The following is a 66,100-nucleotide window of genomic DNA, read 5'->3' as shown; positions in this document are numbered from 1 at the left end:
AATCTTAATATATATAAATATCTTTTTATGTTCGTGTGATGTAATACACTTTGATTTTGTTATTTATATATAATTTGATTTCATTATATACATATATATAATTTCACTATTACATGAAAATATATTTAGTATTTATATTAATATTATGGAAAATATCAATTTTAATCATGCACGTATTGGGACATGACATTTTTAGTTTTGTATTTTTTTTAAATCAATTAGAGTTCTGTAACTATATTTTGACAATAAATTTTAGTTTGTCTGATATCTTCAAAATCATGTAATTAAATTATTAATATAATTTTTAAATTTATATAATCATATTATCAAACATATGTGCATGTTACCAGAGATTTTTTTCTAACTACATATTTATAAAATTTAATATAGTATCAGTCATTTAATTACATGACTTAAACGAGAAAGACTAAAATTGATCGTTGACACATATTTATAGGCCTACAATTGATCTAACAAAACATAACAGACTAAATATATCACACCACGATATATATTAGACTAAAATTGACATTTTGCATTGATATTATTGTATTATATGTATGTTTATATTATACGCATCTTGAATCGACTGGAATAAAAAAATAACGAACAAGCGCTTTTTAAACATGAATATTAATGTTATATGTCATATTATATTGAAACATTGCACTATTAATTATAGTGTCGTTTGATTTGTTATAAATATGTAAATCATGTTTAATCTCTCACTAAATCTTCAAAGATTTGATATTTATTTCCTTGGTATTAATTATAAATTCTGGATAAATGGATACGAGAATCAGATGCAGAAGGATTCTACGAAATTAAAGAGTTGGGCTGGTAATTTAATTATGTTTATTGTATCAGTCTACTCTTTTTTTAAAAGAAAATCCATTGAAGGGGTGTGTCTCTTCTGTTATAGACAAAAACTTGTGTGAGACGGTCTCACGGATCGTATTTGATGAGACGGATCTCTTATTTGGGTCATCCATGAAAAAAATATTACTTTTTATGCTAAGAGTATTATTTTTTATTGTGAATATCGGTTATTTGAGTCATCCATGACAAAGTATTACTTTTTAAGCTAATAGTATTAATTTTTATTGTGAATATCGGTAGAGTTGACCCGTTTCATAGACAAAAATTCGTGAGATCGTCTCACAAGTAACCTGCTCTGGATTAAATAACTAACTATTAGTGCTGGACCAATTTTCGTCTATATTCCTAGGGCTTTATGCTCCAATATTTTGGGCTCTACACACTTTAATCCATGTTTTTTATTTTTTACCGTCTAAATTAAATTGAAAAAAATATTACTAAAAACATATATGAGATTTAGTTTAAAAATAATGGAGGGTATTTTATGCAAAGCAAAAAAACTTCGTCATCCACACCAAATTAATAACTCTGTAGGTGTTTCTAATAGATGGTCATAATAGATATAACTCCAACTAATTATAAAATTTTATTGAAATGTAAAAACAAAACAAAAAAAATATACAAGCACGCAACATATGCATCTATATACTCGTTTCTTTTAATTATAACTACATTATAGACACAATCCAACACACCAAACTAGTAACTCGAAAGGCTAAACATTAATGGAAAACATAAATTGTAAATTTTTAAATAAATAAACTTTTTAAAAAAGAATTTAATCAATAAAATACTAATATACTATAGGACCGATTGCTTACCGCTTTATCAAAAGTTATAGCTGGTGGTAATAGTGCAACTCAAATCTTTTAAACCACATAGCAGCTCAACCACTACGGTTGCCAATTAAAAGCCGTATGTAGACTCCAAGGAAACCCAAAACTCCTCCAATTTATAATACAATATTTCTTTTTACAGCTTCTCACATTCATTTAGAGTTGAGTTCTTGCTATGCTGATGGTATTACTTACTTTTACGGTTGATTCACCCTCAGGTCAGGAGAACATGTCATTAATCATATTGGGAAGTCGACTTAGAGATGGTTTTGTGTTTTTCTACGTAGTGGAAGAGTTAAGATTCACAAAAGTACGAGGAATTCAAAGATTGTCACATCTGAAGCAGACTCGTTTGTCCAAATGTTACATGTTCCACAGCTAATGAGATTTCGTTCTTTGACTTGGTATTCATGAAGCAATCGAATCAAAAATGATTTACTCAATCATAATCAAGGAATATTTTTGGCGTCTAAGAAAGCATAAATGCACGGAAGTCTAGAGTGTCGATGAATACCATCATCGGTAGGAATAGAAACACCCCAAAAAAGTAATAGATCCTGTAAATTTTTGCGTTTGGTTTGGGTTAATAGGATTAGTAATCCCATCCAATCAAATCAAATCAAAGTTTTGGTTGCAATATTGAATTAATAAAAATAAATATAAAGTGTTATTTCACATCCTATTCAAATATTTAACAATCACAATATAATTTATCTGTACAATCTCATCGATTTTTGGGTACCAATATAAGAAACAACTAACGGGGAGTGGGATAAATCATAGGACTGTCCATAGTATCTTCTTGGATATAATGTGCTCCTGAACTAAATTCTGGGCCTAAATTGATTGCATACAAATCTGATGTCTGTCCCGAATGTTCACCTAAAAGTGCCTCACTTTCTTCTCTATCTTGTTGAATAATCCATGGATGTTGAGTTAATTTCCTTATCCCTTCAAGCTCCAGTGCCACTTCTTTCATTGTTGGCCTTTCTTCACTTTTCAAATTCAAACATATCTTCACAAGCTCACCAATTCGTTGCAGCTGCTCGAAACTACCTTCTTTCAAGAGTCGAGGATCGAGAATTTGAAACAGGCGATTTTCTTTAACGGACATGATGAAATATGTGGCTAAGTTCCTCTCTTCTTCTGATTTTGTAGGTGAAAGGGGTTTTTTCCCAGTCATCAACTCGGCAAGAACGACCCCGAAGCTATAAACGTCGCTTTTTTCTGTTAACTGGCTGGTTTGGAAGTACTCAGGGTCCAAATAGCCTAAAGTCCCCTGAACAAGAGTTGTCACTTGTGTTTGGTTTAAAGGGACCAGTCTTGAAGCGCCGAAATCTGATATTTTTGCAGTGTACGAGTCGTCTAAAAGTATGTTGCTGGACTTCACGTCTCTGTGGATAATAGGCATTGAAGCAGCAGAGTGGAGATAGGCAAGTGCACCAGCAGATTCAGTAGCAATTCTTAAACGGTTGCTCCAAGAAAACCAAGGCGTTGCCGCACTGTTATGTATGTGATAGAAGAGTGTACCGTTTGATATAAACTCATAAACCAGTAAAGGAACTTCACTCTCCAAGCAACATCCCAAAAGTTTAACAACATTTCGGTGGTTCACTTGAGTTAAAACAATCGCCTCATTTATAAATTGTTCGATTTGGTTCTGATCCATTATTCTTGATTTCTTAATGGCGACTACTCGTTGATCAGGTAGGATTCCTTTGTATACCGTGCCATAACCACCCCTTCCAATGATACGGTCTTCAGAGTATTTGTTAGTGGCCTTCTCTAGCTCTTCGGCCGAGAAGATTTTACTCGACTCGGATCCACCCTCAATAGATGAAGTCTGTTGCTTCAAAAGGATCCCACCATTTTTGTGGAAGTACTTTTCTCTCATTTTGACAATCTTTCTTTTCTTGACTCCAAAATAAATCCATGTGATACCAGTAAAAATCGAGAGCAATCCAATACTGAAACCTGAAACATCCATTTGACAAGATTAAAATTATACATTTATGCATTATAAATACACAAAATAATGATTTGTCTATTGGCACAAACTTGGTAAATAAATTACCCAAGGAGAATTTTATTACTGGAAACTGAGAGTTGACAGAGATGCATCCATGTCCGTCCTTTCTTCCATCGCCCGAGGATCCTTTTTTGCAAGCACAACTAAAACTCCCTGGAGTGTTTGTACAAATACCGTTTGCATCGCATGGAGTACTATCACATTCATTTATGTCTGTCACAAAGAATGAGATTATGGCTGTCAGGAACAATAAGCCCCGAAAATTGAGATGAAAACCATAAAAGAACACGTAAATTTTACGCCTGAAAGCCCCTCCATAAGAGAGAACCAATTCTTATGGACTATATGGATCAGTTTAAGAGTCGCAAATCTATGACATATAACGCATATATATTTGATATAAAATATAACTATTGTTAGCTCTTTCTTTGCAATACATATTACTGAACTAGAAGGAAATAAAATCTTGTAGATTTTATCTAAAAAAAATTCATCGACTTCTACATATTAGTATTTCTGAAGCACCCCTATGATTTCTCTATATGTTGAAGCATATGCAGCGAGGGGGGTTATTACCAATATATTAGACTTGATTCATCTTCTATGTGACAATTTAGGTTTCATCTTCAATGATAAAGAACCCATTTCATTGTGTCCTTTATTACCAAGTCAAACTAATAAACCACTCTAAACAGCAATCTAAAACAATCAGATAAACATAAACTAACCTGTGCAGCCTGGACTTATATATGGATTGCCTTCGTACCCTGCTGTGCAATTACATCGGTATCCTCCAAGACCCGTGTTTGAATCAACACAAACGCTATTTTCTCTACAAGCAAAATCGGCAGATTTCTCGGCTTCCTCACAGTTTCCACTCCCAAGTGCCCATTCAATAACAATAGGGACTTCCTGGATTGTCCTATTCTGAAAATTCACGTCTGAAAAATCTGAAACCCGAAACTCAAACATGTCCTGAGCCCCAAGAAATGCGTACCCACAAGTAGCAAAACTCCAAACGTTAGTATGATTTCTGAGACTCCCAAGAGCTGATACAAAAGTCTTTAAACCTTTCGGAATCGGAGTTTGACAACAGCCAATCCCAGTACAATATCCGTCCAGTAAATCACTCTGCTGTGAACAAAGTGATAAACATCCGCTGGTAAAGTTCCGGCCGCTGGTACCAACAATCACAGCCAAATCGTCGCAGCCCACAACTGTAAACTTATTGAACTCAGAAAAGCTGTACGGGGATCCAGTCAGGTTGATGCCTATCGTGTTCTGTCGGGTGATATTGCCTGATTCTGTGTAGCATTTTGCAGCAACCTTATTTTTTATCCGTATTTCGTTATCAGATATGTTGACAACTTCAAGATTAGTGGATGTAATGGTGAGTTTAGGCGGACTGACGGAATGATCACAGTTCATGTCAAACCAACGGCCAATCGAGCAGCCTGAGTTGTTTCCAATGCCGAAAGGGAATGGAAGAATTACATCTCCACACTTCGTCTCGCAGCCAGGTTTTGCTATAATTGATCCTTGGTTAAAAGTTTTTCTTGGAACAGTGAGGATGGTGGAAGAATTAGAAAGGGGATGATCAGCTAATGCCAGAGAAAAGGACAATATAATCAAGATTACAGATTCAGTAAGCTTGTTTTTTATCTTCATGGATCTTCTTCACTGGGTAACAGGCCCGATAAGGAGTTGTCTAATGTATACTTCTCCCGGGGAATACTATATATAACCCAGAGAGGTACGAGAATTTTAACCTTAAAGATCAAAAGCGTTGAAAATTTGGGAGAAAACTTCGTACGAGCAGAGCCAGGTCCAGGGGATGACTTGGTTTGATACGACACTGTCAGAATTGTGCCAATCGAAATTTTCAACTATGGATTTTTCAACATTTTAAATTGAATTATTAAAAAAGAAAAAGAATGATGCCGGCCATTGTGACTTGTGATTATTTGTATGAAATTATTAAAATATCTTACTTTTTTTATGTATTTTTCTTGAACTAAATAAAAATGATCAATACTATGTTTTTGATAATTTACTTGGTAAAATATTTACTAACATATATTTCTAATATATAGCATAAAGGGAAAAATTGCATGTTGAATCTGTATATTTGTGATTTTGATTATATATATTGTCAAATTTATAAAATATTTGAACATAGAAAATATCATTTCGAGAGTACAAAAATTATCAATATAGAAAATAAAATGTAATGTATAAAATTAGGAAGAAAATAAAATGTCTTATTAATAAATAAATACATGGAAAAACAAAAGTTTTCCCACTAGGGCCGTCTTCCAATATATTAATTTGAACTAAGATAATAGACGGAAGTAGTTCAAACGAACAATATACATTTTTATTTATTTAAGAGATGACTGTCCATACATCCTGTTTGATCGTCATGTTTATCGAATTTTTAATTGTTTAACTCACGGCCGTGAGTTAATCAAACCAGCAGGTATACATACGGCTTAACTTAAATCAGAAAATAGTGAAATTTAAACATCGACGACCCGATATGCCGGAAATGTTTTTAAAAAATCTTAATTACAAAACTAAAAATACAACCCCCTGTAATGTTGGAGAACAAAGTCTGGAGCATCATCAAATAGTCTAGAGTCGTTTATTCCTTTTTCTATTTTTGAAATCGCTATCGGATGAGCAAGTATAGGGTCACGTTTGTCGGTAGAAGACATGCACTTAATGAGGTGCATTAATATGACTATTCCTTGAAGGAGAAAAACGGGGAATAGGTTGGAGGAAATTTCCACCGGTGGAAATTTCGTGGAAAGTTTGAATACGCGTTAAAAACGCATATTCACACTGACTGGAAGCTCTATAAATAGAGCTCACCTTTCAATCTGAAATCATCCCTTCTTCGATTTTTATCTCATTTTATAAGCATTTGAGTGCTTAGTTCTATAATATTTGTGAGGTGTTTGTTCATCTGTATTAAGAGAGTGTGTGTTCCCTTTGAAAACACAGTGAGTGAGTTCACTACAAGAAAAATGATTTTCCGCAGCACGTCATCAACAACGTGCATTAAAAACACGTTGCGAATACTACTTTTCACGGCGTGCACCCATATGTGCGCCGTTAATAGTGTTGCACTTGATACTATTAACGACGTACATTAAAAGCACGCTGCGGATATTATTATTGACGGCATACATTAACGGCGTGCAAGTTTATGTATGCTGCTAAAAGTAAATCATTTTTTTTTAAAAAAAATCGTGTTCAAACATTAACGGCGTACATTAATCGCACGCCATCAATAATATTATTCATGGCAGGCATATTATTAGCACGCTGCGGAAATGAGTTCGAATTTTAAATTAGCGACGGATTTAGTAAAACCGTCGCTAACTTTAAAGTTGCGACAATTTTAAGGCCACATTTAGCGACGGTTTACAAAAAACCGTCGCCGACCACATTTAGTGACGGTTTAAACAAAACCGTCGTCGCTGTAAATCGACGACGGTTAATAATTAACCGTCGCTAATAGATTTACATCGGCGACAGTTTAGTAACAAACCGTCGCTAAAAGATCGCAAATTCTCTATCTATAACAACACTTGAAATTTTTCTCTACTTATATGATTTTAGTTTCGATTTAGATGCTTGTTTTTGTTTCAATTTTTGGTTACTTTTTTAATTGTTAATTAAGATCATAAGTATTATTATTATAGTTGTATTGTATTTTTTATAAAAATTTATTAAATTAGAAAAGTAATTTTTTTTATATTTACGCAAAATTTAGCGACGGTTTTGGAACTGTCGCGAAATTATAACACCGTCGTTAAATTTTAAAGTCGTCGCTAAATTAACGATAATATCGTCGTCGCTGAATTGCGACGGTTTTGTCGAAAACAATCGCTAATATTTTTTGTTTTATGACTATTAACAGCGTACACGTGCACGCTGCAAAAAGTTGTATTAACAGCGTACATATGCACGCCGTTGATAATAGTATTAACAGCGTGCACGTATACGCCGCGGATAATCTTGAACTTTTAACCACTTGCAACTTTGCAGCGTGCAATGCGTGCTGCGAAAAGCCCATATGCGCGCTGCGGAAAGCCATTTTTGTTGTAGTGGTTGTACACCACAAAATATTATAGTGGAAATTCTTTTCATCTTGCCCGTGGTTTTTACCCTAATAATTTTTAGGGGTTTTCCACGTAAATTTCGGTGTCCAGTTTATTCTTTATTTTCGGGTTTTATCATCTCAAATTCCGCACGTGGGACTAACAAGTGGTATCAGAGCCTTGGTTTAAAAATTTCTTAAAATTCTGAGTATGATATGTGGTTGCAGCCTAGACTGATCTTCCAGTCAAAAAAGATTTTTTGAGATTTTTTATATAAGGCGGGATATTTAATTTTGTCCGGTCTACTAAAATTGTTGTAGACATAATGACGGGCAGGTACGAGATAGCAAAGTTCAATGGAAGCAATTTTATGCTGTGGAAAATAAAGATACAAGCAGTTTTAAGAAAGGAAAATTGCTTGGCGGCTATTGGAGATAGACCGGTGGAGATTACAGATGATGGAAAGTAGAACGAGATGAATGATAATGTTGTTGCCAATTTACACTTGGTTGTAGCTGACGAAATTTTGTCGAGTATCTCTGAGATAAAAACAGCCAAAGTTATTTGGGATACTCTGACAAAGATGTACGAGGTCAAGTCGTTACACAACATGATTTTCCTAAAGAGAAGGCTTTATACTCTTCGGATGGCGGAATCCTCATCAATGACCGACCATATCAATACACTAAATACTCTATTTGCCCAACTCACTTCCATGGGGCATAAAATAGGGGAAAATGAATGTGCGGAGCTTCTACTTCAAAGTCTACCAGATTCATATGATCAACTTATCATCAACATAACCAACAATATTCTTATAGGCTTTCTAAGATTCGACGATGTCTTAACTACAGTTTTCGGATAAGAAAGCCGATGCAAGAATAAAGAAGATAGGTTGGTAACCTCGAAGCAGGCAGAGGCTTTGCCGATGATAAGAGGAAGATTTATGGACCGTGACTCCAGTGGGAGTCAAAAACGAGGTAGATCAAAGTCGAAAAGTAAGAAGAAAAATATTTAATGCTTTAAATAAAAATTTAAGCATCTTAAATTTTTGTTTTAAATAAAATTTTATTGTGATATTTGAGTTTCTATTTTATTTTTCCTAAACATAAACGTAACAAGGACGGTGGTACTTTGGGAAAATTAGTTACTCTGTAAGTCTATAAATTAATAACATATTATAAAATTAAATATATAAAAAATTTCTTTAAAAAAAGAATAAGCGGTTTACTAGTCTAGTTGAGTGAAAATTAGATGGCTAGAATACTAATATCAGTGCATAAGATATGTATTTTAGGAAAAATCCTAATCTTGGCATTTGAAATTTTTAGAATGTAAAATTCAAGCTCAATGCATAGAGTAGGTATCTTGTGAAACGGTCTCACGAATCTTTATCTCTGAGACGAGTCAACCCTACTGATATTCACAATAAAAAGTAGTACTCTTAGCATAAAAATTAATATTTTTTTATGGATGACCCAAATAAGATATTCGTCTCACAAAATACAACCCGTGAGACCGTCTCACACATGTTTTTGTCCAATGCATGTTAGTGAATCCAGAATTCAGTTTTTTGTTTCTTCAAAATAATTTCATCAGAGTTATCTAAAATAAACTAATCTTATCTAAATAACTAATCTTATCTAAAATAAACTAATTCAAACATGATAAAAGTTTAAGCAAATGTTCATAGAAATTTCATATCCAGTTCCCGATTACTATTGAATTAGATATATATATAAAATCAATATTTTTAAAAAATAAATAAAGCATACAAATTACAGGTGTTCTTAAAATGCTCTCACAAATATTAAAGAAAAATACATATCTTACGTACTTTGTTACTAAAGATGAATTAACTAAACAATGGGACAAATCAAAATAGCCGGTATACATACGGCTTAACTTAAATCGGTAAATAGTGAAATTTAAACATCGACGACCCAATAATTAACGAGGCCGGAAATGTTTTTAAAAAATCTTAATCACTAAACTAAAAATACAACCCCCTGTAATGTCAAACAATGTTGTACGTAGAACAACGTCTGGAGCATCATCACATAGTCTAGAGTCGCATACTCCTTTTTTCTATTTTTGAAATCGCTATCGGATGAGTAAGTATAGGACCACGTTGTGTGTTCATGGAAGTTATTATTAATAGTTCCTATTTTTATTTTTATTCATTTATATAATATAAATAATAATATTTCGGATACATTAGGGAAAAATAAACGGACAAGAAGGGTTCGTGAATTTTTATTAATATTTTTCTGATTCTTATTTTTATATTCATTTATATGGGGAATAAGTACTGATCTTATATTATTCATCTATTACATTTGTTTTTATATTTATTTATTACTTCGATATGTTTGCAGCCAATTTCTCAACAAGTATTAATAAAAATATTAGTATATATTTTTATTCCAGTAATGAAAAATTCAATTTCATCTATTTTATTTATAATTGATCACAAATTATCTAAAAAAAATTATTTATAGACGGTGAGGAATGAAAATTCAATTTCATCTATTTTATTTATAATTGATCATAAATTATCTAAAAAAATTATTTCAAAACATTTTAAAAAACCACGTAAAAATACTTTTGTGGAAATATTGATGAGGTGATATTCATTGAATACTAACTTGTCCAATGATAAATGAATTTTGTAGAAGGAAAAAAAAACCATTCGTAGTTTTGCATGAAAAGGAAAGCAGACAAGTTTCGAGTGTGTATAAAGTGGAGTTACTAGCTAGTGGGACGAACCAGGGGAAGGTTGACCTGTGACTTATAAATTATAATACATCTAGGCTACGTTTGGTTGGAAGGATAGGATAAACTAATGATTAGTACGTAAATGATAAAGAAAATGATTGTGGTAGGATTGTAATATATAGTGTAAAATAATATTATGTTTGGTAAGATTTTTAAGTGTAGGATAATTTTGAAATTTTTGATGAACAGACGAAATTGCCCTTCCCCCCGGAAAAGATCGGTGGGTGAGAGACGGCTGCCGGAAATTACCGACGGATTCTGAAAAACCGTCGCTAATAGCGACGGTTTTCCTGAGAAACTGTCGCCGATCTTGTTTTGAATTATTTTAATTACTAAAAAATTGACATTTTGCGACGGTTTATAACAAAACCGTCGCTATTTGCGACGGAATTTTTGCAAACCGTCGCTAACCGTCTGTCGGCCGGTGTTCGGCCGGCATTCGGCAGTTCGTCGCCGGTCTGCCGTGCTCGGCCGCGGTCGGCGGTCCGTCGGTGGTCGGCCGGCGGCGGTTGTGGAGGCGGCTGTCGGTGGCGGGAAGTGGTGGTGAGTTTGAATTTAGGAGAAGGGTAAAATTGGAAAAATAGGATGTATTAAGAGTGGGATAAATAATCCTAGGGGGTGAGGAGGTATTATTTTAACCTACCTAATATAACCTAATCATTCATAGGAGGGATTGAGTTGGTTTAATAATCACGCGAACCAAACAGCTGACTAGGTAGGATAAAATAATCAATACAGGCTAATCACCCGAACCAAACGCAACCCTAATGTCAAAATATATTTCAGATTCGAGACTCGATTGTAACGTAACATCTTCCCAACTCAAAAAGATAAATAAATAAGCTCTGAGTTTGAATGAATAAAATTTATTATTTCCGATAGCTTTTAATTCCTAAAATTACTCTTCAAAATATCACACTTTAAAATTCATTTTCTAAATCAAATCAGTCAAATTAATTAAAGCTAGAGCATGGATTTAAAATCATGTTTGGAAGTATATAGGTTACTCTTAATAATTGGTCGAAAAAATAATTTTGGAAGATATGTATCACCAGAAATATAGTCGTAAATCTGATTATTGTTTTGTTGATATTTCCTCATGAATCTCTGTCCAAAAAACTAATAATTGTGACAACGAATGGATATGCAAATACTTGGTATAAGTTAAATTTAAACGACGACTAGAATATAGAATTATTTTATTATATTATATTGGACATCACACACAATTAATTTAATAATAAAAATGGTTATGTCTTGGACGAAGACGAATCAAACAGTATAGACCGCACATACCTTCCCCTTTTCAGGAAAATTCGCGAAATTGGTCCTATGAGTTGTCATGTAAAAACACGATTTTAAACAATCATTCATCCAAGTGATCAATTTTATTTAATCGCGTAATATATAATCCCACACTTCATCCCTCAAAGGCTCATTTGAAAACCCAATCATCGTCAGTTCGAAACTGAACTTTCGGTTTCGAATAATTCCAGTTATCCGATTCCTCAAGAAAAAAATGTCAAATAATGAACAAAACCGGCCTCATGCACTAATGTTCCCATATCCTCTTCAAGGCCATGTGATCCCATTCGTAAACCTAGCAATAAAACTTGCATCAAAAGGCTTCAAGATCACCTTCGTAAACACGGAGTCGATCCACCACCAGATCTCCAAATCCAGAAGCAATGAAACCCACGACGATATATTCGCCGGGACACGTAAATCGGGCCTCGACGTGCGATACGTTACCGTTTCAGATGGTTTCCCTCTAGGGTTTGATCGTTCCCTGAACCACGACCAGTTCTTTGAAGGGATAATGCATGTGTTTCCAGCACATGTGGATGAACTTGTTGGCAATCTGGTGAGGGATGATCCGACGATCAATAGCCTCATCGTCGACACGTTCTACGTCTGGCCGTCCATGATCGCCCAGAAGTACAGGCTAGTGAATACATCGTTTTTTACGGAGCCGGCGCTTGTTCTTACGATGTATTATCACGTAGAACTCTTGAGGAAACATGGCCATTTCGCTTCTGTGGGTAAGATTCCATTATCACGTAGAACTCTTATTTAATTTTTTTAATTTTTTTAATGACATTCTTATATATATATTTTGCTATCGATAAAAGATATCTCAAATATAAAATTTAATAGGAAAAATTATTCCAACATAATTATATAATTTTTTAAAAATTTGATACACTAATGTTTCTTCCCCTTGAAATATCCCAACCCATTTCTAATAGAGGTGTAAAAACCCGGGTCTCCTCCATTGCGCCACTGTTTACTTTACCTCATTTGACGATAAATTATATAAATCTTTAACCATCAGGTCGTGTAATTAATTTCTTAGCATTAACAAGAAAAGTCACAGTCAATGAAAGATAAATTTCCACATCTTTATGTCCGGCCACTAGAATCTGGATTAGGTTGATAATATTACGAATTTAAGTTCTTCATTTGTTAAATGAATTTACTCAAAAAAAAAAAAGGTTCAAATAAATAAACTAGATTAAAATCTAGCCTTTCAATTTTTTTTACAAAAAATATTAGACAAAAACTTGTGTAAGACTGGCTCACGGGTCGTATTCGTGAGAGGAATCTCTTATTTGGGTCATTAATGAAAAAGTATTATTTTTTATGCTAAGAGTATTACTTTTTATTGTGAATATGGGTAGGGTTGACCCGTCTCACGTATTAAGATCTGTGAGACGGTCCCACTCAAAATATTATTCCTTACTGATTGGGACACGTGTACCAACTTAGAGTATACGTGGGAAATAGTTAGACTGCTGCGTGTACATAATAATTCTATACTATATATGTATAAGTTGGTGTACTAACACGTGTAGAATAAGTATGCTTTGTGTGTGTGTGTGTATTTTAAAATATAGATAGTAATCTTCTTAATCAATGCATGCATGATTTATATATTGTTTTTGTAAGTAAAGAATATTTATGTAAAAAGAATATATTTAATTTGCTTTTTGAATTTTTGTTTTGTATATTAAAATAGTATATTTATTTTCTATTTCTTGATGAAATTTATTGTACTTTTATTTTTTCCGATTTCTTGCTTTACTTTTCAGGGTAATTAGATCCTTTTGTGATTTAATTAAGGGAATTTTTTTCCCATCAACTTCTTCAATTTTAAGTTTTCGGTCATTAAGTTTTTAAAATTTGATTTTGATAAACTTAATTTTAATTTTATATATTTTGGTCCAATTTATGATAGGCAAAAACTTGTGTGAGACGGTCTCACGGGTCGTATTTGTGAGACGGATCTCTTATTTGGGCCACCCATGAAAAAGTATTACTTTTTATGCTAAGAGTATCACTTTTTATTATGAATATGGGTAGAGTTGACCCGTCTCACAGATTATGATCCGTGAGACGGTCTCACATGAGACTCACCCTTTATGATATTATGCCAAGAATATGCTAATGTACAATAAAAACGTCTTCATCATCATCAAGAAAAGATATTTACTCAAAAAAAAAAGAAGATATTTATATAGTTGTACGGTCAGTTGGGAATTCACACCGGAGAAATCTCTTTGGGTAATGTTTCTCTAGTTACATGATCGTTACATGTATATTAGTTTTCCAAATTAAACGATTTTCACATGTGTCATCTTTTAATTTAAATCATATATAAGATATCATCATCATTAACTACATTTATCCAAGAAATGCCGGATTGAGGTTGTGTCTGATTTCTTTTTCACATGACCAAATCATATTAGACGTATCTCTCAAATCTTATCTTATATGAGGGCTACACATAAATAGTTCATAATCATTTTATTTCTAATTTATCATAATATGTTTTGTCACATATCTATCTTAACATTGGCATCTTTGATACCACCATATTATGCATATGTAATGTAGTGGTCCAACACTCCGAGCCACAAAACATAGTTGGTCGAACAATAATCTTATAACATTTTTTTCAATATCGAATGCATCTTTCTATCGCATTAAACTCCTGATGTCATCTTCCATTTCATCCACCTTATTTTAATCCTATGATTCAAAATTGATTATTTGTCAGATGTCACGTCAATAATGAAACCAAAATATTCGAAAATTAAAATTTTATTTACCCAAACCAACGACCAAAACTTAAAATTGGACCAACAAAAAAAACATTTTCCCTTTAATTAGTAGTCATAGAAATGTAAAATAATGTTGGAAAATGCCGCTGAGGTTAGTAAATCTTGGCATGCGAATATGCGATAACTATACATGATTTAAATTTTAGATAAAATTAAATGTTTACGTAGCAATTTGTGTGTGTGTGTTAACTTTGAGCTAATACCAAATTCCATGTTGTCACCCAATCTTGAACAGAGAACAGGATAGATGCAATCGACTATATTCCTGGAGTAAAATCCATTCTCCCCGTGGATTTGGCCTCCTATTTACAAGCCAAAGATGATACTTACACCACAGTTCATCGAATCATTTACAAAGCTTTCGAGGACGCGAAGAAAGCAGACTTCATGATCTGTAACACGATTCAAGAACTTGAAGAAGACACAATCTCAGCTTTACAAGAGAAGCAGCCTTTCTATTCAATCGGGCCCATTTTCCCTCCTGGCTTCACCAAAGGCCACGTATCCACGAGCCTGTGGCCCGAATCGGATTGCGTCCAATGGCTCAAAAAGAAGCCGCCGAGCTCGGTTTTGTACGTCTCTTTTGGCAGCTATGCACACACTAGCAAACGTGACATTGAGGAGATTGCTCATGGTCTCATTCTTAGTGGGGTGCATTTCATTTGGGTGCTCCGACCTGATATCGTTAGCTCAGATGAACCCGATTTCTTGCCGGATGGGTTCGAGGATCGGATCCGAGGTCGGGGATTGATCGTGCCGTGGTGCAGTCAAATCCAGGTTCTTACAGATCAGTCTGTCGGGGGATTCTTGACGCACTGTGGATGGAACTCCATATTGGAAAGTTTATATTGCGGTGTCCCGTTGGTTTGTTACCCTTTGTTGACGGATCAATTTACGAACAGGAAATTGGTGGTGGATGATTTAAAGATTGGAATCAATCTACGTGATGAGAACTTGAATTTGTCGAGAAATAGGATTTCTGAGAAGATTAAATATTTGATGCATGGAGATGAGTCAGGGGAGATTCGGAAGCAAGTCAAGAAGGTGAAGAACTCGTTGGAGAATGCAATGGGGATTAATGGATCTTCGGAAGCTAATTTGAATCAGTTTATTAGAGATTTGAAGGCAAAAATTGGAGAGCATAAAGGCTGTGGGTTTTCTAAAAAAGAGAACGAAGGGTTTCATTTAAATAATTTTGCTGGAAATAATTAATGTTTCCCAGCCACATCTTTCTCAGAGTGAGATGTAATGTGTGTGTATATTTGAAATAGTATTTCTGAAAGGTTTACGTGGATATGGAGTAGCTATGTACAATATGAGAGATATGGAGATTGATGAAAATTTCACATCATTACTGAAAAGAATTTGTGCATAACATATGAAAACACGAAGATATTGGTGTTCAAAATTTGAAAATATAAAAATTAATATTTGTTTATTAGAGGTTTTTAGCGATCTCGTGATCTCACATGATTATTATATGTAATTAACACTTATTTATGTATATTACATATTATGGGCTATCTAGAAGATTTGAAAAATTATTTTTTTTTATGCATTAACTCATGCAATTTCGAATTTTTGTTCATTAAGTTTTCAGTTTAGGTAAATTAATTTTTAATTTTTGAGTTAATGACACGTTAAATGGTTAATTAAATTTTTTTGTATGGTAATAAAAAATATTTGAGGCCGTAAAAACATTAATTATTGGGAAATGATTTTACACTAATTTGTCTAATTTTAGGTTTTGGTTCAATAAAAATTTTGTTTCAGTACATTAACTTCAATTTTTTTTTTCTATTTTGGTCCAGTGATGCCGTGACATAGATATGTCATTAATTTACATTAGCAAATGTTACGGTCAATTTTTTACTAAATCACATCAATGTTTTTTGATATCACTTCACCAGTTAAAAAAATAGGATTGAAAGTTAAATAATTTCAAATTTAGAGTACCGATAATTTTGAAAAAATGACCCAAAACTAAAAATAGTCATTGTGCTTTATCTACCCTTTTGTATAGATTTAAAACTTATGTTTTCACAACTTTTTTAAAAAAAATTATGAATTAATAAAACAGTCATAAAAGTAATGGTTCACTTCTTTTTTCTCGTTTTGCCCGACTCAAAATTTTTCTTACACGGCTTTGCACTTCTTGATACTTAATTTTTTCTTGCACTTTTTGGGCGCTATTCTAGTAATGGCTTAATAAGATATCAAAATAATTAAAAAAGTGATATAATTGAAAATGTACGCTTGCGACTCCAAAACTGATAGGCAGGCTTGGGCATAAGATAAGGCCCAAGAAGAACTATGTTTTCACTGCTAAAGTTTTTTTTGCGCCAAAAATGAAATACACGTATATATCTATATCTATACTATTTATTAAGGATGAGAACCTTTAAAAACTGTCAAGGAGGATACCATTTTTTTTCCAGTTTTACCTTACAGTTATAGTTATATTACACTTTTGTTTTTTGTGTTTTTAGTCAACACACATTTTATTTTTTTTTCAATCATATAAATCTCAATTTAGTCCCTCAAAATAATTGTCAATTTTAACTTTAGGCCATCGATAATGATAAAAAAGATTTGTACACACACGCAAAGCGGTCAGAGTAATAGTTATATATAAAAATGCTCCTAATCAGACAAAATAGACACCAAATTTTTTTCCCATTTTTGCCTTTATATAGTAGAGATATTACACTTTTGTTTTGTTTTTTTAATTGAAACAAAACATTTTTTTCCTTTTGTTTTTTTTTAATTTTAATAATTATAGCACTTTAGTCCCTCGATAATTTTTCAAATTTCACTTTAGTCTCTCGATAATTATTAAAACAAACTGTACACACACGCACCGCGTGTGCAGAGTGACTAGTACTTCAAGATGACGGATGAGTTGCCAACCAAGTTTCAAAAGGCTGGGTTCTAGCCATTATAGTAGGTCCGCTAGGCTCATAGACCGTTAGAAGAAGATATTCAAAAGAGAATCCCCATAGAACAAAAGAAAGAGAGCGGCGGAAAATATGAAGATGATCAATTGGTATTATCTAAGAATGTATAAAAATTTTCGAAGCAACAGAGATGTTCAATCTCTCAAACAGAAAATCATTCTTATACTTGTTATGCTTTTTTCCGCCATATAAACTAGGTTAAGGAGCACTTTCGAGCATCAGAGAACAATTTCATCATCTACATCGTATCATCAAGGATCAATGTGCTTTTTACTCAACTTTTACACTAGTTTAATGCAACATACGAATAACAATGGTTGTAGAAGTTAGAGTTTATCTACTTGTGTGCTAATGAGTCGGACTGTTAAGTTCATGAGTATGGGGATGTGCGTATCTATCTGTCGATATTATCACATATCTCATAGAGATCATTGGTGTCAGTATTTTACGACTCATTTGATCAATCAAATCAAACGTTGCAACATCAGCCGTCGATAGGATGTCCTACATCAGGCTGATGAACTGATTTCATGTGGTTAATGTTCTTGAAAACTATATTTAAAAACAAATGGTTGATTTTAAAGGTACTGGACATATCCATTATAGTTTATTTATGCACGGGCTTCACGTTTGAATATGATAAATTTGGACTGTACTGAAAATTTTCTATCTGATCTGTCTTTTTAGTGAAGGTACTTTCCAAGAAATTAAAAAACTCATAAATATTGAAAAGATCATAGAACCAATGAAAATTTAAAATTAATTGATAACAATGATAAGGGTTCCTTTCTGTTTTTTTTTTTTTTTTTTTTTTTTTTTTTTTTTTATGTGGAAAGCTATATACAGCTTGTTCGATTTTTTTGTTCAAATGGTTAATTGGTATGTCTAATTTGTTGAAAACTAATATAATTTTTTCTGTTTGTATTTCTTCTAGTTTTATTACAATACACATGATTTTTGTTATAAATAAATCTCATTTAAATTTCTCATCTTTAATATTTGCACGCAACGTTGAACATCATTAAATTTTCTACCAGTAAAAATTTCAGCTCATGAACACATGCATAAAACACGTGCTTTGAATTTTACCATCTTATTTGAATTATATATATATATATATATATATATATATATATATATATATATATATATATGTGTGTGTGTGTGTGTATATATATACACATATATATGGGAAATTATAATTTTAATAATTTATATTTGTCTATTTAACAGTTTTTATTTTTTATATTGTCAATTTTCCTTTTAATCTACCATCTTTAGTATTTTTAATTTTTTTGTAATTTTAGTTTTTTATGACGTGACACTGACCTAATGTTGAGTCACTAATAATCCAAATTATAAAATATTAAACTTGCCAAAAAATATGAAATCTATAGAACTAAGATATCATTTCGACATCGTAGGAAACAAAAAATTTCTAAAACACAACATATATATGACAAAAATTACAATATATGTAAATTCTCAAAAATTTATTTATTTTTTACCTTTTATTATCATACTTTATTTGAATTAGTTAACCTTATATAATCATACTTTAACCCATATAAGAAAGTGCATGATCCCAAATCTCAACTTACGTGTAGTTTTTTATGTACAAGACAATAAAATTGACGTATATTCCCAAAATATAGAACTAGATCAACAATTTTAAAAAAATTGTGGAACCTTTTAACATAATATCACCACACAATATTACCCACAATCAAAGTTTTTTAACTGTAGAAAATTGAATCACACACACAAATTAAAACATGTGCGTATATATTGCACAATTATTATATGGAAAATAATTTCTGACCAAGCATGCTGGTGCACATAACACAGTGTCCACGGCTGTCTGCTTTGTCTGTTTCATGCACAGTAAAAATTTATGCTATGAATAACGTGTTGATCGGTTTTTTTTTTACATAAGATTGGGAAGTATGGAATATTAGAATTATAACACACTAATTATAGGGAATATGTTTTTTTGAATTTTAAAAATATAGTTATTATTATTATCATTATTATTATGATGATAGATGGAGGGAGAGGAATGACTAATTTGATGTCACGACATAATAACAAAATGTTCATATCATTTATAATCTGAAAAATCCCAAAAATTTGTCAAACACAAACATAAATATTTTAAAATAAAAAAAATATCCTGTTTAAATAATTATTTTGTTTAATTGCACGTGATATATGTATTTTATGGTTGAGTACATATGCTATATTTTTTTTAGTTTTTATTTACGTCATGTTGATGTGACATTCATATAATGTCAACATAAATTTTCATGTGTATAATATCACGTTAACTGTCCATATAATCGAGGACTAAATTGAAAAAAATTACTGAGAGATATATATCTAAGAAGCAAATTTGACAACACAAAGAATCAAAATTTCAAAAAGAACAATATACGCATGAAGGATGAAAGTTGCAATTTTCATTTTTCCAAAATCCACACCCTCTTTGGATGAAGTGAACAACATTTTTAATAAATGATATTAAACTAACATTTTCTCAAAATTTTATGTTCCTCTTTGTTTAATTTGGGTTTATATCCCACCAACTACGTGAGATGTTTAGTTAATATTAGAAATAAGAGATAAAATTGTGTGGCATTGGCATAAACTTCTTGCAAAACTATTTGCACATGGAGAAGAATAAGCTATATTGTTGTCCACTTGAGAAAAACTGAAAACTTTAATTTCCAAATTGATATGATATCAAAAAAATGTAAAATTAGTGGAAATCTACAAAAGGAGCATAATATTTGAAGATGAACGTGGTGGACAAGAGTTAGTTCGATTATGGGTGTGTGGGCAGTGCCCACACCCCATATGAGTGGTTGAGATTCCACCTCATGGGAAAAAAAAAAATTAAAAAAAAATAAAATTGGGCCAGAAAAAATCCTGGTCTTTGGATGTACCCCTGCAGACAGTGCCTGCAGAGGTAGGATGAAATAATCCGTGGACAAAGACTCAGGACCTCCATTACCTAGCCAAGACAAATGGTCCGCCTACGTTAGCAACCCCACCAAATTATGTCTACCTTCCTTGTGGATTGTTATAGCTATAACAAAATTCGATTATTTCTTTTGATGTTACATTTATTTTTCGAGGTTTGTGAAAAAATAACAAACAAATCTAATTACTTCTATTTACAAACCTCCTCATCGAATTTGTTTTTATATTACGTTTTATATTCTTAAGTTTGTATTTATCTTATATTTTTATGGGTTTAAATGTAAGAAATACAAAACTGATGGGTGTATATAATTTTAGAAGTTATCAAGATTTATTTTTTACTTTTTATAAATATCAAGTGAAGTATATGTAATATTTAAATATAATTGTTTTTTTTTTTGTTAATAGTACCAATCTGAGAGGAAGTAGATGGTAGTGTCGATGCTACGGGGCCGTGTCTTCATAGGATCTGGACCATTGATTTTAAAGAAATTGGTGGACTCTATATATGCGTGGTTAAAATTGTGCCATTGATCTTCTCATGAGGGCTATGGTAGAGTGAAATGTCATGAAGTAGATGTATGATACTCAATGCTCTTCAGAAAAAAAGTTAAAAGGAACTTTTAAATTTTATTTTGATGATTAATATAATTCACCTTCTACTAAAATAATTTGAATAGTTGATTCGATCTGATCGCTGGAAGAAAACATGGAATTAATTTAATAATGATAGTAAATTAAATAATTTTTTTTTTGAAAAAAAAAACCAGAATCATCCACAATCTCACTGTACGCACCGCGCCAAAAGGTCTCTACAACACGAGTTATAATTCCATTATCTCCAATAATAATTAATGGAAAATGAACAGTACTGTGCGGTGCTCTTCCTACAGTCTCTGTCCATTGTATAAATAAATACGGCAAGTTCTGTATGAAAAATAACACAACCAGAGGTGATCTCTATATTGTTTCAGCAATACCACCGAAAACCAAGAATATTTACCCATTTCTGTGTGTATTCTACTGAAATGGACACTTACTCGCTCCACTTAGCAATGGCGGCATTCTTTGGGGCGTCGGTTGTGGCAGTTTCGGCGTACTATATGCACAGGAAGACTCTTAACCAGTTGCTGGAGTTTGCGAAGGCGATAGAAAGGGATAGAGACGATGGCGCGGTGCAGGAGGAGGAGGAGGGCGACTCGGTGGAGCATTTGAAGAATTACCCGTCTCGGACGCGTCGGAAGGGGAGGGACGGATGTTACCGACGTGATTCGGCGTCTATGCCGGATGTGACGTCGTTCTCTGGTGGTGGCGGAGGTCAGGTGGATAAGAGGAACTGTCCATTGTACGTGGATGCTGTTCCGGGGGGTTTGCCTGGGCTTCATATGGTCCCTGAAGGTACGAATGTTGGATTTTGTTTTTGCCTGAATGATAAATTGAAGCGAACTCCATCTACTCCTATGCGATTAAAGCCTGTTAATTTACGAGCTAGTTATGATAATCTGGCAAACCGAAAATTTGTACTTCTTTTTTCCCCGTGGAGCAAGTGAATTCATGAGCTTCGTTTTTTCCTTCCTTTCGGTGGTGGTGGTGGTATTGACTTTCTGCTTTTCCCTTATTTTTTTAAAGTTCGTCCCTTTAGTTTTTGACTGAGAGAGAAAACGACTTTGATTTGGATTCTTGTTCGTCTTCATCATTCGGTAGGGAAGAAGGAATTGTTGTCTGAACGAGAATATGTGCTTTGCTATTATTTTGCTACTCTGCTAACTGAGGATATTAGAAAATCTTTTTAATGATTGTGATCTTTCCATTCGAAGCATTGAGATGTTTGTTAATACCTTAGCTCAATGAAACTGCTCCACTGCTGAGAAACGTCCATCCACTAAAAGACAAATGGATAAAAATTTTGTTATTATTTTTAGTATTATTGCAACTTATCTGCTTTGATAATTAGGATTCTATAGCACCCTATATTAGATAATTATCCCCAAAATGTGGGTGCTAACTTCTTTACTTGGCTTCTGTGTTTTTGCTCAAATCCTGCTTGTTTTGTCACCTGTTGGAATCTCGCATGCATCTTTTAGAACAACAAATGACCAAATAGGAAAATAAATGAAATTGGATAAGGAAAATCGCATACAAAATTTTGAATAAGGTGGATGGGGGACCTTGGAAAACATTGGGGCACGAGGTCAAAACGTATAAATATAATGTATTGTGACACTTGGCTATTTTCCATCGATTTTAGTTCATTCCATTACAATTTCTCAGTCTGCTTATTTAGACAAGATGAAAGAAATGATTCAACAATCTTTTTAATCCCCTCACGGTAAAATGGCTATGCATTTCAGGGAAACCCGGTAAGGTAAATTCAAGTACAAGAGCTGCACATCTTATTCGACCCACTTCTCCCAAATCACCTGTTGTTAGTGCTGCTGCATTTGAAAGTGTTGAAGGTTCAGATGATGAAGATATATGACTGATAATTGCAAGCTGGACATGTCATATATTCATACTAATGGAAATGCAGTAAGTAGAATATATTGATAGAAAAACGCTTGCTCTGGTTATTAGACTGTTCACCTGCACGCACAAGCACAAACACTTGCGGATTGTTTCCCCATTCTTTTGAATATTTTTAATGTCCTGTTGATCCCTTGATTAACCTCTGGACGTGAAAGCATGTATCAGAGTGTACCAGGCCATATCAACGCTAATGCTGAGGTATTACCCGTGACGACATCTAGCATGATGCGCTCCCATAGTGTATCTGGCGACTTGCACGGTGTTCAACCTGATCCCATAGCTGCTGATATCCTAAGAAAAATACCAGAGCACGAGACTTTTGTACAATTGAAAATATCCCCCACCGGTATTGTCCTAATCTCTATTTCATCAGTTGGCTCAGTACCCCAGCATGCCACTTAGTTCATATTGGTGTTGCTCAAAGTGAAAACCTGCGCCAGTTGTTGCATTAATTTAACACTTCCTCTATTTTTCAATGAATGCATCTCAAGATCTTTTGGTTGTTTTCTTTGTCTATACTTCCAGTTGTTCTCTCTATAGCAGGGATTGAATGTCAAGAAGGTTATTATATTGCCAGTGAACATTTTTTAAAATGCTTAAGAATTGTGGAAAGCCGGAAAGGGCCTTTATATATATTAGGTGATTCTATAAAGCTTGGTGTATTGTTTTTTATCTTGGTATCTGAGGATTTTGTGCAACTTCTTTGGCTTTTGTTTTACATACAAATTGGAGAGTTCGTTTACTTATGATTTTTTCTTGTCAGTATATATAATTTATTATCTTCATCTTGTATGAATTTGTAATTTTTTGTGTAAAATAGGTTGCTTTGATCCAAATGCATTTGTGTTTTTTAACTTTGTTTCCAATTTCATATAATTTCTGTTAGAGACACCATCTGTTGATGAAGTGGAGGTCTACCGTAATCTACAAGATTGCCTTGAAATGCGGAAGAATTATGTATTTAGAGAAACCATTACACCATGGGAGAAGGAAATTATATCTGACCCCAGTACCCCAAAGCCAAATCCGAATCCTTTTGTTCATTTCCCTGAAGAAAAATCTGATGTAAGTCTCTATATTTATTAATATTTGCAATACAAATCTTACGTTATCGATCTTGTTCATCCAAAAATCTGTTGTTGCTTACTGTGTAAATTGACTTTGCTATTGATATTTTGACTAATTTCATCTCAAATGTCTGCAGCACTATTTTCAGATGGAAGATGGAGTTGTTAATGTTTATGACAATAAGGATTGTAAGATAAAAATTATGACCATGCTGCATTAGTTTATGTCCTCTTTATTTTCCCTCCCCTTTCCTTACAGTTTCTTTCCCTGCAGCAAAAGAGAAACTTTTTCCTGTGGCTGATGCTACAACCTTTTTCACTGACATGCACCACGTCCTTAAGGTTATAGCAGATGGGAATATCCGAACTTTATGTCACCATAGGCTAGTTCTTTTAGAACAGGTTTATACATCCTCTGAGCTTAAATTACTCAGTAGTTTGCTTAGCGTATCAAGATTCAAATTCATGCAATTGATAACCTGAGTGAATCTGACTCCAGAAATTCAACCTTCATCTGATGCTTAACGCGGAAAATGAATTTCTGGCTCAAAAAAGTGCTCCACACCGAGATTTTTATAATGTCCGAAAAGTTGATACTCACGTCCATCACTCAGCTTGCATGAATCAGAAACATCTTTTAAGGTTTATAAAGTCAAAGTTGAAGAAGGAGCCAGACGAGGTAATGCTTTTGTTATGTGATCAATGTCTCCCTTTATCGATTTCAATACCAGTCCACTAATATTGCTTTATTAATGATCAAGGGAAAGAGGAAAATAACTGTATTGTTAACAGCATATTTTGTTACTCATTTTCAGGTTGTTATTTTCAGAGATGGGACATACCTGACCTTGAGCGAGGTGTTCGAGAGCTTGGACTTAACTGGGTAGTGATGCAGTTTTAATGATTGTCTCGTCGGGAAAAGAATATACAAAACTTTTGGAAGATATTTTTGTTTTGCATAGTTAATTTTTTTCAGCATGTCCATACCTCATTACCTTTGTTCCTATTTATTTATTGCATGGTTCAAGATTTTTTGTTTAAATAAAATTTGACAGGTATGATTTGAATGTTGACCTGTTAGATGTTCATGCTGACAAAAGCACCTTTCACCGTTTTGACAAATTTAATTTGAAGTATAATCCCTGCGGTCAGAGTAGATTGAGAGAGATCTTTCTGAAACAGGATAATCTTATACAAGGTGCATTCTCTTTCTTTATTCTCACGTAATTTATACCGTAGCCATTCGTTCCATGGTGCTCCGTACTCTAGTTCAAATGTGTAGGATGTTCTGTTTTTCTATCGTATGTAGAATTCTATTGGTCAACTTCTGATTTAACTTGTCTTGTTTCCGGCAGGTCGTTTCCTTGCTGAAATGACCAAGGAAGTTTTTTCAGATCTCACCGCAAGTAAATACCAAGTGGGTCTCTGATAACCTATTCACAGATTATCTGTCACTGAATGCTTGAATCCTTATGAGTGAGCATGTTACTATTTTTATGGGTTGGGTTTGGATAGTGGGAACGAGTCGACTTACTTTTGTACATCTCAAATGAAGCTAGGTTTACTCAAAGTTACTTATGGTAATGGGTGGTTTTATTTTGACTTATGCTTGCAGTTTTAACTACATTACTGCTTTCTTTCTTTGATGTCTTACTCATTAGTCATTTTGTATGCCTTTCATCTTTGTTGTGTTGATTCCATTTATTCTCCGAGAAGCTGATGAAATACTGTAAATGTAGCATACATTTTTGAAAAACTTTATCTGTTCTTTATGATTACAGGATACAATAATATATGTGCTTATGCAATTTGGATAGTCATGCATAATTTGTCTTAAGGTTGACTTATTACAATTTTTGTTTTTAATTTATCTTATTACTTTGGTGTAGATGGCCGAATATAGAATATCTATATATGGCAGAAAGATGAGTGAGTGGGACCAACTGGCAAGTTGGATAGTAAATAATAACTTGTACAGTGAGAATGTTGTATGGTTGATTCAGGTAAATAGAGAACGTGTTTCATCCTTTCTGTATGTGCACACTTGCACTCACTTTCATTCATGCATGTTAGCAGAACCCTATTCTCCCTCAATAACGTGGGTACTCTTTTTCTCAATACGGAAATTAATCTTCTAGCTTCCAAGACTCTACAATGTGTACAAGGCGATGGGAATTGTGACTTCATTTCAGAACATCCTTGATAACATCTTTCTCCCGTTATTTGAGGTTACCGTTGATCCGGATTCACATCCACACTTGCATGTTTTTTTAAAACAGGTTTGTCTTCCCTATTTTATATCGTCACTATGATGCAATGAACATGGGCTGTCTAATATGACTCTAGAAGCATCTTGGAATATGTTTCAGCGTAGTTGGAATTTGCAAACACCTAGGGTGTGTTTGGATGTAAACATTTGTGAGAGAAGAGTTTTAACTTGAAGATTTAACTCTATCGTACATGTTTGGTACTGCAGAATTCCATTAATATTCCTCTCCTTCCTTTTGAACTTATTCATTGATAGATGGATTTCAAATTGTCACAAAATGAAATAATTTGAAACACGTCTCTCAATTTTTTTTTGAAATCCAACTGAATTCATCCAAATTCAACTCTAATATGCAAGTTCAGTGTCATATGCCTAGTTTTTCCTTGGATTTATTCTGGAGTACTACTGTCTTTTGTCTTACAGGTTGTTGGATTGGATCTAGTAGATGATGAAAGCAAGCCTGAAAGACGGCCTACAAAACACATGCCTACGCCAGATCAATGGACCAATATATTTAATCCTGCATTTTCGTACTATGCATACTACTGCTATGCTAACCTGTACACCCTGAACAAGGTTTGCGTGTAATACACAACTTGTTTGTGCTCAATAAGCTCAAAAGTCCCTCCGTGATTGGAAGAAGCATTGTTTAATACCTCTCTAATTGTATTAGCTAGTTTTCATGTCTGTTGCTGCGGTAGTTTCTTTTCTTTCCTCTTCAGTGGGGGCAAAGGGAGAAACACCACCTCGAGAGATGCTATATTCTTGCCAGAAACCCTTTCACATTTGCTCATACAAAGTGGATACATAATTTGTGGTTTGCGGTGATTTTATAAATTGATCTACATGTGCTGTTTGTGTACCATTTGCTGATCATTGTGGCATCTGGAGAAACACCACCTCAAGAGATATATTTCTGCCTGTGAACTTTTTACCTTTTCATATTTGTATATACGAAGTGGATGCAGAATTTGTGGTTTGTAACGATTCCATATATTGATCTACATGTGCTGTGTGCATATGATTTGGTGATAATGGTGGTGTAGGGTGTTTTTTTTTAAAAAATTCTATTATGCCACCAGTGTCTGTAGCATTTTTGTTATTGACTATCTATTCCGAATCTTGAAATTTATACTTCTTAATTGGACATTTCAGCTTCGTGAATCCAAGGGTATGACAACTATTAAGTTCCGTCCCCATTCTGGAGAGGTGAGTGTAAGCTCCTTTTCTCTCATTTTGAACCACCTTGAGTGGATCGCGTACACCACTCAGATATTATAACATGATCAGGCTGGTGACATAGACCACCTTGCGGCAACATTTCTCACAGCTCATAATATTGCTCATGGGATCAATCTAAGAAAATCTCCAGTTCTTCAATATTTATACTACCTTGCCCAGGTAAGGAGAGAAACTGTTGATGTGAGCTATGCTCCTTTTTATACTATAGTTTTCAAAGGTTTGGAACTAACTGTGAATTCAGATTGGTTTGGCTATGTCTCCTTTGAGCAACAACTCTTTATTCCTAGACTATCATCGCAATCCGTTTCCCATGTTTTTTCTACGGGGCCTTAATGTGTCACTCTCAACTGATGATCCACTACAAATCCACTTAACAAAAGAGCCCTTGGTGGAAGAATATAGTATTGCTGCTTCAGTAAGTTCATAGAATCTAGTTTTCCCTTGAATTTGTGTTTTATTGTTGAAAATTTTCTTGGACTGTTTACTCCTCTGTTATTGCAGGTATGGAAGCTAAGTTCTTGTGATTTATGTGAGATTGCTCGTAATTCAGTCTATCAGTCTGGGTTTTCACACGCCTTGAAGGTATTTCGTTTTCCGGGAATTATTAGGATTGAGGTTGGTGTAATAATTATTCTGGGGTTTACTTTAACATCGAATATAGGAAGAACAAACTGAGTGGATAATATATTCATATTGATGTGGACTCTTTTACATGCCATATTTGACCTTATTTGGTATGGCTTCCAATTTTCAATGCTTTGGTTGAATGGCATACTGACATGGATTTTCTATTAATTTGGGAAAAGGTTCGCTAGTGAAAGCATGAAATTTTCTGTAATGCTTGTTTGCCAGTACCATAAGTTCTATTGATAAACCTTCGAGTTGAATCGTGTAAGTGAATTGAGCTTGATGTTTGATATTAATGGTCCGATTGAGTTTCGAGTAATTGTCAACTATGTGATGACAGAATGATATTAGGTGCAGTAAAGATGACATTTCTGACTCAAGTAATAATTTGTTCCTGTGAACTAATCAGACCATGCAGTCAGGCAGCTTACGCTAAAGAATTTCGTCAGGCTAACTAAGCTGTCAAATTGTTATTGTAGTTATTTGCGACGAAAATATATCTTCCTACATCAAGATCCCTTACCATTGCATTACCTGACTGCATTATACTATGTCCTTATCGCTCTACTCGGTGAATTCTCAGTTTCACTGGATTGGAAAGGAGTACTTCAAGCGGGGACCAGATGGTAATGACATTCGCAGGACCAATGTCCCTCATATAAGGCTTGAATTTCGTGACATGGTATGTGCTTGAAATTTTATACTGGGTCCACATTCTATTTCCTTTTGATAAGGTTGAGCTTGTAAATTTTTACAACCAATTATACGTCACTGCTGCAGATATGGAGGGAGGAAATGCAACTGGTTTTCCTTGGCAGGGCAAACTTTCCCAAGTTTATTGACCCATGAATTGCCCAGCTAATCTTTACACCAGCCATTTACCAGTTTCTCAACCTGAAAGGTATTCTTGTATTTGTGTCTTTTATTTCTTTTATAAAATAGGATCCAGAATGGAACCACGCTACGACTCTGAATGCTTATTTGAACCTTGATTTGTTTTAAGTTAGGAAATCTATCTTGAAATGGCTTTCATTATTCAAGCAAAGCACACACCGTACTCAAAAAGTTAAAAAGTGAATGTATGCAACAATATCAAAACCAAACTACTGAAGTTCAAACTATTATCTTATTCTTATCTGATTTGCTCAAGATTCATCACCAGGAACTGGCCTTTAGACCATAACTTGCTAGTAGTCACTGAGCTGAAAACTCTGAGTAGCTGTACCTTGGCCGATTATACAGGATATATTGGCTTGGGAGCAAAACAAGCATGACAAAAACCTTGTCAAAGCTGTATTATGTGGCTAGAGATTTTTTTGGGGTCTGTGGTTGCTCTACGAAGGGTTAACCGAGTTAGAATTTGATTCATGGCAGACGTTAACTATTTCTTTGGAGTATGCAGTTCAGGATGGACGGAGTTTTTACCATGTCCTTTTGTAGTATTGTAATTGTAATTTTAAGAATTACCAAATGAATGTAAACTTATCAAATAACACCTTTTTTTTAATGCAAGTGGAATTTTTCCCCTGATGATACTGGCAAAGTGAAATTAAATAATTATAACGAACACAAACACTGACATTATTTCCCTAGTATTTATGCTGTTATACTTTTACCTCCTGAAATTCTTTCATGGGCAAGCGAGGTAGCATCTAAATACTTCCCAATTAACGTAAATGGCCTCATTTAATATTTCTGTACATTTGTCAAATCTGTTTATACATGAGGGGATCTTATGTTCAGAATTCAAGACGAAATTACTCAACTGTAAACAAATAAGCGACAACCTCTGGAAACAACCCGACATATGAAGAGTTATTCCTTCACATTCTAAAAAATGTGATTTTTTTTGTCAAAGTATGAGCAACCCTATTTGTTAATCGACCGACAAAAGCGATGAAAAAGAATGTTGCAAGATAAATCCGATCCAGACCCTGATTTTTATTTTCCATCACTTGCAGGGTTTTACGTCTGATTTATAAAAGCTTGAGATATTAAACCAGGATTATTTTTTTGAGCTAACACCAATGTATGCAGATATCAGGAACTCCTGGCAAACACCAATGTATGCAATCTGCATGATGCAAAGGATCAGCCTTTTCCTCATCTGTCAACAATGTCCCCCTCACCTCGGTGTAAGTCGATACATGTGCACCTTTTCGATATTCTGATAGTTGAGTGATGTTGATCAAAGTCACAGGGACTTTCATGTTTCCGATCACATCGTCCATCACGATCATTATTCGCTTGTCTGAGCCGGTTCCCCAGTGTCGTTTCTTCATGATTGGGCTCGTCTCAATGAAGCATTTCATTCCTTATTTCTAGCCCAGCCCGCACTCCTGAAACAAGAACAGGGTTGCCCAATCCAAAAAAAAAAAATCACTTTTTGATCCTTTACAAGAAAAAGGTTTAAAACCAAGGTAAGGTGATGGTTTTCAAGCTATGAAATATAGAGATTGTTTTGATGTGATTTTCAAGTAGTAAAGCTATAGAAATGTATGGTGTAGCTTGTAGTTAATTAATATTCAGTCATGTTTATAGATTCCTGCAACTAATGAACTATTGACAAGTGATAATGGCTTAACAAATCAATGAAATTAAACTTCTAATCTCATAATGACTAATTTTAGTACGTCAATATGACACCAAAGTAAATCTTTTGGCCTTTGAGATCATCAAAACTAAATTGGTTCCATTTATGGGACATAGAATAGTTAGAGTCTTCTAGAATTTGTGATTCGAATACAGTTGGCCAAAACACATTTTATCATACTATATCAATGCTATTTATAGCTATAGGGTCCAAAATTAGCCATAAGTGGAGCTATACTGGATAAATTATTATTTAATTAATTGATTTGATTTTTCAACTGGAGAAATCGTTTCAAATTTGAGACATGCGATTCTCGATCTCAAGAATGTGAAACGGAAATAAAAATGAATTAGTGGAAAAACAGTGTGTTATTTTATAAAAAAAAATTATTATTTTTTTAGTGTCAATCAAAATTTATTACTGTTTCATATTAAATTTTAATTATCTACAACTCATATAAATTTTCTTGTGTTATTCTTTTAAAAGAAAGATGATTTCATCCATTACTCGATCCGCTGCATTTTTAAAATAGAATATAAACCGTCGATGAGTTCAATCGAGCGGTTCCAATCGTCTTATTACCCCAACAAGGATTCCAATATCCACCGTTGATTCACGCTCTTAATCCAACGGCGGTAGAGCATCCCACAGAAAAACCCTTCACGTATAAATATTTAACCTGCTCCAATCTCCCTCCCAAGCAACCCTCATTTCAAATTCAATCCCTAAAATCGAATCCTAAATCTCTTTTCTTCAAAATTAGGGCTTAACCGAGATGTCAGGCCGTGGAAAAGGAGGCAAGGGATTGGGCAAGGGCGGAGCCAAGCGCCACCGCAAAGTTCTGAGGGACAACATCCAAGGCATCACGAAGCCGGCGATCCGGCGGCTGGCCCGACGTGGTGGAGTGAAGCGCATCAGCGGGCTGATCTACGAGGAGACTCGCGGTGTGCTCAAGATCTTCCTCGAGAACGTCATACGGGACGCCGTCACCTACACCGAGCACGCGCGGCGGAAGACAGTGACGGCGATGGACGTCGTCTACGCGCTCAAGAGACAGGGCCGAACACTGTACGGATTCGGCGGTTGAGCTGTTAGGGCTTTGTAGATTTAGGGATTTTATGCTCTTTAATCATCGTTTGTATGAATACAACTGTCACTGTGTTCTGGATGTTCGTTTTGTTTTTCAATGAAATCGAATTCCATCTCTAATTGAGGTGTGGTTTTTCTCTTCCAGTTTCACTGTTTTTGTTCTTCAGTCATGATGCTAATCTCTCCAGTTGAGCTTATTCTTGTCTCTAATTTTTGTCTTAAACTTAATTTTCTGAACGTATTACACTTTTGATTGGAGGCCAACATGATAAACTACTTATAATTAAGTTGCATCTATTAAATAGCATTGATATAGTATGATATGATGATAATTGTTAATCGTATAATTTTGGACCCTATAGCTATAAATAGCATTGATATATTTGACCAAGATTTTGAGGTTTTGTCCACTAGGATTTTAACCAGCAAAATATATTTGGATTGCTTGGAAGTAATTTTTTTTGGACCAAACAATTCTGTAACCAAGATTTTGAGGTTTTGTCCACTAGGACGGTGCAAGAACAATTCTTGAGCGCTGTTAAGGATGAAATGTAGGTTGCAGGGATGCTGGAGAAAGTACATAAGGCAATAGAGAAATATGTGTATGACTTGTAGCTGATGGGAAGGCTATTGGATAGGTTTGATTTGCTTCAGAGGAGGGCACAAGCTGTAGACTTAGATGAGGTAGATGTTATCATGAGCAAGCGGATGCTTGAGCTTGGGTTCATGCCCGATGATGCAGATGGACTGATTGCACCATTTAGCGGAGGGTGGCACATGAAAATGTCAATTGGGAAGATTCTATTGCAAGGAAATTGCTTACATGATTGTTTGAAGTTGGTGCAAGTAAGAAAGTAGCTTTGAGTGTCAAGTGATTGGTTTTTTGCTGATTTCAAGTGTAGCCAATTTTGTTTTCAGTCATGAATGGATGGCTTTTGGTCTTGCCGCTTGTTATTGTTAAAGTATGATGATGATCATACACTATTTACATATGTTTCCTATGTCTTTTTACTGAAATAAAATTCCTGGTATGAGGAATGACCTTGATGTAATAATGGAAGACATGACAATTTTGATGCAGATTATGATTACTTGGTGTGTTGCTGTTATTGTGCTGCTTACTTATCATATATCTATGAAATTATTTTCATGATCCAGATTTATTGCTTTTGGACGAACCCGTAAATGATAAATCATCTTTATTGTGATACCATTGAATGGGTTAAGGGTTATCTAAAGAATCAGGACGTGCCAATGGTCATCATATCACATGACAGTGCTTTTCTCAATTAACTGTGCACAAAATTGTGGAAACAGAAATGGGTGTTTCGAGAGCTTATGAAGGAAATTACTCTGATTATGTCATTGCGAAGGCAGCTTGAATTGAAACTCAATTTGGAGCTTGGGAAAAGCAACAGAAAGAGATTTAACAGACAAGGGACCTTATAAGCATGGTTCGCCGGAAAGGCCGTTATGCGACCGGAACGTTCCAGGGCAAAGCGGTGATTGTTTTGTAGCGCCGTTTTTTGACGTTTTATCGGCGCTTTAACTTGAAAGCGGAACGGTTTGGTACTTTGGTGTTTAAAAAATATGATTATGAGATATTTATGGTTCATTACGGTGTATGGTAATGGTTATTATTTATGGCATTTATGGTTATGGTTATGGATTGGGGGGACATCGACAAATTCAAATGACAGATAATTATGGATCGATGAGTTACAATTGGGACTCTCAGCATGTTGGGTATGATCCGACTGGATATCAATCAGGTAGATATGGATATCAGGGTAATTATAATTCTACACACGATTCTTTTTATAGATCATTTGATTTTTCAACATCTGGTACACATGGAATTAGACATCGTGGATTTGATTATGGGTCGTCTCAGTATATTAGTGATAGATATAATGAATCTTCATCATCTATATGGCGTGGTGTTGGACGTCATGGTCCCGAGTATAGATCTTCAAGTACAGCTGATAGTTCTACTGTGCATCGTGGATTCGGATACTATAATCGTCGTGACGAAACACTATTACAAAATTAGTCATCACATTCTAATGATCTTTCATCATCTCAATCTAATCAATATCCCTATGAACAATCAAGTCAATATCCAAATGTTCGAAATCAATTTAATCTACGAGATAGTGATGAAGAATATAACAATGATCTCGCTCCTCCGCGTCACACTTCATGATATTAGCTTTGGTATGTTATAATTTTTAGTGTGTATTTCTTATTGTGCTATTATTGTAAAATAGTTTTGTATTGATATATTAATTTGTAATAATTTCATATATTTTATTTTTTAGTATGATGTGATTTATATTTAAATTTTTTTACCAATTTTTTGAATTTATTAATTTTTTTATACAACCGTTCCGCAACATAACATTGGAACTGGAACGGTCGTTGTCGTTCCAAGCACCGCAACCATTCCGGCGAACCATGCTTATAAGCAGGTTTAATGGTGGAGCAAATACAGTATGTGCTTCTTATGTGGAAAAGGTCTAGATTCAATTGCCCAAATCTCTGCTATCCATCCATCCAACATCATTAAATGAATTTAATCTTTTGTTGGATAAAAAAGTTGGATATCTTTTTTTCATCCTTTTTAACCGACTTCTACCTTGTTCTGTGTTTCATTTCACTTTATGATACATGTGGCTCTCATTTAATCGCCAGGAGAACAAAGTGCTTATTTAAACAATTTCATACTTCAATGTCTCTAAGGATTTCCTAAATTTGATCTCATTTTGTCCTTGGAAGCGTGGTTATGCTATCTCCCGATTGATGCATGGCCTTTTTTTTTTTAGAAATTAAGGGATAAAAACTTTTGCCCTCCTCGCATGCTGTGAAGTTTTCCCAAGTTTTAATCTTCATGATTCCCATTAGTAGCGATTGATATTGTGCTTCTATGTTGCTGGACCTGAAAAATTAATGCGGTCTTAGTTTAATATTGTTATTTGTCTTCTTATTTTAGTTTTACTTAAATATTCTAGTTAATAGTTCTATTTTTTTGTTTGTTTGAAACCCTAATCTATTGATGCATTGATCACGAGATATTGGGTAACTGTTTGTCTAACCAAAAGTAAAAGTGCGACTACTTTTTCCGAAGAAACACTTGAGAGTCGCTTAATAATTCGGTTATGAGAACATGGTAATCGACTATACCACATCTAAAATCTCACACTACATGATTGTAATGTAAATACAAGGGTCTTGTATCAGGACTTTTTAAGGACATTCATGTAGTTAATGTTTGTAGATTTTACCAACAGCAAAATCTGGTACAGATTAGCAATCAAAGACCAGCTTCAGTATATAATTTTTCCCTAACAAAGGATTACAACCAGAAGTTTCTTTCATTTATTTTTCTGGCTAGCACATGCAACATTATATTTTCAATTTTTGTTCCGTGTCCAAGGTGAATGTGTTGTACTAGTGAAGCTTGGTATATTTAGATACTTTGAAAATTGTTCTAACAGAATGAGCCTCTCTTGTTTGTTTGTTATAGGGGGAAAAGGAAGCAAGGAAGAACGTTGTGCCAATTCATATGAAGCGATTGGAAATTTATATTTTGAGGCTGAGCGGGCTAATTTGGTATATGATACATCGTAAAAACCTGAAAAACGTGCTTATATAAAATTGATACTATTTAAAATTTTGTGTTTTCGAAAATTAAGTGTAAAATCTTTTATGAAAGGGGTAGATATAATTTACTTTTATAAAAAATAGATTTTGAAGGCTTCTTAAACTTATTTATAAAGTTTTATAATTTGTTTAATACTTAATTAAAGTTACACATTTCTTTGTCTATGATAAAGTGTATTGAATTGTTATAACATAAAAATTCTTTTGACACGGTTTCATGAGTCAATTTTGTAAAACGAATATTCTATTTGAGTCACTGTTGAAAAATATTATTATTTATTATAAATATTAATAATGTTGATCGATCTTATAAATAAAGATGTGTGAGACTATCTTAAAAAAAAATATGTTTTTATTGTAATTGATAGATAAATTTTTTTTTTTACAATAGTAAAATATAAACTGCACTGCCATATTACTAATATATATTTTACTGTGACAGACTCGATTCGGGTTCGAGAAAAGAATGTGTACCTCCAACATTCGCTTCATGTATTCAGACACCTTATTATTATAATATTGGTAACATATAATAAGCAATTGTACTTTACAGGTGGACTCGAGATTTATTATGTTAGATACTCTTTCATGAATGTTCAATGGTTTGAATTTGAGACAATAATTTCTGAAACAATATTCTCTTTCAGATCCGATTCATTTCTGTTCAGTTTTGGTAATTAATCGATGCGATTCCTTTCCGGAAGCATAATAATCCAATATTGATTCTGATTTCGCCTAAATTGTGTGATTTCAATTGTCTACTCGTGGATTTACATCTGTTCTTCCTCGACTCTCGTAATCCTGAGGAAAATGGAGACCGAGAATCGGTCAAAATCGACGATTCATTTCAAGCTGTGGAGCGAAATGGAGTTGCTAGAATTTGCGGATAAGTTCGTGATCAAATCTGTGGAATCTCCGGATCAAGGATTCTCGGTTAGTCGATCAGATGGAAGCATCGACAAGCTCCAAGGTTATGTTTTCGCTGTGTTATTGTTTTAAATTTCCTTGGCTAAGGTTCGGGATGTGCTCTGCTGTTTTTAATTTCGGAGCTATTGTATGTTAGTAATGCGGATCGCTTGTTATTTAGTTTATTCAAAGTATCTTTTTTAGAGTTTTTACATGTAGGATTTGTTGTTATTGTTAGTGTAAATGTTGATCTTGTTAGTTTCTGTTTCGTTTAATTAGCATGTTCTGAAGCTAAAAATTATACTTTGGTTACAAGATTTATGTTGAGAAAATTATATAACTACGGAAAAGGAAATTGTGTTATTATGCAAATGGTGTATCCTGATGTCTTTTTTTTAATAATTCTGATGTCTTTTTATGAACTTTCGATGTGGTGTCGGTGTTGATAAGCATTTAAAATTCCATTTTTTTTTAAAGTATCGTGGTGCAAATTTCTGTTAAAGATAAACCATGCAGATGAGAGGTTAATGCAACTATAGAATGAATTAGGATCATTGTATTCAATATTTGAATTATATCTTTTAGTCTTTGTTTTTCAAAATTAATCTCAACTGATGAGTTTTCACCTCAACTTATAGTGTCATTACATTTATTTTTGTTTCAGGTATTGACCCATCTGAAATTCCTTCTAAAGTCTCAACTATATATGGGGTAGCCGGAACAATTAGGTTGCTTTCAGGTGCTGTATTTAACTGGATTTATGTTTGTTAATGAATTGATGCTTTAATTACACACTGCATTAACATCTGGATTACCGAAGTGGAAATATCCTCTGATATTGGTCATTTTAGTTGCATTGAGTTACTTTTTGCAGAAATAAGATTATAACGGTTTTGAGATGGATATATACTCAATGCCACATTCAGGCGTTTAAGTGATTAAAAACATAAGTGATTGAGAAATAAAGAAAAACACTTTACTGGTGTGGCAAGGGGATATACCTTAATCACACACTTTTTGATGTCTACATAATTGAAAGTTAATTATGGTAACATAAAGCCAAGGAGAATAATAACTCCCAACAAACCATGTTTCAGTAGATATTTTCTTGGTTTAAGTTCCTATCTTGTTATGTGAATCATTACAAGACCATTGGATGTGTAGTTCTACATATTTGATGATGTGTAATCAGTTTTTCTATTTCACCACTGACTTACCTGGGTAGTGTGGTTTTTTTTCCCACAGGTATGCATGTTCTAGTTATAACTTCAAAGAAGGAAGTGGGAACTTATCTCGGGTTTCCTGTTTTCATGGTTACATCAATGAAGTTCTTATCATGCAATGAGGCTTCAAGATTCTTAACTAGTGAAGAAGTATGGTCGAACATCTCGAACGCTGATTCTCTTTAATTTACCCAACATGCAATACCACTTGTTTCCAGTTGACAATGTAAAAGGCTATAATCTAACAACTGCCATCTTTCTACAGAAAAGTGATGAGGATTACTTTATGAATCTTTTGAAAGTTGTGGAATCAATCAGAGGACTCTATTATTCTTATGAAACAGATATAACACTCAAGTACTATTTTATCCGTCTATCTTTTGGTGAAATATTTAAAAAATCAGGTGTATGCACTTGTTTATTATACAGCTAAAAGCATTTATCAGCTTGCAGAGAAGGTTTAAACTGGCACAAGGATGGATGAGCAAACCAATTTGGAAGCAGGTACATAGTTTAAATAACAGATTTTACATCCTAATTTGCTGATGAATTCATTTCTTTCCATGTGGACAATATGAATAGATATAAAGCAATTTGTATGTAAATCTCTTGTAACACCGAATTTCACCTGGATGAATTCATTTTTTTGCTTTCATTGTGCTATGATTGCGTAAGAACCCAAGAACAAATGGGATCATTTATTTGAATTAATCAACTACGCTGACCAAGCTTCAGCATAAAGTTGTTTCATTAAATATGATTTAGTTTCCTTTTTCCTCATAGAACCAGTCTGTAGTAGTTGAATTTTTCAGTAAATTGCAGGGAGATCCAAGATTTGTTTGGAATTGGAATGTAATAGAAGAACTTATCGAGAACAAGGTCAGAATCAATGCCCACTCTCATTCGCACTGGATAAGTGATACAGATTGTATAATGCTATTTCTTTTTTGAAAGTTGTTCTATGATAATATTACATATGTCTGAGGTTGTATTTGGATCGATGGTTTTCAAATCCATGGATTTCAAATATATTTTTGTTATTTAGAGAAGTAAAATCATTGACTTCCAATCCAGCGTCATATGTTTATATAATGTTTCAAGTTAACTAAGATGTATTCAAATTCACCCAATAATGATGTCATTTGAAATTTATTCTACTTTGTATAACTAATATTTAAATAAGTACGATATTCTTTAAGATTTTATTTGTTGTTTCATTGATATCGATAAAACTATAATAAATATGTATGGATTTCAAATCCATATCTCCAAATGCAACCTGCATTTATTTTATTGTAACTCACCTAGAAAACATTCCAGTTGCTTTATAGGAAAGCTATCTTGAATTATTTCATCTGTTGCTAAAATTAATTTATCTCCCGGTGTTAGTTTCTTATTTGAAATTATTTCTTGTTGCAGTTGGATGGATTTATCATCCCGTGTTAGTTTCTTATTTGAAATTATTTCTTCTTGCAGTTGGATGGATTTATCATCCCTCTATTACAAGGAAATATCCTCGCCCTCAGCCTTAACCCCCCTCCCCCCTCCCCCCCCAACTCTCTCTCATGTCTTTATTTGCCATGTCTAACTGTTAGATTGCGACCAACCAAAAAAATTTGATTTTAGATAGAAATGTTAGAGTTTTACTTGACCACGACTCAAGCTTCCAGACTGGAGAGATGAAGCTGAAATATTCACCTGCTGTTATAAAATTAATTTCACGGAGGTGTACACGGCGACTAGGTACCTGCAAGAAAAATTAATTTAGTTTAGTTGGATCTCTGTAACCTTGTTTGAGGTAATATGAACTATTGTGTTTAGGGACGAGGATGTGGAGAAGAGGAGCCAATCTAGAAGGGGATGCTGCTAATTTCATAGAAACAGAGCAGGTGCTGGAATTTGAAGGTTATAAATCCTCATTTATACAGGTTTGTTTCAGTTCATACATGCTTTCAAGTGGAAGGCATCTACTACCATATTGTCCTAATATTGAATCTGATGTAATAACCACCTATTAAATGAAAGGACTACATATTTGACTCACATAACCACCTTTTTCACTCCACAAGCTATTGAAGATTTGACACATGCTAATCTTGTATAGTTCTGCAACGCACACCAAATATTTGCTGCATTTCAACTGTTAGAATCAAGTTCATATGAAATTGTGGCTCTCAGGTTCGGGGGTCAATTCCACTACTCTGGGAGCAGATTGTTGATTTGAGCTATAAACCACGACTCAACATTATCAGCCATGAGCAGAAGGTATGTGCATAAATGCTTTATGAATTTTCTTATTAAACTTACGTAAGTTATGAAATTTACTCATTCAACTGCTCTGTAATTTCTTTTCATTTTTGGTGTTGTTACCTGATTGGTGTGTTCTTGATTTTAATTTATATGTTGTAATTTCAGTCAAAAGTTGTGGAGCGTCATTTTAATGATCTATTGCAAAGATACGGAGGATGTGTTGCGGTTGATCTGACAGATAAGGTTCGATTTTTGTGGACACCCTCTCAATCATCGAATATTGCGGATATAATAAGATTTGTTTGTTTATTGCTGTGTTCTATAATATCCAAAATCATGAACTTTTCACCAGACAAATCTTTTCTCAATCAACCCTATTAGATTAATGCTTAGTTCTGTGATGACGATATATTTCTATTAGTCAATTTAGTTGTTTGAATGAGTGACAATATAGTTTGCATACTCTGGTAATTACCTCAGATGAAGCTATCCTACTGATGTTTTAGGGGTAACTACACTTCTTGTTGATCCGTATTTTGCATTGTAAAGTCTTCCGATTCTTAGCCTATATTATAGAAAAATTGTGTTGGCCAAGTTCTCCCAAGTCCTTGTTTTGATCTTGTAGCAAGGTGATGAAGGCTCGTTAAGTGCAGCTTATGCAGAAGAAATGCAAAAGCTTCCTACTGTAAGGTGGGTTGAAAACATGGAAAACTTTAGTTTTTTAAAAGAATAAAAAATTTTATTTCAGTTTCAATTTGAGTTTGATATTACCGTGTTGATATTGCATCCAAATTTGGTAGCTCACTAGTGAATTATATTTACATATTGTTTCTTCAGATATGTTTCATTTGAGTTCCACCAAGCTTGTGGCAATGGGAGGTTCGATAATATACAACTTCTGTACGACGAAGTTTCAGAAGACTTTGAGAAGCAAGGGTGAGAACTGACTTTGTTAACATGGTACTTTTTCGTTTTTCTGGAAATGGGTGCTCATCAATTTTATCATTTTGATTCTTCTTAGTACTCTTTTAATACTTGCTATTCCAGCTGAGCAGATACTTCCTTCTAGATTTTGAAGGGAAGATTCTGGCAGAACAAGGGGGAGTAATTAGGTCTAACTGCATTGATTGCCTTGACAGAACAAATGTTACACAGGTCAATATATCAATTTCTTTTTTAGTTGATTGCGAGCAATCAAGCATCTTTTCCAATATTTGCAAATGATATGTTTGATTTTCACTTGCAGAGCTACCTTGCTCGGAAGTCTTTAAATCTTCAACTGCAGAGAGTTGGTTTATTATCATCAACTGATTGTATTTCAATGTTTAGTGAAGATTTTGAAATCTTCAAAACTTGTATGGACTACAGATAATCAATACTGGCATGATTAATTATGAGTAGAATTTGTTTTTGCTTGAGCTTAACCTCGTGTTATCTGTAACAGTATGGGTGGACCAGGGTGATGAGATAAGCCTCGAGTACTCTGGTACTCATGCACTGAAACGTGACCTTGTGAGGTAACAACTGAAAGTTGTTATTTTTGCGATGCTGTGTCTTGTTTATCAAGCGAGTGATAGTCTAGAACCTTATATTTTTTCTTCTTCTATTGCAGATACGGAAAGCAGACAATGGCAGGTATCATCAAAGATGGGATGAGTGCCATCTCAAGATATTATTTAAACAATTTTCAAGATGGAGTTCGACAGGCAAGCTAACTAAAGTGTTATTCGGTCATCAACTATTCTATTTACTTACCAAAAGGTTCAAGTATAGATTTTAAAAAAAGCATAATGTGTACAACACAGGATGCGATAGATCTTATTAGTGGCCGCTACACTGTGAACAGAAATGGTCGCTCCCCTTTCCAGAATAAAGGATTTGATTCGCTCTCGGTAAGACAATCTGCAAATTACCTTCAACTAAGGTTTCATGGAAAGGCGTCTTTTTGCATTGGTTTTAGTTAGTCATATTGTTCTATGACAGTAGGATTTATTTAGACCACACGATTCACTGTGTGTATTTGTTTATTGTTGCGTATGAATTTCACGAGTAAAATGTGTGTGTCACGTCCCAATGGCGAAAGTTACTCACAAATGTCCCCCTTCTTTAGTCTCGCTTATTGTTTTTTCGATCTTGCTGATTGAGTCCTTTACTTTCCTCCATTAAAAACTACAGTATCTTCCAGTCGCATCAGCTTTAGTAATCGGAGGCTTGACGGTGACATCAATCACATTAAATCAAGGTATTTTAGTTATCATATCGTGAAATGATAACTACAACTCTAAAGTAGTTTTAGCGTCTCTCCTGCCATGTTTATTTTTTTATTTTTTATTTTTTTTGCAGCGGGACGAAATGCACAGCACATTCTATCTTCTATTATCTGTGCTGGTGTAACTGCTGGATTGATGTCAATAATTAAATCAAATGGAAGACAAATTTGTTCAAAGCCACGCTTGTGTGGTCTCTTGTAGGCTACTCAATTTCATAACATTTTTTTCTTTTAAAGAATAAACATTGTATATTTTGTGATGCACAATCCGGGAGTAAATTAAATTTAAGAAAAAAAAATCGAAATATGTGCATTATGGAAGCTGAAAATCTGGACTGCCAAATATCAATTTGAGTTCTCTGCTTGTGTTCAGCTATTTGATAATTGACGCAGCTAAACCCATGCATACTGTATCGACCAATTAACCAACCAACAAAACTAGCATCGATATCGTCACTGCATGGAGTTATGCGATGTAATATGCATTTACCTGTCTTGAGTGAAACTGATGCAATATAAAAAGCTAGTTTATATTGCAAAAAATTGTAGGGAACAAAAGTAACAAACTAAGCTAGTTTATAGATCATGGCGCCCCAAAATCTCCACATTTTAAATACAATTCAATGAAAAAAGGACTAATAAATAGTGTGACGTGTCAACTAGATTTGTATAAGACAAACTTTAACTTAGAATTTTGTAGTCTTTGTTCTGTGAACAAGTTAACGCACAACTCACACAGAGGAGTCTCCTAGAAGAAGCGTACCCCTTTGGACAAGTTCATTAACATAAACAAAATCATAGCTTCTAAAGGAACTATAATTTATTTTTGGTTGGCTGCGCTTTTAAATCCGAAAGCATACTACCTCTGACCGCAATCTTCTAGGACCAACACCCTCGTTATAGGGATCCCATCACTCTGGAATTTGCAATCCTTCTGCCAACAAGATCTTTCAGCTCCATTTCACCAGGGAACCTGCTCTCCTTTAGCTTTGAGAACACCTGCATTGAATGAGATGATGAGAAGAAAAAGAAGAAAAAGAAGAAAAAATCATTTATCTACACAGTAAAAGGAGCATTTGAGGCATTGAACAGACAGACTGGCACAACAACCCACACTCAAAATTCACAGTCGAAGCATTTGATGTTTGGGCGCTGCAATTTATCTAGTCACAAGGCACTGTAAACGAACTCATACAGACCAGAATGAGTGCTACAATTTATCTACTCAGATATGAACTGCAAACAATCTGCGACTACTGTACTCTCGGTGCAAAAACTAGAGCTCATTGCTAAGAGAATCACCTTTTTCTAAGCTAAACGAAACACTTGAAAGATGACAGGGCAGTGCACGAAGAGATTGGAATGCAACGATTTTTTTAAGCTTAAAGAAATCACTTGTGTTATCATAGTGTATTGCACGAAGAGATTGGAACAGAAAAAATATCTGCCAGCATTGACGGGCAACATTTAAATAGAACCAACATCTTAAATGTTAATTTTTACCCGTAAGAACACACTTGACCCTTTTAGTCTTATAAAATGCCATCAAGCACAGCTGTAGAGAAGATGTTCCATATTTTAATCTTAATTCACTTATCGTATGCAACGGAAGTATGGTCAAACACAATTATACCTTTCAGCAATACAAATATGTGTTATTCTTGAAAAAATATCCATTAATTTTAACTCAAGCATCATATGCAACAACGTGCAAAGCTACACAAGCAGCGAGAAAAAGAATTTGAAAACAAAAGTTTGACACAGTTATAGATAAAAAGAGAGGAATAGTACCAGTTCACCATTACAATACACTTCAAAAGCACCTGAACTCTGCAGGAAGGATTGAAGGAAGTTTCCAAGTAGCCAAATGCTTGCCATACTTCCAAATCTATTTGCTCGCATGGAATAGTACCATTGAGGGGGTGCAGCAAATCCAAGACGAGGGAATATTTGCTCTCCAGCCACTATAATTCCAATTGCACCAAATTGAACAATCGGTACAACTTTGCTCAACAAGCGTTTTGGTAGAGGAGGCGGGTAATTGGCAAGAACAACGTGCATTCCAGGAAACTGACTTTCCAACATGTTCTTCATAGTCACTGCTGTCCCTCTGAGAAAACAAAAGTAGCATAATGCAACTCTATACTACCCTAAAAGCATGTTCTATTTGCTTTTTGAACATATCAAACAAATAGCACTTTCTTTTTCTCAAAATATAATCAAAACTTATAAAGCACATTCGATTCACATTCAAATAATAATACCAGGCACAATATAGAACGCAAACAGTGAGAAAAAGCAAGCATCTAATCTGCAGCCTTGTTTATACGATTTAAAGTGAATAGAGAAAGAAGTAAAAAAGAAATTTCTTTAGTCATTAGGTGTGCAAGATTGTTCCAAATGTAACACAATCACAATGTACACATTACAGGTAGTAGAATGATACTGGAATTCTCTTTCCGTTCTTTTCTCTGAGTTCTTCCCCAATTACCTTTCAATTATCTCCCTCTTCTTCAATTCAAAGGAGCAACGAGAATGAATTATCAATCAATTATATTTGACAGAGAAGGAACATACCATATATTGACTCAATACATTGAAGCTGGGTAAGACTTGTTTTTTTAAAGAAAAACTACATTAAAAAAAAAAAAAAAACTGATTGAGGCTCTGTCCACCCCTATTGGCCTATATAAAAAGCAATTAGTCGTTTTAACCTTACCGCCCAAAAATGGTTGTCACCACAAAAATTCTCAACAAAGGCTTGCAGTCAAATACACAAAAGCCTCTATTTTTAGAAGAAACCATGTCTCACAACAAAAAAAGAATGAACAAATTTACCAAAAGAATATGAGCGAAGTCAAGGAACTACACAGTTTAACCAACAAAATTAACATAACAATCAATCGCCATAATAAGAAAAAGGTAAACACATACCTATAGGAGCAAGAAGAACAAAAGTCGATGCTTACAGTATTCCCGTAACCAATCCCACCATCTTTCTGCCAAAATAAGAACATTAATTAAGACTCGATTTTCTTATAATCTAACAAAGATTTCAACTTTCTCGACGAACTCTTAAAAAATCGAAGAAATTCAGGAAAATATATGTACTTGAACCTGAGTCGGGAACTCGAGAGGTGGTGGTTGCTGTTGGATCAGTGGCCGTGAATCGGATGGGTGGCGGTGGGCGGCGGGTTTAGGAGGCGGCGGAGCGAAGAGCTGGATGATGTCGGAACAGAAGAGGAAGAGGGGTAGACCCACCAGAAGAAGTTGAGTTCGATCCATGTTTTCGCCGGATCAACTATGAAAAAGAAGAACACTCAAATAATACAGTTTTTTTTTACCAAAATATATAATAATTAATTTTTGAAAAAATCAATAGCTCAAATTTAGTCACACATATATCATGGTCCACTAATTTTTGAAAATCACAGGTTAAATTTGAACACTTGATTCTATTATAGAGGTAGTGCTATTATATGTAGGATGTGGTCCACTAATTTTTGAAAATCACATATGTGTGACTAAATTTGAACATTTGATTCTATTATGGAGGTAATGCTATTACATGGAGCTTGAGTTCCAAACCCACTAGGTCCCCTTGGATTTATTATAAAATTTTATTTATATTTTGATAAATTTTGTTATTATCGTTATTTAAATAAAAAACTTAATAAAATTTTTAAAACAATATTAATAATGAAAATAAATAAATCATATGATATAAATTAAAAATAACAACAGTAATGATGTTATAAACTTTAAAATTAACAACAACAATAATATTATCAAAACTAGCTATTCACAAGAGACCCCGAAGATGGCCCGGGTGGTCTCATCCTCCCTTTTCCCTTGGTCGTAAGATCGAGTATGTAAAAAAAAACAAAAAAACAAAAAAAAACAACTAGTGATTGACAAATTTTATGAGTTAAATCAAAATGACCGGCAAAATCTATTCATTCCAAACTTAAATCAAACTAACCAAACCGCCGATTTTAATTTGTATTCAATTGAACAAATTTTTGGGAAAATATTTTTAAAACAAAAATTTTATTTTAAATATCTAATAAAAGTTAATATAAAAATATTGAAGCTTAAGTTTATTCCGGTTAACCAATTTTTCTTTATAAAAATAACCTAAATCAAAATAAATAAATTTGTTAGAATCAAATATTTATCATTAAACCAAAAGCTATAATTATTAGTCAATATATAATTTTATTTTTTATTCTCGTGATAATGCATATTGCACATACTTGGGTACTAACTGTTAGGCACATGAATCCGATGAAATGTATGCCTATATGTTGATGTTGTTTCATATATTTTAGAGATCGGTCTTATCTTTTTATCCCACCGTCGGCCTTGTCTCTAATAGAGATAGTTTCTTTTACGACTCACATATCTAACCAGATCAAGTAGGCAACATTGGCAGCTTGACATAAGAGAACTTCAATGGACGTCACTCATCACAATACTACTATCATACATGTATTCTTAACCCAACATTCTCTCCAGAAGTATATAAATATGCTTCTTGGGAGACTTTGATCGAGGACCTGGCTCTGATACTAATTGTTAGGATCAAACGCTTACCACTAAGTCAAAAGTTATAGTTGTTAGCCAAGACACAATTTTATTTCTTTATACTCGTGGCAGCGCATAATGCACATACTTGGATGCTAATGCGTTTGCAGCTAGGCCATGAGTTTGGGAAGGTGTGTGTCTATCTGTTGATGTTGTCTCATATTTTTTAAATATTAGTTTTATCATTTTCTTACCGCTGATCATGTCCCCAACAAAGACTGTAATATCCGTTAAGATCTAAGGTCACTCTTTTACGGCTTATCTAACTAATCAGATCAATTGGCGAATCGTCGTCAACTCGACGCAAGAGGACTTTTCAGAGTAACCCAACCGATCCAATTTGACCATCTCTTCGAAACAAAAAATGAATTTCTGAATCACCTAATCGAGTTTTTAATTTAATTAGTTCATTCAGCTATTTCCTTTTAACCAAAACTAGTTTTGCTAATATTATTATTTTATTACTGTTTATAATTTTATTAAATTTGTCATTTCTAATTATTAGAATTAGTACCATCACCATATTTAAAGTTCAAGGAGTATCCGGATTATCCAACAGAAGAATTCAAACTTGATTTATTCTCGAAAATATAATTAAATATGTACTAATTTGATAATTTCAAACACGATAATATTCTTATAACCTTTGCCCCACATTTTTAGAAAATATGTTGAAAATTGTTATATTTTATACAATAAATTAGTTGATTAGTTGATTAGTTGGCTTCCACATAATTGGTCACTACAAACAGCTTTAAATGGGATATCCCGCTATTGTAAAATTCATTTTCTAATTGTATAAAAGGCAAAAACTTGTGTGAGACGATCTCACGGGTCGTATTTGTGAGACGTATATCTTATTTGGGTAATCCATGAAGAAATATTACTTTTTATGCTAAGAGTATTATTTTTTATTGTGAATATGAGTAGGGTTGATCCGTCTCACATATTAAGATCCGTGAGACGGTTTCACATGAGACCCGCTCTGTATAAAATGATTATTTAAATAATTAATTTTTGTTAGTTTTTTAGATATGTATGATGAAGATTTGATGTTTAATTATTTGTTCGTCCACTCAATATTCAAGATGTGAAATAAATCAAAGCAAAGTGGACCACGAATGTTTTCAACTTAAGTCGATATTTTTCAAAATTTTAAATCATATATCTATCACCTGTAACATAAAAACTATTTAAAAAACCATTTTCAATTTTTTTTAAAAAAAAAATTGGATTTGTGGGAGGGTTACACTAGATTAATACTAATCTATACAAATTCTTCTAGAAATTCCAATGCTACTTTTATCATTTTCTAGGATCACTCGGAATCGCATATTCGCAATCTTTTGTCGTTCTTCATAGCCAACTTTAAAACCAATCCCAGTCTTCTTTTTCAAAAATTTATTTTAGTATAATCTCAAGATTTTAATCATTTATAACAAAAAAACTTCAAGTAGCTTATATTAAATTTTATGGGGGAAAATATATTAGTTTTAAATTTTTTATTAAAGAAATTCATTGTTTAAATTTGATATCATTACCAAATATGGTGTTGGGCAAATGCTCACCTTCGACATATTGAAGGTAAGCTTTAATTAATTTATTGCAAATGTAAGTGATAAATACAATAAACGAAGCTCATGGATCAAAATTAATTATTAAATAACATTCAATAAGTATTGAGCATGAGATTTTGGACTATCTTGAATGTAATAAATTTTGTCGATAAAAGATCAATATCCCCTTTTTTACTCCTCTTGCTTCCCTTCTCCTTTTAATTATTAACAAATTCCAATCTACCAATTGTCATGCCTTTTTCAAGTTAGTCTATCAAGCACAAGGAATAATTCTGGTAATTTTTCTTATAACACAACATATCATTTGATCACTTCATATATAAAATAGAAAAATCCACCTTTTTCCTCTACAGTTTATTAACTTTTCATTCACCCAACTACTACTAAAAAAATGTTCGCAATCCATAAAAAAATAATTCTCGACTCTGAGCCTTAAAAAATATAATACCAAGTTATACGTGTGCGTGGTGTTTGTGTGTGAAAACATATGATTCTGGAGGCTGAACCCAAAAGTCAAAAACTGCAGAGAAGGAATAAATCAGCATTACTTGTTATTCATTTAATAGGCTGTCGGTCGGTATTCTTTCCATTCTTTTCCAATTTCAGCTTTCATTCGCCCATATTTATGTACATGGTGGCTGTCTTCCTTCTGCCACCCTCCTTTTATATATATATATATATATATATATATATATATATATATATATATATATATATATAAACAAACTGTGAATCATAACTTTGTCGTTCGGAAAAAGCTGATTTAAATTATTTTTATTATTCAAAAATACGTATTAGTACAATAAATAATTTCCCTTGCACTTTTCACCATCTTTTCCTAAAGTGTTAAGATCGCTCTAGACATCTCTTGATGTTCAATATCATGTCAGAAATATACAATATCACGTCAATGTTCATTTTTTAATTTCAAAACAAAACAAAAAGTACAACTAATCAAGTTATTATATTAAAATTCACTCTCTGATTGATTAGAAAATCAAATTTCAATTTAAGCCAAGGACAGATCCCACTTGTGATTAAATCTAAGTAATTTACCGACATAAATTTTTAAAATTATGTAGTTTATCTATAATTTTTTTTAAATAAAAATGATTAAATATGATTCAACTTTTGTCGAGCTGAATATGAAATCCTAATTACTCCGCTAATTCGAGACAAATTTCAGAAGTAATTTTACAATATTCTTATGATATCGCATAGAATTAAGATGCATGATATGATATAGTCTGTATAAAATTCTATGTACTTTAACAGTGTGTACGATTTAGAGCACAATATCATAGAAAACAGAAGATTCCATGCAAGTGTGAATCCAAAGGCAAAAGTCTTGGCATCTTCCCCGATAAAATAATAGTCCATTCCATCCCATCACTTCTCACTACCCAAGTACACTCCAATAATTCATCAGATTTCCATTTCATTCATTCATTAAATCCAAATATAGCTCCACTTTTTTCGAATTTCAAACACCCAACAGATTCATTATCTCATTGTGTGTAAATCTCTCTGAACAATTGCAGCAATGAAAGGTAGTTCAGCAAATAATCCTACTTCGACCAAATGCTTCTCCGGCTTTTTGCGCAGCTTTCTGTGCACCGGAAGCCTGCCGACACACCCGTCGGACCAGCTCAATATCGAATCGAACACGACGCAAATCGATTGTCGGAACACGGAAAAATCTTCAGAGTCTGCGGCTAATCATGTGAAACAAGCTACTGCATCGTTAAAACCAGGAGTCGTGGCAAGATTAATGGGGCTGGAATCGCTTCCAGCGAGCCCTTTGCCTTCGAGGCAGAAAACTCTGGGTTCTTACTTCAGAAGCAGGTCGGTGAATTCCATCGATTTTCTCTCGCAGTTTGATCCAGTAAAGCAAGCGTGTCACCGCCGGCACAGGAGGGTTAGAACTTCTGTTTCGTTCAGAGAAGTCCCTTCGAGTCTTTTCGTACTGGACGATAAATTTAGTGTAGTTTTCCCATTAGCCGAAGTAGATGAAGCTGCAGCATGCGAAGAAGATCAGCTGCAGATTGTAGCAAGAAAGACAAGCGTAATTTACGAGAAACGGAAAATGGAGAAGACGGCAAGAGGAAAATCAAGAAATGGTGAAAATTTTGAGGAGAGAACAGTAAACAAGAAGCTGCCTGCAGGTAGAAAAATGGAGACCCGGGAAGGGAGAAGATCAGCAGTTTGTGCCAAGTCTCAGAAGAAGGAATTTAATGGAAAAACAAGCTTAAATTTGAGGGAAAGAAGGGCAGTGATCAACAAACCAGCAATGGATTCTAGGCCAACTATGAAGCAAGTGAAGAAGAAAAAAGTGCACGGTGTCAAGAAAATACACCCTGAACCAACAGGAAGAGGTAAAAATGGGTCTTCATCGATCGTTTAATTAGCCAAAATTTGATTGTAACACGACCAGTTTTTTTGAAGTGCCGAATGTCCGACACCATTTCAATATTATGTTAGAAAATACAAAAAACAAATACAATATTTTTTCTAATTTCACCCCAAGCTATAATGTATTTTGCCTCAAAATTCTTATTCCATCATGGAAAAATAGATGGTAATTTATTTTTCTCTTGATTTCATGTCCAAGAAGCGTCGCACGAAATATGTTCGAATAAACACTATTCGTCAGCCCAAAGGCTCACGAAGAATGGAGAAATCAGGGCAATCAGCAAGAGCAAAACTGAGAAGAGATCAAGAAATCGTGAGTGGACAAAAATGTTGGAAAAAGTTTTCAAGTTGACCCAAGAAAGTGCGGACGAGATCGATTGTGATTGGACGTACGGCCAGATTTCGAAGTTGGAAGATTTTATGGATATATGTGGCCAATTTGGGGGACAGATTCTTGAAGTGTTGTTGACTCAGATTGTACATGAATTAGTTCTACTTTAGAATTTTCTATGTAATTAAAAAGTGTAGAGATCGTATGGAAAAAAGCAACGGTACAATGATTTGATATATACTTTTGGTCACATGAATGAAAAGAGCAATATAAAGGGAAGGGATGACGTACAAAATTTATATTTGCAGGATTTTGCTGTGTTTGGTTCCATTAAAAATGGAGTTTGGAATTCAAATTTGATGTTTGACAATATATTAAATACAATAATATTTAATATTAAAAAAATTATATTTCTTACTTCTAAAATATGTTTTTTTATTAATAATATCTATTTTATCAAGAAAAAAAAAATATTTTTCACATGAAAAATAATTTTATTAAATATTTTTTTCCACAAATGAAACATATAAAGTTTATAAAGCTAAAAAAAAGTTATCAAATTTGATATATTAGATTTTAGTATAAAAAATGAAGTTTTTCAAGAAAAAAAATAATGTTTAGATTTTTTAAAATAAAAATATTTTAATTGATTTTTCAATATATTATATAATTTGTATGTCAATTAATAGTATAGATTTTTGGATAAATAGCATTCTATAAAATCTCAAAATGTTATATAAAATTTATCAGTAAAAATAATTTTATTTTATTTTTATAACTCAAATTCAATGAAAGTCCCATTAATCTCCTCAATTTTGTAAGATTTCCATTATTAAAATAAATATCTATCAAATATAAAAAAAAAAATGATTCAAGATGCATTCCAAGATGTTGACGCGAAAATATCATATCTTTTGTTTTTTTTTTTTTTTGTGATGATGAAATACAATTTTCTTTAATGGTTACATTTAGACCCAATGATTCAATATCCATTTCTATATCGAGAGTTAATGGCATATAACTTTTTTTTGTAATATCGAGCTCAATAAATTCGAGCTTTACCAAATTTGATATGTTGATACTATATAAATAATAATACATTTTATTAGTTAAGTTCTAACTCTATTAATATGACAATACAAATTAACAGCTAAATTATAAGTACAAGCATTATTAAAAAATAAAGAAAAAAGCGATGAAGATATTATCTGATAAATACAAGACTAGTGAGTATAGTAACCAAAATAAGTATAAAAAATAACCTTGAAAGAACCATCTTTTTCTTCTTCAAATTTTGATGAAGAAAGAGTAAATTTGACGTTATTGAGTGTGTTTGTAAAATCATATTTATAGAGTAAAACTACCCTTTATGACCGTTACAAAATCTTAAAAAAAATAAATGTATGTACATGTACATTTTATGGTAATAATATGATGTATATAATGTTAATCATACTTAAATTATTATGTGTATCACATCACATTATTATATTGAGGTGTCAGTGACTCTTTTAATATATATAATACTCTGATGTTATATATATATATATATATATATATATATATATATATATATATACACAATAAATAAACTGTAACACAATAAAAATATATAAGCAGTGTAATAATATAATCACATCACATTATTATAAAGAGGTGTCATAGGCTCCTTTTATATAATAACATGATATTATTTATTAAATATATACACAATAAAACTAAATAAACAGTAAAATAAATATTCTTACTTTTGAATATATTGCTATATTATTCTTGTATTTTAGAGCTTGAAAAATATGGAGAACCTTCGAGTATCGTCCACTCAATTGTACTTTTTTTTCACAAATTGAGATACCTATTTATATAATTTTTTTTGGCAATAATCCAAAAATATATATTATTATACACATCATCACACACTAATTTTCAATATTTATAACTTTTATTTTCAACATTCAATAATTTCAACTCTTATTCTCAACCGAAATAAATATATAATTTTAATAAAACTAACTTCAATAATGATATTATTGTGATATATTTATTATGGTTTACTTTTAAAAAAAATATTCTATAATATGTTTATATCAATTTGTTTTTGGGTTTAATTTAAAAAAATTATTCTATATTTTGTTTATATCCATTTGTTTTTGCATGGTATCGATGTTAGAAGAATTTATGTTATTGAATTAAAAAAATGGCTCACGTTTATATTAAGCTATTTATATGCATATAAACACCTTTGCTATTAATATATATCATGATATAAATCTTATTGTTCTCTTTTTGTGGACAACCAACGTAAATTTATTGTATTTCATATTCTCTGTTTACTCGTATAAATAAATTTGCTTTCATCTTCGATGCATAATATCGAATTTCCAACCCCATACAAATATGTGATGGTAGTATTTGTAGAGATGTTCATCGGTCGATTCGATTTGGTATGGTTTTCGATTTTTCGATTTTGAAAATTTATAATATGATATTCAGACTGTTTTTCTTCAGTTCGGTTCAATTTTCTAAGGAAAATGTTCGTTTATTTGGTTCGATTTATTTGATTTTGATAAATATTTAAATTAGGCTACGTTTGGTTGGAAGGATATAATAAACTAATGATTAGTATGTAAATTATAAAGAAAATGATTGTGGTAGGACTGTAATATATGGTGTAAAATAATATTATCTTTGGTAAGATTTTTAAGTGTAGGATAATTTTGAATTTTTTGATGAAAAGACAAAATTGCCCTTCCCCTTTGCGGCGGCGGCGACAATCGCGGCGGCCGGAAAAATCGGTCGGCGCCGACGCCCGGCCGGCGGTCGGGGCGGCGGCGGCGGTCGGTGGCGGAAAGTGGTGATAAGTTTGAATATAAGAGAAGGATAAAATTGGAAAAATATGAGGTATTAAGACTTGGATAAATAATCCTAGGGGGTGAGGAGGTATTATTTTAACATACCTAGGCTGCGTTTGGTTCGGGTGATTAGCCGGGATAGATTATTTTATCCCGGCTAATCACCCGTTTGGTTGGATTTTTAGGAAATACGAGGGCCCGTGATAAAATTGAAAAGCCCGCACTGTAGCTACTATTTGTTGGACAAATAATACTGACAATTTAGGTGTGATAAATTATCCCACTCTTAATACCTCCTATTTTTCCATTTTTACCCTTCTCCTAAATTCAAACTCAAGTTAGCGACGGTTTGTAAAAATCTGTCCCAAATAGCGACGGTTTTCTCAAAAACCGTCGCTAATAGCCACGGTTTTATCAAAAACCGTCGCTAATAGCGACGGTTTTTCAGAAATTGTCGCCAATCTAAACAAGATCGGCGACGGTAAATCCGTCGCAAGACCATTTCCGGCAGACCATTTCCGGCAAATCCGTCGCTATTCCGTCGCTAATAGCGACGTTTCAGGCCCTCTCACCCGCCGACCTTTTCCGGCAGACCATTTCCGCCCGACCGCCGGCCACCACCGCCACTGTCGCCGTCGCGAAGGGGAAGGGCAAATTCGTCTTTTCATCAAAAAATTCAAAATAATCCTACACTTAAAAATCTTACCAAACATAATATTATTTTACACCATATATTACAATCCTATCACAATCATTTTCTTTATCATTTACGTACCAATCATTAGTTTACTCTATCCTTCAACCAAACGTAGCCCTAATATAACCTAATCATTCATAAGAGTGATTGACTTGGTTAAATAATCACGCGTACCAAACAGTTAACTAGGCAGGATAAAAAAAATAATCCCACCTAATCACTCAAACCAAACACTCTCTTAGTAATAAAATATAATTTAACATATAATATATTATTTTTAGTAAAAATTTAAAATATAAAATCTAAACGAACTATATAAATAACAATCAAATAAAGATTAACGAAAATATTTTTAATTCACTAAATATCATATAATAAAATTATTAATTAAATTAAATTTCGGTTTATTCCATAAACTCGTTTTTAACAAATAAAATCCAAAATGAACAATATAAATTTCAGTTTTAATATTTATATTCGAATTAAAAAATTCGATTTTGGTTAAGTTATGTTTTCGGTTCCTTCCGTTTGAATTTACGCTTTTTTGTTGTTTTATTCGAATTTAGAAAGCCTTTAAGTAGTGGGTCATAGCCGTGAATTTATTCGGTCCATTAAGGGCAGGCCGTGCCTGTGTGTTGGCTTGACCGGGGCTTTAGTCCGGGCAACCCCTATTCCACGTAATTCTAAAGGGTTTTATATTTTTTGATTTTTAAGGTTTTAATATAAAACTAAAGAGCATTATAATTTTTTATTTCGTTTTTTTAATGTTTGGGTAAGTATGGATAAGCTTAAAGAAAATTTAAATAGGCTACAGAATTTTAAAATTAAGTGATTTTGTAGTGTTGAAGGAAAGATATCAAAATATAAATATAAAATAAATCTAAAAATATGTAATTCATATTAGTAATAATAATAATAATAATAATAATAATAATAATAATAATAATAAGTAAAAGAAACATGAATATTTAATTGTTCAAGTACAACAACATATCATCAATTACATTAATTTTCTTATGAATGTATTGATTGGTATTTAAATCGATAAAATTGACTAAAATCAATTTAGGTAGCATTTGCATTAAATGTTCCAATATATATATATATATATATATATATATATATATATATATATATATATATTTCCGCGGTGTTTATTATTTGAACAATTACTGACTTTAGCATTTATTTTTACTAATATGCAATCATGTTAACATATTTTTTTTTTTTTAAAAAAATATGTACTCTATGTTATGAAAAATAATGCATCGACCCACAATTTTTTTTCTCTCACAAAATTTAACTCCAAATTAAGAACGAACTCTCGGGCCCGCCGCTGCATAAAGGTGACACATCGTCCGAACCCAATCGACATGCCTAATTAGTCCACACGAGAATTTTAGGAGATCATTGCAATAAGCTAGGCAAAGTAATATTTCTTACATATTATGCGCTCTTGGCACGTTTAATAGTCACAAAAGCAGCAAGATTAATTTACTATTAAATGGTTAATTTATTTATTCATTGGATCGTGGGAAAGATAATCATTTTAGCCACGAAAACCATGAATTGGTTAGCTGCCATCTTATTGCATGCGTGTTGGTTTCCTCTTCCTATGATGTGGACATTAATGTGATAATGTGAAGAATATGTCTCCCATCTAACAAATTTATATCATTAAATGGGAATATTCGGTCCAAAAATGAAGTCAGATAATATTTTTGACATAATAATAAATTTTTATAGATTGAGTTGAATAAAAAATCTGTCTCACAAAATCAGTTCGTGAAACAATCTTATGTAAATTTTCATGTGATGTCTGAATACTCGTTACCTTTATATAATTGAAAGTTATCGTATTATTCAAAAAGATATCCTACCGTACAAAAGTACAACAGTTTGAATACAAATCGATTTTATACGTATGTACGAACTAGGCGTATAAAATACTCAAACATGGTAGAATTGCATACAACAAAAACGTGCGGGAACATTTTCAGCAATTAAACTAATAAAAACAGTGGCGAATAAGCATATAATCTAAATAAATTTCATGTTCAATACAGTTATAAAGACGATCTAAAGATACATAGGATAACTCTAATTCCTGATATAAATTATAAATCAAATACTATAAGCTCTATCCCTATTCTATCTGTTCCATATGTTAATTATATATAGAACATAAACAACTTCCGTAGGATGAAGGGTTGCCTGCTATAAAATAACAAGGCATATATAGCAACTTATGTAAGGGCCAATGGAATTTCAAATTCTCAGCGTTCTCAAATCTCTCTAGGGAAGGATATGCTCTTAATACATTGATGTGTGGGCAACATGTGGCGCATGTTTCGACTATAGCAGCGTAAAGTTCACACCGGCTCAACCACGGGTTCATACGTTCATACCATGGTCACCCCAACACTGTGTTGTTTAATTTAGTGAACTTGTTTGACATCTAGCTATGTGTAATCTGGAGGACATAGGTTTGTTGGACTGAACTAGTTTAAAACTGTATACATTCTTCGAATTTACTTCTGCTTCGGTAGTTTTAGATTGGATTAATCAACAATACTGCAAAAAAAATTATAAAAAGGTCGGATCTTACAAATTAACCAATCTTGAGAAAAAAACATTAAACTATAGGAATCATAAAACGTGTGACAGAAAAAATGCAAGTAAAACTACATAACACTGGACAAAAAAAATTTCATTCAATCAGTAGCTAGGCGGCTTTCTTACTTTTCTTCCAAGCGACTGAAATTTCAAAAAGCTGGTGGATGCATCATATTTAGCTTAACAAATTCCCAACAGTCCAGCAAACAATATTAGTTTGCGTTGGCAATGACACACATTCTTGAACAAAACGTGGACATAAAATGATGTCAAACCTCACTTTCTATTAATTGGTAAACATCAATAAATTTATAATTTCTTATAAGCCTAAACACTACACTTGAAACTCAAAATTCAACCATACATGCTGATAATCAGCCACCGATACTAGGTGAATACGAGGTTCAAGAACATACCTCTAGCAGCAACGCCTGGCTCGTGGGTTGGTACGATAAAGGATGAAATAACATAACTATTTTTCACAGTCCAAATATTATAAACCTTGAGCCAAATGCGAGAAGATGATGTTGAATATATCTCAACGTTTGCGCTACAGGGTGCGTATGTATATCCATGGTGATCCTTCTTCTTCTAAAGCAAGAACCAAGAAATGAACAAAGAAACAAACATCGAATTTCAGACAAAAACTACATGTCTTCTCTTCTAAGCTTATGCAAAAGGGTTGTAATAAGGGCATCCCTTCTCTCAGCTCTAGCTTCTTCTATAATCCTCCTTTGTTCCTCCCTTTCCCTCCATCTTCTCTCCATCATTATCCTCTCATTCTCCAAAGCCTCCATTTTTTGCCTCCATTCGATCTCTTTCACCCTCCTCTCCTCCTCTCTTGCTTCATAAGCTTTGATCCACTGCATCTCCATTTCCATTTGCTGCTTCATGTAGCCCTCCATTATACCCTTTACCCCGTTTATTATTGAACTCACATTGCTAGAACTCGTTCCAGCTGCAGGGTTTCCTGTTTCTTTACCTTTAATGATCTTCTTCCTTCTTGTTCCCACGGCCTTCTCTCCTTCGCTTTCCTCGTTTTCGTCTTCCTCGTCGGACGAAGAATATTGGGATGCCGCCGTCTTTTTTCTCTTCTTCGAAGTGCTGGCGGTGGCTCCGCCACCCTCAGCCTCCAGCCAAAGCATTCTTTGCATTCTTGCGGTGAATATGGTTTGCAGATCATTGAAAAATGGAAACTGTTGCCTCATCCCTTCTGCTTCCATTGCTTCGCATCCCTATATATACAAATAAAATAAATTAGAAAACTTGCAAGCTAAGCATCTTTTTTGGTACAACCTTATCCCAACTATTATCCATACGCTATAAGTTAATATCACCAAATTCATTTATCTTAGTACATATAAGAATAATGAGATAAAGCTCGAATTAATAATTAGTTACTACACACCAGAAATGATTATGACCTTATCTATGGCGCATATATTAGAATATAATTAATATATGTAATCTAATATTTTTTTTACAGCAATATACACACACATAAATATATATGTGTATATACCTTATAGCGTGTGACAAGGTTTTTCCACTTGCATTTACACTGATCAGCGCTTCTGCCGTAACCCTTTTCTTTCATCCGGGTCGAGATGACTTCCCACAGAACCTTATTACGCTTGGTCTCCATGAAATTGGGGTCGAGATCTGCCCGAATAATCAGCAAATCCCTCGTTTCTTGAATACTCCATTGAGGAAACCTGTCTCCACTCGCCGTATCGATATTCAGAGCTGCAGAATAAGGATTATGCAGCTGCGAATGATCCATAAATAGAAAGATAATAAATCTTGGTTGGATATGAAGAAAATGAAGGAAACAAGGAAAGGGTGGAATTGTGGAAAAATGAAAACTTGGAAAAAGGGTTTTCTGATAATCGTCGTGCGGTATTAAATTTAAAAGGGGGCAGTGTGAAAATATGGCGTGAAAATGGAAATCTTTTTCAAAGGAATATTTGGCTTAGGTGTCAAAGAAGAGAGCAGAAACCGAAACTCTTTTCCCTTTAGATCGTTCCTTTTTTCTCTTTTGCACAGTTCTGTATTCATTCTGTCTCATCCTTCTACGCGGAAACTGATTTTCCCTTTTCAAAATATATATTTATATGCTGTATTTATATTTATTTCACTTTGGTGTAAATATCTTTTGGGAGCGTACACATTTGTTCATATTGCGCGCGTTTCGCTGTCGCCATGCTGACCAGCTGGAAAAAACAAAGACTAGAGCGAAAGGAGGTGTCTTTTGTTTTAAGCAGTCTTTTGCTTCCAGGTGGACGTTTTTTTAACCACAACAAATTTTTTTCGTGCGTTTATTTTTTATATTGTTAAATTTTAGTATTAATTTGTTATTTTTGTTTAAATTATGTCTTTTCGTATTCAACATAAGTAACAATGAAGTTCTTCTTCTGTATTTATGATAAAAATAAAATTGTCAAATTTTGAAAAATATATGACTAAATTTGATAATATAGATTTATATAATAGCACTTATTTATATTATATAATATATATATACACACACATATATATATAGATCTACTTAATGTCACGTTTTAGTGACAAAAATTGTGAATTATATGAGGGAACAATATGAATATATAATAGCCTTGTTTGAAAACTTTGAAAATAAAATATTAATTTTTTTAATTTTAAAAAACAATGAAAAGGTTGATAATTTATGTGTTCAAATGTAAAATTTGAATTTCTACCTAATTCGATTATTTTTTTGTCAAAATCTCCATGATCTGATTATTATTTTTTGCCCCTTTAACTATAATTCTTCTTCATTACATACTCTTCTCGATGTATATAACTGCCTCCACTTTAAAAATTTTTCTTAAGCTTTAAAACTTAACGAGTTAAATAATTAATTGATTGATGTATTTATTTTAAAAAACATGCATGCTTGATTTTGGTCATAAATTTGTCTTTTACATGTGATTTGTTACGCTGATTTTCTAATTAAAAGAGTGTATATGAAAAAAAGCATAACTTCATTTAAAAATATTTTTTTCTAATTAATGTGTTTTATATATAAAAAAAATTCAATTCGAGTGAAAAAGCGAAGCATAAAATACATCAGAGTTACAAGGAGTGGTGTGCATGCTCATGCTTAAGTGTGTAGTGTCTCTAAAGTCTAAACCGTGTATTGAGATTGAGGAAAGAATGTGTGTGAAAATTCAAGTATATTCAATTAATTGATTGGATTAAATTATTGTGAGGTGTATATACGAACTTATATAATTCACCTTCTTTGAGTTAGTTTTAGAGTTGAGTCGTGTCCAAAACTCATTATTAACATGATATCAAATAGAGCTGTCAATTTAAGTTGGGTCAGTCGGATCTTTGGTGTTAAGTTATATTCAAGTCACAATATTTTAACATTTGTGACAAATTTCGTACCCTTCTTTAAGAAAATAACCTAAGCCTATATTTGTTGTTTTTTTTTTCTTTTTACATGTCATTAGAAAAAAATTAGATTAAAATACAATCGTTTAACTTTCAAAAGTAAATGTGCAAATGTAATGATAGGATTAGACTATGAGAAAATTGTCGCATGAATCCATTTTTCTTATTAATGACAGTAAATATACACCTTAATTAAATAATTAGAAAGTGAATCACTTTAATTTGTTTCTTTTGGTGAGACAACGAATCAATAGATAATCTTTCCATTCATGCAAACCGTGTGCACATTATTGTCATAAAATGGAAAGCCTTTTTTTTTTTTTTTTAATTTCTTTATTTTTATTAATCGGATAAATTAAATTATTCTCTAAAAATAATTCATAAAGTTTTTTGTTTAATTATATATATGAGGTTTAAGAGTGTTTCGCTACTACATGAAATCCAACTTTCAATAAAAAATTTTGAAAAATTTTATGTCTCTAAGTCACATTAAGCGAAGGACAGGATGTCAGAATAATCATAAAATTAATTAGCTGCAAATCCAATAAATTATTTAATGAGAAATATAGATTAAATTATTTGATTATATATGTTTTATAGGCCAAAGAACCTGAGTGGGCATCATTATATTGGTTGGCAAGATCCTCCGGCGGATCCGGGTCCGAGGGGTTGAATTAAACGCGGCTTTCTGTCGTGTCTCACTTGCGGGCGCCTACCATGCTATTCCACGTAACTTTCATGCAGTGAATCCCGATATTTAAGCGTGAGACCTTATTATTAAATTTTAGCTTTAGTTTGTTATTTTAGTATGTTCTATGATTTTGTTCAGATATGTTGCTCGTATATATCATGTTACACTAACCTTTTAAATGAAAAAAAATAAAAAAATTATGACCGAATTTTCGCCCAAAGATGAAATGTATTAAAAGTTAGAAGTACAAATAAAATAAGAAATTAAAGAACCTTAACACACCAAAATCACACTGTTGAAAAGCCCTTAAACGTCTGAAAAAGAAAAAGGAAAATAGAAAGTTCAAAATTCAAAATCAAAGAGTAATAATTATGACAAAAAGCGATGAAATGCGGAGTGTGCTTGTATGACCGCAAGAGCCCCCACCATTGCCCCTATATTACAACTGTCTCTCGTGCTAGACCACCATGTATATACTCGATTTTTCTTTTAAAAACATGCTTTTATATTATGGTTAAGAGTGAATGCAAATATTTGAATCAAGGTTCGAGTTAAAATTCGGCTCGAAATATTTAAACATGTGCACGAGCTACTCGAAAATAAATCCGCGAAATATATAATTATATTATATTAATAAAATATTAAATATCACGAACGAAACATGAACAATCGAACAAAATAATCTGGCTCGGAAAAATTTCAAGCACGTTCAGGTGCGGCTCGAATTCGATGATTTCGATTACTAATCAAATATTTTTCAACCGTCTCGATTCGTTTATACCCCCGGCCCTAATCATATCTCATGACTTTGAGTTGTTGACTCGATCTATTGATCACCTTTTTTTTTTTTTTTTTTTTGCAAAGTTTAGAAGTTTTATTTGCGTGGGACATTTACTAAAACAATGTTTTTAAGTTATATTTGATTTTGCAATGGCCAAAACTCTGCTATAATTTTCTACTACTGTTAAGCCTATAACTTTGTTCTATATTTCTTCGAGCATGCCCCGAGTATTTATAAACCAATTCGATTAATTAATTATTTTATCTAATTGACCGAAAACGATTTACTTATTTTTAATGGAATTAAATAAAGTAGGAATAGAATGAGAACGTGAATGATGGGGTATAATTATTTTTAATAACCAAATCATATTATATTTAAATAATAAAAATTTTGCCATTATTTGCTATTAATATCATTGTTTATTGTTATTATGCAATAATAATTGTTAATGTTTTGATTTTAAATCCAAATTCAGGGTTAAACAGTTTTAATTTGTGGGAGCGTTTAAATGGATATGTCTCGTTCAAAACGGTAAAATGCATAAATTATTATTCATTGTGAAGTTGAGGGCCTAATGATATATTTAATCGGCCCAAGGGTTATCATATTGGACCCAAAGTATGTACTCATAAAATGGGGTGGTCTTGGCCGTTGGGGTTCTTGGAGAAATTGGTTGGGGGTGTTGCTTTTGTGTGTGTGTGTGTGTGTTTTTTTTTTTTTTAAAAAAAATTGCATTCACAAGTTTTCATTATTAAGTCAAAGTTCATGAAATAATCGTCAAAAAAAGTGTGCATAAGTTATGGTTTTAGCCTTCCGACTGGCAAATAATATTTGGGGGAAAATTGATTAAATACCTTAAAACAAATCAATTTCAAAAGGATAAATCAATTAAATGCGAACCAAAAATGTGAATAACATAACACGAGACCCAGCCGCGTTTTCAATTCACAGCTTACCAACCATCAATGTTTGCCTAAACACAACTTTGTTTGTTTTTATATAAATTAGAATTATTATACGAATGTTATTTTATGTAATTAATTATTAAAATTATAATATTTGAATAATCGCTTAAAATTATTGATATTATATAATGAATTATTTAAAATTTAAATATTATTACAAAATTATTATAGAAACATATTTCAACCATTTGAGATAGCACTTAGATGTGGATAACAATCTTCTGCGGTAAAATTGCATTTTTTATTATTGTATTCGATATATTGGCTGAATTGAACTGTTAATAATAAAAAATTATCTATTATTATGTTTGTCAAAACTTTAAATAATAAATAAATATTTTCCCAAAATATAAATAATGACATCAATTTACGAACATTTAATATACTAAAAATTCATGATGACATTGGTTCACTAAAAAGTTGTAAGACGTCATATTTTGTAAAAAAATGTGCATTTTTTTTTAATATTTTAGAGAGTATTGATTACTTAATTTATAAAAACAACACAAAACTCGAAGGCAAAAACTTGTGTGAGACGGTCTCACGGATAGTATTTGTGAGACGGATCTCTTATTTGGGTCATCCATGAAAAAGTATTATTTTTTATGCTAAGAATATTACTTTTTATTGTGAATATGGGTAGGGTTGACCCGTCTCACATATTAATATCCGTGAGACAGTCTCACATTATACCCACTCAAACTCGAAACCGCAATAAAAATTAAATAAAATGATAATATAAATATTTAAATATAATTTATATTTTCAAGGGTTATTATATTCAAATTTTAATTTTTTTAAAAAAAATTCAAATCGACTAAATTATTTATACAATATATATTAGCAACTAAATGTTTCAAAGTATCACAAAATCATAATCCAAATTAAATGAATTGATATAATGCAAAAATTTAAAATTTCAATTTGAATAAAGTCATAAATTACGTTAGAATTGATATAAAAAAGAAGACAAAAACTTGTGTGAGACGGTCTCATGGGTCGTATTTGTGAGACAGACTTCTTATTTGGGTCATCCATGAAAATGTATTACCTTTTATGCTAAAAGTATTACTTTTTATTGTGAATATCCATAGGGTTGACCCGTCTCACAGATTAAGATCCGTGAGACGGTCTCACATAAGACCTACTCAAAAAAGAATTAATTCAAATTTAAAATGATAAAAGATTGATATAATGCAATAAATGAATGTTATATTTTTAAAAATCTTTAAATTCACATTTGAATTTTTTAAAGAAAATCAAGAAGTCTTGATAAAAAATATATATAATTGAATATATTCATCCATTTATTGTTGTACACTTATTTCGAAATTTTTGATAATATTTTATATATAACAAGAATAATAATAATAGTAATAATGGATAAATAAATATAAATGGTTGCACGTATATACACCAACTAGTCAAATTTGTCGAGTATTAGGCTATAGAAAATCACCTAACAACGAGCGCATAGAAAAATTGCTTGATAGCATACAACACAACACCCGGTAAAGAGTAAGTCTCTTGTGAGACAGTCTCACAAATCTTTATTTGTGAGACGGGTTTACCCTATTGATATTCACAATAAAAAGTAATACTCTTAGCATAAAAAATAATATTTTTTCATAGATGACCCAAATAAGAGATCCGTCTCACAAAATACGATCAGTGAGACCGTCTCACACAAATTTTTACCATTAGTAAATTATTTGGCTTCCGTGTTTTATTGGGTGTCCTCTCGATTCTATGATTACTGCTACACCAAGTGAAGATTACTCCATTGAATATAAATTATTCTTCAATCTGGCCGTACTAAACAAATTTATCCAGTTTCAAAATGGGACTATCTCCTACTGTTTCCCATGATTTTGTCCAACATTGGAACATACTGTTTTTTCTAAAATGAATCCAACATGTTTTTTGTTGTTGTTTTTTTAGTTGAAATATAACATGTTTTAATGATAGGCTTTTGCTTTGCTTTTAGTAAATTAATTCACCAAATAGAAAAAGGCAATAACTTGTAAGATACTAACAAAACTATAATTGAAAATGAGACATTATCCCAACATAAGAATTGGTAGCAAATAAAAAAAACAAAACCATTGAATCTTGTGTCTTACTCTATTTTTGGTAGCACGAAATATAGGAAATTGTGGCTATTTCTTTAGTTATTGTATGCTCGTTTATTATTCCATTTTTTTATATCATACGATGGGTAAGAGTATTTTTGTTATCACATAAGGTCGAATCTAAACATTTTCTATATTGAGAGAAATTTATATCACTGTATCACAAATTAGATGACATACATGTGATTCCTTCCAACCGAATAAATATGTATATATGATGCTAATAAGTACCAAGGCCGGCAATATCAGCACATTAATTAGTAGAATTTATAAAGTGCATCAATGATTATGCCAATGTTATGAAGTTTTGTCGCGCCCCGAGACCGGGGTTAGTCGACACCGGCGTTGTTCAACAATCACATAATCATCAAACAACAAGCCTCGTAGTTCAGTATAAACCAAAACCAGTCTATTTCATAAATAACTCAAAATAATCTTGTCTTGCAGTGATAAATTCCAAAACGAAATAAAATGTGCGGAAGCAGTGTACAACTTGAATCGAAACATAGGAAGACATAAGCGAGAAATCTTCATATCTCAAAACTTCCTCACCAACTCCAAAGCATGTCTTATTTCATCCTCGTCTACTTGATCTACATTCTTATCTGAGGAGAAATGTAA

The 66,100-nt window shown here is 32.9% G+C and overlaps 7 protein-coding genes and 1 pseudogene across 13 annotated transcripts; 5 read left to right on the top strand and 3 right to left on the bottom strand.

Annotated features, from left to right (window-relative positions):
- Positions 1 to 2,363: 2,363 nt before the first annotated feature.
- On the bottom strand, positions 2,364 to 5,670 carry LOC140826232 (wall-associated receptor kinase 2-like). The gene is made up of 3 exons (XM_073188427.1): positions 4,473 to 5,670; positions 3,790 to 3,957; positions 2,364 to 3,689 (listed from the first exon to the last, which is right to left on the bottom strand). The coding sequence occupies exons 1-3, from the start codon at positions 5,410 to 5,412 to the stop codon at positions 2,473 to 2,475; spliced, it is 2,325 nt and encodes a 774-aa protein (XP_073044528.1). The 5' UTR covers positions 5,413 to 5,670; the 3' UTR covers positions 2,364 to 2,472.
- A 6,375-nt stretch (positions 5,671 to 12,045) lies between these two features.
- Positions 12,046 to 16,107, top strand: LOC140826230 (UDP-glycosyltransferase 86A1-like). The gene is made up of 2 exons (XM_073188426.1): positions 12,046 to 12,673; positions 14,991 to 16,107. The coding sequence occupies exons 1-2, from the start codon at positions 12,151 to 12,153 to the stop codon at positions 15,965 to 15,967; spliced, it is 1,500 nt and encodes a 499-aa protein (XP_073044527.1). The 5' UTR covers positions 12,046 to 12,150; the 3' UTR covers positions 15,968 to 16,107.
- Positions 16,108 to 21,600: 5,493 nt separating this feature from the next.
- LOC140826229 (AMP deaminase-like) lies at positions 21,601 to 29,945 on the top strand (annotated as a pseudogene).
- A 1,753-nt stretch (positions 29,946 to 31,698) lies between these two features.
- Positions 31,699 to 32,245, top strand: LOC140828213 (histone H4). Its single transcript, XM_073191196.1, has one exon. The coding sequence runs from the start codon at positions 31,794 to 31,796 to the stop codon at positions 32,103 to 32,105; it is 312 nt and encodes a 103-aa protein (XP_073047297.1). The 5' UTR covers positions 31,699 to 31,793; the 3' UTR covers positions 32,106 to 32,245.
- A 4,063-nt stretch (positions 32,246 to 36,308) lies between these two features.
- On the top strand, positions 36,309 to 42,757 carry LOC140826227 (phosphoinositide phosphatase SAC8). Of its 5 annotated transcripts, XM_073188423.1 has the most exons (20): positions 36,310 to 36,740; positions 37,341 to 37,415; positions 37,922 to 38,049; positions 38,165 to 38,256; positions 38,346 to 38,403; positions 38,722 to 38,778; positions 39,376 to 39,409; positions 39,562 to 39,642; positions 39,721 to 39,827; positions 40,078 to 40,164; positions 40,315 to 40,392; positions 40,775 to 40,839; positions 40,987 to 41,085; positions 41,205 to 41,304; positions 41,396 to 41,504; positions 41,594 to 41,666; positions 41,762 to 41,855; positions 41,955 to 42,041; positions 42,325 to 42,391; positions 42,493 to 42,757. In XM_073188423.1, exons 1-20 carry the CDS (start codon positions 36,581 to 36,583, stop codon positions 42,618 to 42,620), a joined length of 1,779 nt encoding a protein of 592 aa, XP_073044524.1. In that variant the 5' UTR covers positions 36,310 to 36,580; the 3' UTR covers positions 42,621 to 42,757. The 5 variants fall into 5 exon arrangements, 3 of the variants coding, with proteins under 3 accessions (XP_073044525.1, XP_073044526.1, XP_073044524.1); XR_012116796.1 differs by lacking the exons at positions 41,594 to 41,666; positions 41,762 to 41,855; positions 41,955 to 42,041; positions 42,325 to 42,391; positions 42,493 to 42,757 and having other exon boundaries at positions 36,309 to 36,740; positions 41,219 to 41,304; XR_012116797.1 differs by lacking the exons at positions 41,594 to 41,666; positions 41,762 to 41,855; positions 41,955 to 42,041; positions 42,325 to 42,391; positions 42,493 to 42,757 and having other exon boundaries at positions 36,309 to 36,740; positions 41,197 to 41,304.
- A 220-nt stretch (positions 42,758 to 42,977) lies between these two features.
- On the bottom strand, positions 42,978 to 45,746 carry LOC140826226 (selT-like protein). Of its 2 annotated transcripts, none has more exons than XM_073188421.1 (4): positions 45,530 to 45,746; positions 45,353 to 45,417; positions 44,210 to 44,528; positions 42,978 to 43,417 (listed from the first exon to the last, which is right to left on the bottom strand). In XM_073188421.1, exons 1-4 carry the CDS (start codon positions 45,701 to 45,703, stop codon positions 43,316 to 43,318), a joined length of 660 nt encoding a protein of 219 aa, XP_073044522.1. In that variant the 5' UTR covers positions 45,704 to 45,746; the 3' UTR covers positions 42,978 to 43,315. The 2 variants fall into 2 exon arrangements, with proteins under 2 accessions (XP_073044522.1, XP_073044523.1); XM_073188422.1 differs by having other exon boundaries at positions 45,536 to 45,745.
- Positions 45,747 to 49,966: 4,220 nt separating this feature from the next.
- Positions 49,967 to 51,648, top strand: LOC140828212 (uncharacterized). Of its 2 annotated transcripts, none has more exons than XM_073191195.1 (2): positions 49,967 to 50,957; positions 51,197 to 51,648. In XM_073191195.1, the coding sequence occupies exons 1-2, from the start codon at positions 50,126 to 50,128 to the stop codon at positions 51,493 to 51,495; spliced, it is 1,131 nt and encodes a 376-aa protein (XP_073047296.1). In that variant the 5' UTR covers positions 49,967 to 50,125; the 3' UTR covers positions 51,496 to 51,648. The 2 variants fall into 2 exon arrangements, with proteins under 2 accessions (XP_073047296.1, XP_073047295.1); XM_073191194.1 differs by having other exon boundaries at positions 49,968 to 50,957; positions 51,194 to 51,647.
- Positions 51,649 to 57,959: 6,311 nt separating this feature from the next.
- Positions 57,960 to 59,554, bottom strand: LOC140828210 (trihelix transcription factor GT-3b-like). Its single transcript, XM_073191193.1, has 2 exons — positions 59,013 to 59,554; positions 57,960 to 58,725 (listed from the first exon to the last, which is right to left on the bottom strand). Exons 1-2 carry the CDS (start codon positions 59,271 to 59,273, stop codon positions 58,138 to 58,140), a joined length of 849 nt encoding a protein of 282 aa, XP_073047294.1. The 5' UTR covers positions 59,274 to 59,554; the 3' UTR covers positions 57,960 to 58,137.
- Positions 59,555 to 66,100: the final 6,546 nt, after the last annotated feature.

Source organism: Primulina eburnea, chromosome 3, assembly GCF_022965805.1.
Source record: "Primulina eburnea isolate SZY01 chromosome 3, ASM2296580v1, whole genome shotgun sequence".
NCBI lineage: Eukaryota > Viridiplantae > Streptophyta > Magnoliopsida > Lamiales > Gesneriaceae > Primulina > Primulina eburnea.
This window is presented reverse-complemented; position numbering and strand designations above follow the sequence as displayed.

What these genes read in the sequence shown, in the direction of transcription:
- LOC140826226 (XM_073188421.1), bottom strand. Translation starts at nt 45,703, where the DNA reads ATGGATCGAACTCAACTTCTTCTGGTGGGTCTACCCCTCTTCCTCTTC. An exon ending in AGTTCCCGACTCAGGTTCAA is followed by an intron (nt 45,418 to 45,529) that starts GTACATATATTT and finishes TTATTTTGGCAG; the next exon opens with AAAGATGGTGGGATTGGTTA. An exon ending in TGTATTGTAATGGTGAACTG is followed by an intron (nt 43,418 to 44,209) that starts GTACTATTCCTC and finishes CATTCAATGCAG; the next exon opens with GTGTTCTCAAAGCTAAAGGA.
- LOC140826230 (XM_073188426.1), top strand. Translation starts at nt 12,151, where the DNA reads ATGTCAAATAATGAACAAAACCGGCCTCATGCACTAATGTTCCCATAT. An exon ending in TGGCCATTTCGCTTCTGTGG is followed by an intron (nt 12,674 to 14,990) that starts GTAAGATTCCAT and finishes AATCTTGAACAG; the next exon opens with AGAACAGGATAGATGCAATC.
- LOC140826232 (XM_073188427.1), bottom strand. Translation starts at nt 5,412, where the DNA reads ATGAAGATAAAAAACAAGCTTACTGAATCTGTAATCTTGATTATATTG. An exon ending in TATAAGTCCAGGCTGCACAG is followed by an intron (nt 3,958 to 4,472) that starts GTTAGTTTATGT and finishes TCTTTGTGACAG; the next exon opens with ACATAAATGAATGTGATAGT. An exon ending in AGTAATAAAATTCTCCTTGG is followed by an intron (nt 3,690 to 3,789) that starts GTAATTTATTTA and finishes TGGATGTTTCAG; the next exon opens with GTTTCAGTATTGGATTGCTC.
- LOC140828213 (XM_073191196.1), top strand. Translation starts at nt 31,794, where the DNA reads ATGTCAGGCCGTGGAAAAGGAGGCAAGGGATTGGGCAAGGGCGGAGCC.
- LOC140828210 (XM_073191193.1), bottom strand. Translation starts at nt 59,273, where the DNA reads ATGGATCATTCGCAGCTGCATAATCCTTATTCTGCAGCTCTGAATATC. An exon ending in ACCTTGTCACACGCTATAAG is followed by an intron (nt 58,726 to 59,012) that starts GTATATACACAT and finishes TTGTATATATAG; the next exon opens with GGATGCGAAGCAATGGAAGC.
- LOC140826227 (XM_073188423.1), top strand. Translation starts at nt 36,581, where the DNA reads ATGGAGACCGAGAATCGGTCAAAATCGACGATTCATTTCAAGCTGTGG. An exon ending in AAGAACTTATCGAGAACAAG is followed by an intron (nt 38,779 to 39,375) that starts GTCAGAATCAAT and finishes TTCTTCTTGCAG; the next exon opens with TTGGATGGATTTATCATCCC. An exon ending in TTTTGAAATCTTCAAAACTT is followed by an intron (nt 41,505 to 41,593) that starts GTATGGACTACA and finishes TATCTGTAACAG; the next exon opens with TATGGGTGGACCAGGGTGAT.
- LOC140828212 (XM_073191194.1), top strand. Translation starts at nt 50,126, where the DNA reads ATGAAAGGTAGTTCAGCAAATAATCCTACTTCGACCAAATGCTTCTCC. An exon ending in CCCTGAACCAACAGGAAGAG is followed by an intron (nt 50,958 to 51,193) that starts GTAAAAATGGGT and finishes TTCATGTCCAAG; the next exon opens with AAGCGTCGCACGAAATATGT.